Source organism: Homo sapiens, chromosome 22, assembly GCF_000001405.40.
Source record: "Homo sapiens chromosome 22, GRCh38.p14 Primary Assembly".
NCBI lineage: Eukaryota > Metazoa > Chordata > Mammalia > Primates > Hominidae > Homo > Homo sapiens.
Window position 1 is genome coordinate 16,536,508 of NC_000022.11, and position 60,948 is coordinate 16,597,455.

General features: G+C 45.7%; 1 protein-coding gene and 3 pseudogenes across 1 annotated transcript; 1 reads left to right on the forward strand and 3 right to left on the reverse strand.

Annotated features, from left to right (window-relative positions):
- Positions 35,517-38,129, forward strand: LOC100422375 (phosphatidylinositol-4,5-bisphosphate 3-kinase catalytic subunit alpha pseudogene; annotated as a pseudogene).
- KCNMB3P1 (KCNMB3 pseudogene 1) lies at positions 44,259-46,200 on the reverse strand (annotated as a pseudogene).
- CCT8L2 (chaperonin containing TCP1 subunit 8 like 2) lies at positions 54,244-56,303 on the reverse strand. Its single transcript, NM_014406.5, has one exon. It carries the CDS (start codon positions 56,041-56,043, stop codon positions 54,370-54,372), a length of 1,674 nt encoding a protein of 557 aa, NP_055221.1. The 5' UTR covers positions 56,044-56,303; the 3' UTR covers positions 54,244-54,369.
- Positions 58,364-59,041, reverse strand: FABP5P11 (fatty acid binding protein 5 pseudogene 11; annotated as a pseudogene).

Sequence of the window (60,948 nt, forward strand, 5' to 3'; positions counted from 1 at the left end):
ATCCAAAGGAAAGAAAATCAGTATATCAAAGAGTTACCTGCACCCACAAGTTTATTACAACACTATTCACAATAGCCAAGATATGGAATCAACAAAAGTGTCCATCAACAGATGAATGGATAAAGAAATGTGACATACATATATAATGGAATATTATTTAGTCATAATAAAGAACAAAATCCTGTTATTTGTGGCAACAAGAATGCAAGTGGAGGGCATTATGTTAGGTGAAATAAGCCTGGCATAGAAACATAAACACCACATAACTACGTGTTCTCACTTATGTATGGAAGCTAAAATTTTTAATCTCATAGAAGTAGATAGTAGAGTTTTGGTTACCATATCCTGGAAAGAGTAGGAGAAAGAAGAGTATAAGAAAAATGTGGTTAATACATACAAAATTACAGCTGGAGAGAAGGAAGAAGTTCTAGTTCTCTACAGCACTGTTGGGTGACTGTAGTTAATGGGAATTTATTTTGTGTTTTCAAATAACTAAAATAAAAGATTTTGAATATTCTCACTGCAAAGAGATAATACATGATTTAGGTAATGGATATGATAATGACTGTGACTTGATCTTTATGCATTGCATAAATATATCAAAATATCACTCTGTACCCCATAACATGTACATTTATTATATGTCAATTAAAGTAAATTTAAAAGAGAAAAAATGAGGTAAAGGTAAATGTACAGAATTTAATTACTTTTTCTTCTATAAAACCCAAAAGTCAGTACCAAGAAGAGTCAATTTATTAGTTTTCTAAAATAAAAAAAAATCAAAGTCACCAAAAAAGAGCAATGTCCAAGAAAACATTGAAAATGAAACACAACATTTAGTAAGAATAGAAAACTTGGGCACTGTATCACCCTGTTCCTAGATACCGATTTACTGATGGCCATTTAAATAGAATTTTATTCTATCTAATTCATTTATACTCCCAGAGTTTGAAATTACATTTTGCCTACAATAAATGAGATAACACTTGTAAATTATATGGTACTCCGCCTAACACATGTTAATAACTCAATACATGTTAGCAATAAACTTTTAGTACAGTAGTCAAAGTATTAATTTCTCACATTGCAATTTCCTTCAAAGACATGAATACAACCTAATGACTCCTTGTTCATCAAGATACCTCTTCAAATTATTCTATTTGTTTCATTCAGTATATTATCTGTGTATACCGATATGATATTACACTCGTTTTTTTTATTTTTTGAGATGGAATCTCATTCTGTTACTGATGCTGGAGTGAGGTGGCATGATCTTTGTTCACTGCAAACTCCACCTCCCAGGTTCAAGCGATTCTCCTCTCTCAGCCCCCCAAGTAGCTAGGACTACAGGTGCACACCACCATGCCTGGCTAATTTTTGTATTTTTAGTACAGTCAGAGTTTCACCCTGTTGTCCAGGCTGGTCTCGAACTCCTGACCTCAGGTGATCCACCCACCATGGCCTCCCAAAGTGCTGCGATTACAGGCATAAGCCACCGCACCCAGCCTGATATTGCACTCTTGAATTTTGAACACTGAATATCTTTTTGAAAGATTACACCTCTTTACCTCTTCGTGCTTCAGAAATTATTTTCCTTCAAGTGTTCTAAGAGTCTAATGAAGAATGAAGTCATGTTTTATCACTTTTGTCCTTAAAGAAAGATTTCAGACATGCTGAAACTGATTGAAGTATCATTTGCTACCAGATAGATTAATTATCTCTAGTTGTAGGAGTGGATACATCTTTAATGGTATACTTTGGGTTATTGTCTTATTTTTGATGCAGTATTCTATAAATAATTTATTAAACCTGGCATCCTTGGGTGAGCATGGATTTTTCAACTTTGGTGTTATATTGTGTTTGCTTTTAAAAACTGCTTTTGAGGCCAGGTATGGTGGCTCTTGCCCATACCCAGCACTTTGGGAGGCCAAGATGGGTGGATTACCTCAGGTCAGGAGTTCAAGACCAGCCTGGTCAACATGGCAAAACCATGTCTCTACTAAAAACACAAAATTAGCCAGGCATGGTGGTACATGCTTATAGTCCTAACCACTCAGGAGGCTGAGGCAAGAGAATCACCTGAACCTGGGAGGCAAAGGTTGCTAGGTTGCTGTGAGCCAAGTTCGCACCATTGCACTCCAGCCTGGGTGAAAAGAACAAAACTCTGTCTCAAAAACAAAAAACCCACCAAAAACTGCTTTTGAATGGAGTTGTACATACAATCTTTATGAAAAAAATTATCAAGTGCATAAGTTCATAATAGAAACACCAATAATACTCCAGGCACAAGTTAGTACTAAAAAAGTTATGTTGAATATTCTCTAATACAACATGCTTTTTCCCTTCATGAACAATTTGTTTTACTGAGAAGAGTCATTGTTTATGGTAGACTTAGACTACAGATGAATATGTACTTTAAACACTCTTAGTTGCTTTCTTAATTTTATATCTGCTGCTTTATGCTTCTGTTTATTTTCATTCTTTCCAATGTCCACATTCTAGTAAATTTGAATATTTTAATCCAAGTTTATATACTATTTAATATTGCTTGTATAGTTTAGTATTTTTAAGACTCAAAAAGGTTTACAGAAAGAAGAAAAAGATCAACATGTTATTAATCATTTAAAGATCATTTTGAAACCTTTGACCTTTATATTTTAATGAATAAAATGTTAGTAGTTATTAGTATAAAATACTTTATGTCTTTTGGACTTAGCATCCAGTATTTCTTTTTTAATAAAGAAAATAATTATTCTCTTGCAATATACTATGTTTATCTGGGTTTTGAAAAGTGATGTTTCCTAATATGAGAAAGCCATTTACATTTTTAAATCTACAAAGGCAAATGGAATGGTACTAAATTATTTACATAATAATGTTTAGATGGTGGCCCTTATAACATTCTTTCTGTACTTCCTCCAGAGTTGGGGATATGCAATCCTAGAATATTTCTGGGAGCTAATCCTTTAGCTTGATGAATGAAACAAGACTTTTAAATAAAATTAAACTTTCAAATTATCCAGGTGATGGGCCTGTCTTTTAATTCAATGGATATGGAGCATAATGAATTATCCCCTGTTCATTGGGTAATAAGTTATCATTCTTAACTTCTAATACTCAAAATGTCCTTTAATTTTTAATTTTTGATAGTCATATCATTATCCCTAGGTATTTTAGCTTCTATCTTAAATTCTAAAATAATTTTGAAACAGGAGAAAGTATTCTTTATTACTATATGTATTAAACATCATGGTTTTCAAATTTAACTGCAAATGTATCTTTTCATTGCTTCTTGATGACGCCCTTCACCCTATCCATATTGTCACTACCAAGTGGCGATTACTTTTCAGGTTCACATACTTATTCTTTAGAAAAATCTTCTCTGTGCCTTATAAAGAATATGATTGTTGGCATTCAAAAGCCAGCGAAGTATACATTATTAGCCTGTTGCCTAACTCATTTCTTTAAGAAACTACACTAATTACCCACATACTTATGTTTTTATTTCCTCATTATTTCTGGAGAAAACAAATACTGCTAACATGATATTTGTAAGAGAGAAAAAAGTCTTTTCTTGAAAAGTGCTGTCATTGTAGTACTAACTTATAGTATCAACTTCTTTATCAACTCCTTATACACTTTTTATTCTGAGAGAAATAAAAAAGCTAAAAGTGAAATGACTTTTTTAACTCTCCATATTATAAGAACCCATCTTGGTAATTTAAGGTCTTTATAGTTAGGGTAAGTTGTGTCATACCTAGGTTACAAAATAAAAAGTATTTTGTCTCTTTGGGCCTTTCCTTATTCAGCAATACTGTCAGTTTGGCTTTTTTTGTAGGTCAACTTATTGATCTCAGTATTCTGAAATAATATGTTTACTATCTTTTGATAAGCATTTAAAATATTAGATTTATTGTTACTCTTATGCCTTCATTGGGCTGGAAGAATAATTGTTTCTCTCACTCCACAAAAGCGAAGTTGCAGAGAAAAACACATAGACATTCAACTGCAAAGCAGAGAAACTTGACTATTTCCTGCAATTTTAAAGTGTATATTGAATAAAACCATCTTTTTATTTTATTTTTTGCTCACTGGCAAATATTAACAATATCAAGTGTGTTATTATAATGTTATCTAGTTAAAAATCTCAAAAAGTTTTCATAATTACCATTTTAAAATATATAAATAGGTGACCTAATGTTAATTTTTATGGTCTGAGACCATGTCTGTTATTTCACTCTTTAAATTCAGTTAGTAATGCAGAACCTAGCACTTAGTAGATACTCAAAAATTATTTGCTGGATAAAAAAAGGTTAAACATGTAATATACACAAAATGTACTGGAAAAAATGCACCAAACAATTTTGTTATACCAGTTTAATGTAAATATTGCCTTTAAAAGATAATATAGTTTTCAGGTGTCTACAGTGATTTTGTAATATTTGTGCACATATAAAATAATATTTCCAAAAATGTAATCCAGTGAGGAAATATACTTTCTAAATTCTAGATTTATAATTTAGGGTTTAAATTATAAAATCATTAAATAAGACAAAAGGGAAATATAGTCAAATATCCCCTTGGAAAAAAAATTAAGTGGCCTCTAAAGTGAGGTATTCATATATGTAATTTTACAATCCTCTAGTGATAGAATTAATTAAATACACCACCAAATTGATTAATTCCTACAGTGTTAAAAGAAAAGCACTAATAATGCCAGTGACCATGTAACATGGATTTAAGCTACAAGTCATAGAACTGTGATGAGAAGCCTCAGCGCTGTAAAACAGAGGGTGGAGGAAAGCTTTTCCTCTCTCAAATGAGCTTTGCCTGGTATACTTCTGGAAGAATAGGAAGTTGAAGTGTTCAGGACTTTTATGTCTATTCTACTTTGGCTTAGTTTACATGATTCTTAGTTTATTAGCCTAGAAATGGCCAAGAAAACTTAAGGCTCAATAATTAGTTATAAATATGAAATATCCCCAGTTTTTAAGATAAAAACAACTTATAAATGTATTTGTCTGTAAAAATTGTGTATATTTTTACAGAACATCTATTTCTCTCTTTTTTTATTTTTTATATTTTTTATTATACTTTAAATTCTAGGGTACACATGCACAATGTGCAGGTTTGTTGCATATGTATACATGTGCCATGTTGGTGTGCTGCACCCATTAACTCATCATTTATATTAGGCATATCTCCTAGTGCTATCCCTCCGCCCTCCTCTCACCCCACAACAGGCCCTGGTGTGTGATGTTCCCCTTCCTGTGTCCAAGTGTTCTCATTGTTCAATTCCCACCTATGAGTGAGAACATGTGTTGTTTGGTTTTTCGTCCTTGCGATAGTTTGCTGAGAATGATGGTTTCCAGCTTTATCCATGTCCCTACAAAGGACATGAACTCATCATTTTTTATGGCTGCATAGTATTCCATGGTGTATATGTGCCACATTTTCTTAATCCAGTCTATCATTTTTGGACATTTGGGTTGGTTCCAAGTCTTTGCTATTGTGAATAGTGCCACAATAAACATACGTGTGCATGTGTCTTTATAACAGCATGATTTATAATCCTTTGGGTATATACCCTGTAGTGGGATGGCTGGGTCAAATGGTATTTCTAGTTCTAGATCCCTGAGGAATGGCCACACTGTCTTCCACAATGGTTGAACTAGTTTACAGTCCCACCAACAGTGTGAAAGTGTTCCTATTTCTCCACATCCTCTCCAGCACCTGTTGTTTCCTGACTTTTTAATGATTGCCATTCTAACTGGTGTGAGATGGTATCTCATTGTGGTTTTGATTTGCATTTCTCTGATGGGTCTATTTATTTAAAACAAAGGGAGGGGAGTCTCATTTACATTAGTTTTTTTCATATCCTTTTGAACTTTGCAATTTCTATGTTTCAGAACCTATTTCTTACAGTTTTTCTATGCTAAACTCTGTCCTGGTCAGTTCTAGAGTGTATGAAGAACCAAATGATGTAATTATGTGCCACCTGGCTGTAGTGGAACAAATTTGACTCTTAAGTATGCAGGCTCTGATTTTCCTGTCTGGTTTCGGTAAGTATTCCTTACATAGGTTTTTTCTTTGAAAATCTGGGATTGAGCGGTTGACGAATGAAAATTAATCCTTTCACTTTGTTGTGTATAGGTTTGCAATAATTAGGTCAGAGTGGAGTTTTAAGGTCATGGAGGGGGCTGATGACTTACAACTAATGGGCTCTGATTGGGCAACTACTCATCTGAGTTCCTTCCATTTGACCTAATTAAGCTTGTGAAATTTACACTAAGCCATGAGCTCATCTTTAAAAAGTTTTATTAAAAGATTTTCAGCTGTTCCAAATGGGACTTATTAGTGGAATGTGTTTTAAAGGATCATATCAGATGAATGAAAGGTATTTGATCCTTTCTTTCCTTAATAATAAAATGATGGTTTGGAAAAATAGGCTACAGTCTAACCACAGTGCTATTATTAGGCTTTCTTGTTAAACATAGGTCTAAGCCTAAGTATGTCAATACAACCAATACTTACTGTTTCATTTCTAGTAATGAAAAAAAAAAACAAGTCTTTCTGGCATAAGGATGATTTTCATCTGGTTATTTTGAAACATTTTTGTAAAATAAGTTTACATCTATAAAGAACATTTTTATTTGTAAGGAGGGGTATGTCTCTGTGCACTGGAAGAGAAGGAGGACTAAATCACTGGGAAGTCTTATGATAAAGAAGCCATTGGCTTAAATCTGCAAAGCAAGCCATCCCTTGGTTTAAGGTGTTTTTCCTGGCCATCCTGTCTTGACTAGAACTTTACCTACACCTTCCTTTTTGGTTTAGGCAAATTATAGTATCTAAACCTGAAGTCTCGGCTCTGTGTTTTTGAGATACAAATGTTCTACCATGTCTTCTCTGGAACCTGATAACTATCTATCTCTTTAAAATGCAAGTCTAGGGAGATGACTCATCAGAAAAAGAAGAAAAAAGAGGTATTTGGAAATTGTGCAAATTAAAGCAGCCCCTGATGCCAAAGTCTACACATTCCTGAGTGAATCAGTTCTGGCCAGTTCTAGCTGGATCAAGAGAGCTCTCTGCTGGGCAGGCCTGAAGAGCAGCTGGATGGCAGACACCTGAGGAGCCAGGTGCCTGAAACTTCCTCCACCTGCTTGAGGAGCACCAAAACCCAGGTGCTGGCTGGACAACCCCTTCTGGCTGCCTAAGCAGGTGGCAGAAGAAGGAAACAAGGTCAGAGGCAGAGTGTTGAACCCTGCCTCCCAGGTGGGTGGAAGATGCCTGTCGCCAAACTAGGGCCCAGCTTGCCGGGTGAGGTGGGTGAACTGGTGATCCCCCGAGAGAGTGGACATCAGAACTACATGTTCCCGGACTTCACCTCGGCCAGCAAAGGAGAGAGAGGGTTAATGTTAACTGCAGAAGGCCCACTCTAGCCTTAAATTCTGAAATTCAAACCCTTCCCCTGGAGACAAAACAAACAAGACAAGGAATTATGAGGTCAGGGGACAAGAATCACAAGTTCCCTAGTGGGAGACTGAGGAGGCAGTGTCCTTCCTGCCCTTGGTCTACTGGCTAAGAAACTTCCTCAGCCTGACCTTTCCACATTGCACTTTCAGCTCTGTTTGCAATTTTCCTCCTTTAGTGCTGAGGGAATCCCAGTGTTCGATTCTGAAATCTATGCGTTCCTAATGGGTGGTTAAAAAAAACCTCAGCAAGAGAAGCAGAAAATGTTTCCTCTTCCTGAAAAACTGTAGAAAGGCAGGCACCATTCCAGGTGAGGACATGGTCCTTGCAAATGTCTTTGTGTTGTTGTTTTTTTTTTCTTTTGAGATGAAGTTTTGCTCTTGTTGCCCAGACTGGAGTGCAGTGGTGTGATCTCTGCTCATTGCAACCTCCGCCTCCTGGGTTCAAGCAATTCTCCTACCTCAGCCTCCTGAGTAGCTGGAATTACAGGCACCTGATGCCACACCTGGCTAATTTTTTGTATTTTTAGTAGAGATGGGGTTTTGCCATGTTGGCCATGTTGGTCTCCAACTCCTGACCTCAAGTGAGCCACCCGCTTCTGCCTCCCAAAGTGCTGGGATTACAGGAGTGAGCCACCGCGTCCAGCCTGCAAACATCTTTAAAGACAGCGTGTTTCAGAGGCTGTGACGGTGCCCTGTCAACATGTCAAATCTCGCTGTCCCAGGAGCTCTGAGGAGCAGCCCAGCTCCTTGCCAGGCTGATGGTACTGAAACTCTGCTCTCCAAGACATAACCTGATGGCTGTGCAAGATTTCTTAATTGACTGTGGACTGTGAGAGTCTGCATCTCATTTTAATTAAGACAGGAAAAGAAAGAACAAAAGAGCAACTCCCAGGTTAGAGAGAGACTGGATTTTAGTATAATATTCAAGTGTAGCATTGCTAATAATAACAAACCTTTCCCCTGCCAAACGGTAAACACTTGCACTGCCTATTATACAAAAATTCAACCACCCTCTCTGTTCCCCCGATATCTCCTCCCCAGTGACCCCCCTCTCATGTGGCCTCATGAGCCTGGCCAGTGATGAATGGCACTTTCATGGGCATGAGACTCCACGTGAGTGGGACTCAGCTGGGACCCCTCTCCACCTGGGAGCTGGAGAAGCCACCCTAGTACCAGCTCAAAGTGTCCGTGATGTCCCTGCTGCTGAGGTAGGGGCCGCCTCTGAGCTGGTCTCGTGTGAGCTGCTGCTGGTAGTGGGCTCTGCCCTGAGGGCCTGGTGGCTGGTCGGAAGGGCAGGCACACATGAGTGACTCCCCAGGATCTCAGGCCACCTCCCCACCACAGCCCTGCACCGTGTGCTCCAGGCATGTGCTGAGTGCCTGGTCAATCACCAGTGCCCTATTGATCCCCGTCTCCAGAGAGATCATTTAGTGTCACTCCACAGAGGGGGAAACTGAGGCCCAGAGAAGTAAGGTGACTCTCCCCAGTCACAGTGCTGGTCAGCAGTAGGATGGGAGGCTAGTCCCTTGCTGTCTGACTCCCTGAGCCCACCCATATCCCAAGGCAGCCAACCTCTGCCCGCCCTGGTTCAGGCCCCGACTGGCCCCTGTGGTGGGTGATGTCTATCTTCCTGGCCTTTGTGCTCCCAGCCAACTGGGATGGAGCCTCCAGCTGGCATGACATGTTGTAGCTATGGACAGAAGAGTGGCTGTGAGGCTGCCAGGAATCTCACCAGGGCCCCCTCCCAGGGCCTGTCCAGAGTGAGGTCTGGGTACCCCAGGCATTGCCAGACCACAGGATCTGATGTTGGCCAAGAGGCCATGGCCACAGGCTTTCTGAGGCTGGCCCCCAGGGAGAGTTCAATCCTACTATCCCAATTCCTGCCCTGGCCTTACCTCTCAGTCTCACCGAGCCGCTTCATGGTCCCAAACCAGGACCCAAAGTGCTGCTTGGGCTCAAGGTTGTAATTATTTGCAGCCAACTGGAGCAGCGGACCTCCTTGCTTACTTTGAATTCCTGGGTCCAGAGGGAAAAACTGGGTGGTGACAGGGACTGGACAGGGATGCCACAGGGGCCCTGTGGGGGTGTTAGATGGGGTGGTGGCCAGTCTTTGCTCATAGGGGACCCCCTCCTCCTCTCCAGTCCTGTCCCCACCTGTTCTCAGAGCTGGCTCAAACAGCAGCTCCTCCAGGAAGGTGTCCTTGGTTTCAACCTGGTACTCCCACCTGCAGGTCTTCCTGGAGTGTCTCCTCTTTGTCTCTGTCTCCCCATAAATCTAAGACAAGGGGGATGGATTTGCCCACTGCTACTCACCGTATGACTCTTGTGAGGTTGATCAGTCTCCCCTGGAAGGCCAACAGCTGAAGTCCATCAGAAAGGGTCCTCTGGCCCAGAGCCAGCCCCTGCCCACCCCTGTCATGCTGCACCCAGGGTGCAAGAGCCAGATCAGGTCTGGGTGACAGGAGGGGTATAGAGGGGCTGAGGCTCAGGGGCCTTCTAGCCTAACTTGTCTGGAGACAGTTGGGGAAACTGAGACCCCAAGCAGGGAGGTATGGCTCTGGGAGATTATTCTCATTAACCTGGAACATTTTTGCAAGCTGCTAGGTGTAGGAAGTCTGTCACAGGTAAGAGAAATGCTTTTTGAGAGCATGAGAGACAGCAGGGTTGTGACAATATAGAAATACCACTGTGCAGATTCACCAATTGCCACCACCAGGAGCCCCCTGAGAGTCATTGCAGATGCACAGCCCTCCCCTGCAACCCCTGGACCTCCCCATGGTCTGGCACCTAAAGGGTTATGCCTCATGGCAGGAATCAGGGCCCTCAGGATGCCCTGCCCACTCCAAGGTCTGTCTCTGCTCTGATTGGTCACTGACATTCAGATTGTCACCCAAATATAAGGATGTTAGCAGAAAGACTCATTCAATACAAGTGGACTCAGACATAGATAGGAATTGGGTTGCAAAAAGCCCCTTTTGTTCTTTTATTTTATTTTGGAAAAAACTGTTATTGTGAAAATTCACATATATATATAGAAAAAAACTCAATCAATGCAAAAGGATAGACAATGAACAAATGAATTCCCCTTCCACTCCAGATCCGCACCTCAGATCCAGACCTCCTGAACCCACTTCCCCCATCTCATCACAGATCCAGACCTCCTGAGCCCACTTTCCCCATCTCATCACAGATCCAGACCTCCTGAACCCACTTCCCCCATCTCATCACAGATCCAGACCTCCTGAGCCCACTTTCCCCATCTCATCACAGATCCAGACATCCTGAGCCCACTTTCCCCATCTCATCACAGATCCAGAACTCCTGAGCCCACTTTCCCCATCTCATCACCAGTGATTTCTTGGGCTCTGCATTAGTTTTCTATTGCTGCTGCAACAAACAGCTACAGACTCAGTGGCTTCCACTTCTGTCTTATAGTTCTGGTTGCCAAAATTCCTAAGAGGATCTCACTGGGCTAAAGTCAAGGTGCTGGTGGGGCTATGTCCCTTCTAGAGGCTCAAGGGATGAATCAGCTCCCTGCCTTTTCTAGCTTCTAGGGGCTCCCAGCTTCTAGGTTTGTGGCCTCCTTCCTCTATCCTCAAAGCCAGCAACAGCAGGTGAAGTCCTCGCCCATCATGCATCACTCTCCCTTCTGCCTCCTTCAACTTTTTTTTTTTTTTTTTTTGTATTTAGGGGGAACGAGTACAGGATTCTTACATAGTCAAAAAGCTCCTTATAGAGAAGCTCGGAACTTTCAATACAGCTTGCCTTTTTTGCCATTTTAATTTTCCATTTAATTTAAATGTATTCTCTCATTTGACCTTCATACTCTGTGGAGAAATATTTCTATTCGGCTTGTATTGACAAGCTGTTTTCACACAGCCCCCGCATCACCCAACCAACCAGCCGAGTTCCTCATTCCCATGAAACAGATAAAGAAACTGAGGCCCAGGGAGGCTAAGAGTCCTACCAGGATCATTCACCTTTCAAGGTAAGGAGCCAGTTCCAGACCTGGGTTTGTGCAGCTCCAAGCTCCCCCGTCTTTCTACAATGCTAGATTTAGACTATAGCAATCTAGCAAGTGTGGCCACACAATGGTCAAGTTGGATTTAGATGATGTTCTCTATAAATCCATTCTCCTCTCCCGTGTAAGCAAGGCAAAGTACTCCAGGCCATGGGGAGTCCCTGAAGACTCGATGAACTGCAGTGGCCAGTGGCCACATCAGGAGGTTGCAGGTTGACCAGAACTCACCGACACAGCAGGAGAGCAGCTTGGAACCTGCAACCCAGCCAAGACCCAGTGCCTTGGATTGGGGGAGAAAACATGCAGCCATTCCTCTCTCTCTATTGGCTAGAGGGGATTCTGGCTTTTCCTGCCAGAGCCACCCCTTTCCCTCCTCCTAAAGTTGATGGTGGTTCTTTAAGGAAAGGGAGAAGAGCACGGTGTGATAGGGCAGGAAGAGAAGAAAACGGAGGAGAGGAGGGGACTTTCCCATAAACAGGCAGAAGAAAAGGCAGCTGTGGTGTGTGATGGACATGGAAGCAGTGGTGTCCAATGTGGGGTCAGCCCTAGAGGAGAGACAGAGAGAGAGACAGAAAAGTGAGAGAGTCCTGACCCTTATGATTAACATGGGATCTGCCTGCAAATGCTGTTTAGGTCCATCACCTCTTCCTGTACTGCTATTTTTGAGAGTGATGCTCCTGAGCCCCATGACCCAGTCAAATTTGATGTCCCCTTGAGCCAGATTCAGTGCTGGGAGTCCAGTGTGATCTGCCTGGATCTTGCTGCATTGAGAACAGGCCAGATCTTGACCCCAATACAGGGGCTGGATATGAACAGGCAACAGCTGGGTTTCTGAGTCAGAAAGACTTGGTTGATTGCTAATTGCTTAGGTGAGTAATTTAATTTTGTTCAGTCAGATTCCTCAGCTATAAAATGCAGATGACAGTACTTATTCCTCCAGGTTGTGGGGAAAATGGAGATTCTGAGCACGATGTCCATTTCACAGAAAGGTACCAATTTGGTGGCTTATTTTCCTTTCTACCTTCAGAAGTGGCTATCCCTGCCACCCAAACAGACCCTTGACTTTCAAGTGGATGGGGTCCCATTTGCACAGGGGGAGACCTTACAGCCTACGTTGAGTCTATACTTACCACTTAGTAAGCATGGTATCCGCTCAGGGGCCTCTGTGGGCATCCATCTCCTCTGCAGCATATTTCCTCCCCACTGCTGGGTCTGCGCATGACCCCCTCCTTGGGTTAGGCCTCTGATCAGTGATGACCTTGGTATGCTGGTGATGGTCAGTCTTGGCACCAAATGAGCCAGTTTATATCATCAGCTATTCAATAAAACACTAATCTAGGTGTCACCGTGAAAGTATTTTGTGACATTGTTATGTACGTGTTGTTACAAATGTGCATGATGCATTTACTACAGCATAGAATTTTGCCTGGGTGCCAGCCTGAAATCTGTCTGACAGATCATAGCCATGTTAGTCCCACAGTCACAGGGGCCAATGGATTAAATTATTTTATCTCCCTTGAGAACTAAAAATAAAATCCTAAGCCCCCCACCTGACTTAGCAGACCCCCTGTTGGCCAACGGAACCTCAAATAAATCTTAAAATTCAGTTCTTAGCCATGACAGGACAGGAGGTCAGACATACGTCCCTGTACCTCCCTCCCTCTTATGGTTTAGACCCAATGACTGAACAGCATTAATGTTAAAATAGAGATCATGAGACTGACAGAACGGACTCTTTGTGGCAATAAGACCCCAAATTATAAACAGGACCTAGGGCCATGCCAGGCGAGGGTTAAGTCATGTACCCTACTCTTAAAGCATAAACTAGATTCTAACTACCACATGGTTTTTATTTTTCTCTAGCAGCCAAGCAAGCACTGGCTGTGAGAGCAGCAAGATTAGAACAGTTACAACTCACCCAGTTCACAGACACTGAGTAACTGATCTCCTGCCCCACCAACCTTAACGACAGCTTTCACTGGACAAGGGACTGATTTCAGTAACTTTCTCCTGATAAGAGACCATCCTCCATGGACTGGTTCTGGCCAGTTTTAGAGGTTATGCCTTTACAGAGGCTGAGTACCTTCATGTCCCTGCTTCACTTTTTGATGTGTAGGGCCTAATTATAATACATTTAAATGTAAAGTCTCCACCCCAGAATGAACATGCATGTTTATTGAACATGCATCTGTTAGGACCTCTCTTATGAGTATTCTCATAAAATTATATAGCTCCTCTGATATCCTATTGAGTATGTATATGTAGCCAACTCATTCGGCTCAAATTCCTTTCCTCTCCTTCCCTCCCTGGAAATGCCTGCCTCTGGCCTTGGCTGTAGGCCACACTTCCCAGCCTGTCATAAGGGCCACCTTGCAGGCTGCAAACCTTTATAAGAAATAAAGCTCTCTTTTCTAAGTTTATAAAATAGTGTGATTTTTCAGTCGATGCTCTCTTTCTACACACACACAACTTATACAGAAAGAAATCTGGAGAATATATGTGGGAATGGATATTAAGTGTGTGGCACCACGGTGGAAGTAACATAAAGTTGGATTCAGCTAAATTTATTAATGTTGGCCCACTAAACAGAGATTCTGGATTCAAGGTTGTAGGTCAAAGCTTTATTTAGAAAGGGCTCCAAGGGTTGGTTTGATCGGTTACTTGGTTGGTTGCTTGCTTGGTTGGTTGGTTCTTGCTTCCTTGCTTGGTTGTTTGGTTGGTTTGTTGCTTGCTTGCTTGTTGGTTGATTGGTTGGCTGTTTGCTTATTTGTTTGGTGACTTGGTTGGTTGGCTGAAACAGAATCAGAGTTTACCTAAGGTACATAAAGTTGAGACGCCACAACTTCCTTGGTTTATGTGTACAGGAAGGTATGCAAAAACTCAGGGAGACTGGATTTATTATGTCAGACCTGCTCACTCACACTGGAGGGTCTACAGAACATACTTCTCACAACGATCATGAGAAAGAATATTGTGAGAGGAGCCCAGTATCCTGGAAGAGCTTTGAGCTTGTGCTCTCAGTAGGCAAAATGTTACAGCAGGAATTGCAGCCACTGGACTGGGATCTTTAAATAAAATGAGGATAATTGAATCCCGGGGTGGCAGGGAACATGGGCTGTCCTTAATCACCAAAGATGAGGTGGGTGTGGTCACCACAGTGGAAAGCAGTGTCAAAGCAGCAGTCAGAATGGTTTGACTCACAGACACCCACGGCATTGTGTAGTCCATGGTATCCACAGGGAGAGCTAATGGGCTGTACCAAAGTCTTAGTTGTTCTTTAAAAAATGAAGAATTCTAGGTCAACTGAATAAAAGACTAACTCAAATTAATGAAACACAGATAGAAAACCCTCAATCAATTCCCAGACTTGAGCCAGTTCACAGGCCCACAACCCCTTAAGTGAAGGGGAGGTTGGGTGATCTTGGGGAAGTACGCTGATACATTGCCAAAAATTTACATTGTTAATCTTTTTCCCAGTCTTCCCCAAAGGGACCTACAGCCTTCTACCAGGATGACTGTGACTTAAAGAAAAGAAAATTCTCAGATATGTGGGGAATTACTGGACACGGGCTCTCATTTGACACTATTATCACTATGTTGCCTAGGATGGATTCACTCTCCTAGGTTCAAGCAGTCCTCCTACCTCAGCCTCCCAAAGTGCTGGGATTACAGACATGAGCCACTGTGGCCAGCAGAGCTTTGAAACTAGAACATGGAGGTCCAGTGGTAAAGATTTGACAAGTCTGGGAAGAGATTGGGCCATGGCAATGTTGATGATTCTTTTTGTTTGTATGTTTGTTTTTGCAATAGAATCTTGCTCTGTTGTCTAGGCCGGAGTGCAATGGCGCGATCTTGGCTCACTGCAACCTCTGCCTCCAGGGTCCAAGCAATTCTCCTGCCTCAGCCTCCTGAGTAGCTGGGATTACAGGTGCTCACCACCACACCAGGATAATTTTTTTTTTTTTTTTTTTTTTGAGACAGAGTCTCACTCTATATTGCCCAGGCTGGAGTGCAGTGGCACGATCTGGGCTCACTGCAAACCCCGCCTCCCAGGTTAACGCCATTCTCCTGCCTCAGCCTCATGAGTAGCTGGGACTACAGGCACCTGCCACTGTGCCTGGCTAATTTTTTGTGTTTTTAGTAGAGACGGGGTTTCACCATGTTAGCCAGGATGATCTCGATCTCCTGACCTCATGATCCGCCCACCTCGGCCTCCCAAAGTGCTGGGATTACAGGGATGAGCCACCATGCCCAGCCACACCAAGCTAATTTTTGTATTTTTTTTTAGTTGAGACAGGGTTTCACCATATTGGCCAGGCTGGTCCCTGACCTTGTGATCCGCCCACCTCGGCTTCCCAAAGTGCTGCGATGACAGGCGTGAGCCACCGCGCCTGGCCAATGTTGATGATTCTAAACAGCAGCCGCTAATGTGAAAACCATCCAACTGGAAGCCCTGGCCTTGCCCAGAGGACACAGTCTGGGTGGTGGGCAGAGACTTCAGCTGCCTTCCAAGGCAAGCAGCTCCCTGCTGCCCACTTGCTGGGGATTTTACTTACAGGGCGGAAGCTGGCAGGTGATTTGGGGGCAGGAATTGCTTCCTGGATGGTGTAGGATGAACCACACTCCCCAGGAAGGCACTCATCCTGGTGGCCTAACAGAAGCAGCCCTCACCCCAAAAGGCAATGCTGCTCCACTAGTTTTATGGAGTGACTCCTTCCTGTAGGTTCCTTCCAGCTTTACCAGAAAAACACAGAACATCTTTCCTGACAGGGCATTGGTTTTGTTTTTGAACAGAGAGATCCTTCTTTTAAAAAGTTAGTTTTTTCTTTTTCTTTTTTTTTTTTTTTTTTGTAATGGAATCAACCTAGGTCCTAAGACTAGCAGGTTATTATTATTTTTTTATGATTATTTTTTGAGATGGAGTCCCACTCTGTGGCCCAGGCTGGAGGGCAGTGGCATGATCTCGGCTCACTGCAATGTCCACCTCCTGGGTTCAAGAGATTCTCCTGCCTCAACCTACAGAGGAGCCGGGATTACAGGCGTGCACCACCATGCCCGGCTAATTTTTGTACTTTTAGTAGAGATAGGGTTTTGCCATGTTGGCCAGGCTGATCTCAAACTCCTGACCTCAGGTGATCCACCCACCTCGGCCTCCCAAAGTGCTGAGAATACAGGTGTGAGCTGCCACACCCAGCCACAGGTTATTTTTGCTGATCTTCTCCCTCCTCCCACCCTCCACCCTCAAAGAAAATGTGGTACATCTACACCATGGAATACTACGCAACCCTGAAAAGGAACAAAATCATGTTTTTGTTTTTGTTTTTTTTGCAGCAACATGAATGTAGCTGGAGGCCATTATCTTTTTTAATTATTTTTATTATTTTTTATTTTTTCTATTCTACTTTAAGTTCTGGGGTATATGTGCAGAATGTGCAGGGTTGTTACATAGATATACATGTGCCATAGCGGTTTGCTGCACCCATCAACCCGTCATCTACATTAGGTATTTCTCATAATGCTGTCCCTCCCCCAGTCCCCCACCCCTGCAACAGGCCCCAGTGTGTGATGTTCCCCTCTCTGGGTCGATGTGTTCTCATTGTTCACTTCCCACTTATGAATGAGAACATGCAGTGTTTGGTTTTATGTTCCTGTGTCAATTTGCTGAACATGAGGGTTTCCAGCTTCATCCATGTCCCTGCAAAGGACATGAACTCATCCTTTTTCATGGCTGCATAGTATTCCACAGTGTCTATGTGCTTTGTTTGTTTGTTTTGTTTTTTTGAGACCGAGTCTTACTCTGTTGCCCAGGCTGGAGTGCAGTGGCACGATCTTGGCTCACTGCAATCTCTGTCTCCTGGGTTGGAGCAATTCTCCTGCCTCAGCCTCCCGAGTAGCTGGGATTACAGCCATGCACGACCATGCCCGGCCAGTTTTTGTATTTTTAGTAGAGACGGGGTTTCGCCATGCTGGCCAGGCTGGTCTTGAACTTCTGACCTCAGGTGATCCACCCACCTCAGCCTCCTAGAGTGCTGGGATTACAGGCGTGAGCCACCGCGCCCGGCCAACAGTGTCTATGTGCTACATTTTCTTTATCCAGTCTATCACTGATGAGCATTTGGGTTGGTTCCACATCTTTGCTATTGTGAACAGTGTGGAGGCCATTATCTTAAGTAAATTAACAGAATGCTGTGTGTTCTCACTTATAAGTGGGAGCTAAATGTTGTGTATACGTAGACACAGAGAAGGGAACAGATACTGTGTTCTAGTTAGGGGGAGAGAGGAAGGTAGAAGGACAAGAGTTGAAAAAACCAACTGTGGGGTATTATGCTCACTACCTGGGTGATGGGATCACTCATACCCTAGACCTCAGCATCACACATCGTACCCATGTAAGAAACCTGTACATGTACCTCCTGAATCTAAACTGCTCCACCATTTGCGCCAGCAATTCCAAGACTGGGCATCTACCCAAAGGAAAAGAAGTCATTCTACCAAAAAGACACATGCATGGTAAACTTGTTTTTTTGTTGTTGTTTTTTGAGACGGAGTCTCGCTCTATTGCCCATGCTGGAGTGCAGTAGCAATCTCGGCTCACTGCAACCTCCGCCTCCTGGGTTCAAGTGATTCTCCTGCCTTAGCCTCCTGAGCAGCTGGGATTACAGGTATGTGCCACCATGCCTGGCTAATTTTTGTATTTTTAGTAGAGATAGGGTTTCACCATGTTGACCAGGCTGGTCTCGAACTCCTGACATCAGGTGATCTGCCACCATGCCTGGCTAATTTTTGTATTTTTAGTAGAGATAGGGTTTCACCATGTTGACCAGGCTGGTCTCGAACTCCTGACCTCAGGTGATCTGCCCACCTCGGCCCTCCAGAGTGCTGGGATTACAGTGCCTGGCCCTGTAAGGTTCATCACAGCATGACTTACAATAGGAAAGTCATGGAATAAACCCAGTTGCCCATCAGTTGGGTACTGGATAAAGCAAAAGTGGTTCTTCTACAGCATCAAGTACTACACAGCCATGAAAAAGAATAAAATCATGTCCTTTGCAGCCACATGGATGTAGCTGGAGGGCATTATGCTTAATGAATTAACACGAGAACAGAAAATCAAATACCACATGTTCTTGACTGGATAAAGCAATTGTGGCCCTTCTACGCCATGGAATACTGCACAGCCATGAAAAAGCATAAAATCATGTCTTTGCAGCCACAGGGATGCAGCTGAAGGGAATTATGCTTAGTGAATTAACGCCAGGAAAAGAAAATTGAATACCACATGTTCTCTATTAGATAAAGCAAATGTGGTCTTTCTGCATCATGGAATACTACACAGCCATGAAAAAGAATAATATCATGTCCTTTGCAGCCACATGGACACAGCTTAAGGACATTATGCTTAGTGAATTAATGCCAGGAACAGAAAATGAAATACTACATGTTCTCAACTGGATAAAGCAAATGTGGCCCTTCTACACCACGGAATACTACACAGTGATGAAAAAAATAAAATCATGTCTTTGCAGCCACATGGATGCAGCCAGAGGGCATTATGCTTAGTGAATCAATACGAGGAACAGAAAATCAAATACCACATGTTCTCCACTAGATAAAGCAAATGTGGTCCTTCCGCATCATGGAATACTACACAGCCATGAACAAGAATAAAATCATGCCCTTTGCAGCAACATGGATGAAGCTGAAGGGCATTATGCTTAGTGAATTGATGCCAGAAACAGAAAATCAAATACCACATGTTCTCAATTAGATAAAGCAAATGTGTTCCTTCCACATCATGGAATACTACACAGCCATGAACAAGAATAAAATCATGCCCTTTGCAGTCACATGGATGAAGCTGAAGGGGACTATGCTTAGTGAATTAACGCCAGGAACAGAAAATCAAATACCACATGTTCTCGCTTATAGGTGGGAGCTAAACATTGCCTGCATCTGGACACAATGAAGGGGCACCAGAGACCCTCAGGACTAATAGAGCAGGAAGCAGGGGCGGGGGTACAAGGGTTGAAAAACTACCCTGAGATTCTTTGAATTTCCGGCAGAAAGCAGCAACTGGAGAGAGCTTTGGGTCACGGATTTTTCTGTTGCATTTTCTTGCTTGTTTGTTTTTTTTCTCTCTCTTTTTTTTTTTTTTTTTTTTTTTTTGAGATGGAGTCTCACTCTGTGACCCAGGCTGGAGTGCAGTGGTGCAATCTCAGCTCCCTGCAACTTCTGCCTCCTGGATTCAAGCAATTCTTCTACCTCAGCCTCCCAAGTAGCTGGGACTACAGGCACCCACCACCACACCTGGCTAATTTTTGTATTTTTAGCAGAGACAGAGTTTCACCATGTTGGCCAGGCTGGTCTCGAACTCCTGACCTCAGGTGATCCACCTGCCTCGGCCTCCCAAAGTGCTGGGATTACAGGCATGAGCCACTGCGCCTGGCCTCTCTTCTTACATATTTCTACAACTCCTCTAGAATTTGGGGTTTGTTTTTCTTAATTACAAGGAATCAAGTTGAATCATTAGTGCATATATAAATATACATTTTATTTTTAGTACATATTATATACCACAGGAATGTACAATGCTCAGTGCCTGGGTGACGGGATTATTCATACCCCAAACCTCAGCATTGTACAATATCCCCAGGTCACAAAGCTGCCCGTGGATCCCCTGAATCTATAATAATAATAATAAATAAAAAGTGACTTTGTCATTCGCAGGGAAATGCGAATGACATTCACTCTGCCTCTCAGGCCCTTGGATTCCCAAAGTTTGTTTTCATCGCGCCCAGGGGACACTCAGAATCTCGTTTTCAGAACGTGGGTTGTTTTTCTTAGAAGCGCTTTGCAAAACAAAATAGGAAGCAAAATCTTTCTCACTCCTTCCGCTCCGTAATAGACAAAATAAAATGAGGGGGCAGGAATCCAGAGACTTTGACCGCAGTTGGCAGATTTATTGTGGTACAGACATGAAGGCAAGCAGTGTTCTCTCTGATTCTACGAACCGTACAGCCCGGGCCGGCTGCCTTCTGCTTTCTGGATGGTGCAGGCATGAGCTCCAAGCCCAAATTTCACCGGAGCTCCAGGAATCGAGCCTGGCCCAGGCACTCACTGCACGGGGGCCAAGCGTGAAACCAGTGATCGCTCCAGCAAGGTAACAGGACAGCTTGGTGATCCTTCTTGCCGGCCACAAAAGGTTATAGCCAGAATTCCACCGAATGTGGTCTTTCTGTGTCTCTCCCCAGATAGCGAAGCTGGACAAACCTGGGGGTGGGGGGTGGGGGTTGCTGACCTCAGTGGGGTGTCCTGGAGAGGCAGGAACCAGGGTTTACAGGGTGCAGATCCTACTGAAGCAAATGGATGTGGCATCCGCGGGCAGAGCTGGCTGTGGCGTCCCCCCTTCTGCCTGGAGTGTCACCAAATTTCACCGAGAGACCCCTTCTAAACCTGGGGAGTGTGCTGACCAGTGGGGTGTCCTGGAGAGGCAGGAACTAGGGTTTACAGGATGCAGATCCTACTGAAGCAAATGAACGTGGCATCCTTGGGCAGAGCTGGCTGTGGGTGGCCTTCCAGTCTGGACATCTCCCCCACTGCCTGGGGTGTCACCAAATGCACCCAGAGACCTCTCGTCCGAAAGCTCATTCATGGGAAGCCTCCAGGTCTCCTCGGCAGGCAGCATCACGTCTGATTTAACTGCGTTATCAGGTAATGCAGGCCTGTTCTACCTGTGTGCGTGAGCGCGTGGGTGCCGTGTGGGAGTGTGTGTGTTGATGTGGGTGTGGGTGTGTGCTTGTGTGGCTGTGTGTGTGTGCCTGTTTATGTGATGATGAGTGTGTCTGTGAGTCTGTAAGACAACGTGTGTTTCCATGCGTGTTTCTGTGTGAGCGTGCATTCCTGTGTTTTATGGAAGTGTGTTTTTGTGATGGGGTTTGTGTGTGCCCCTGCATTTATCGTACTTGTGTGTTCGTGAATATGAGTGTATGTGTGTGAATCTGTATGGCAGTGTATAAATTCTTTTTTTTTTTTGAGACGGACTCTCCCTATGTCACCCATACGGGAGTGCAAAACATGGTGAAACACCGTCTCTACTAAAAGTACAAAAATCAGCTGGGTGAGGTGGCTCAGGCCTGTAATCCCAGCTAATTGGGAGGCTGAGGCAGGAGAATTGCTTGAACCTGGGAGGCAGAGGTTGCAGTGAGCCAAGATCATACAGCTGCACGGCAGCCTGGGAGAGACAACAAGCCAGCCAGGCCAGCCAAGCCAGCCAAGCCAGCCAGCCAGCCAAGCCAGCCAAGCCAGCCAGCCAGCTAAGCCAGCCAGCCAGCCAAGCTGGCCAAGCCAGACAGGCAGCCAAGCCAACCAAGACACCCAGGCAGCCAAGCCAGCCAAGCCAGCCAAGCCAGCCAGCCAGCCAAGCCAGTGAGACAGCCAAGCCAGACAAGCCAGGCAGCCAGCCAAGGGAGCCAGCCAGCGAAGCCACCCAGCCAGCCAAGCCAGACAAGCCAGGCAGCCAGCCAAGGGAGCCAGCCAGCGAAGCCACCCAGCCAGCCAAGCCAGCCAAGCCACCCAGCCAGCCAAGCCAGCCAAGCCAGCCAGCCAGCCAAGCCAGCCAAGCCAGCCAAGCCAGCCAGCCAGCTAAGCCAGCCAAGCCAGCCAGCCAGCCAAGCCAGCCAGCCAGCTAAGCCAGCCAGTCAGCTAAGCCGGCCAAGCCAGTCAGGCAGCCAAGCCAACCAAGCCAACCAAGCCACCCAGGCAGCCAAGCCAGCCAAGCCAGCGAAGCCAGCCAGCCAGCCAAGCCAGCCAAGCCAGCCAGCCAGCCAAGCCAGACAAGCCAGTCACCCAGCCAAGACAGCCAAGCCAGCTGGCCCACCAAGCCAGCCAAGACACCCAGCCAGCCAAGCCAACCAAGACACCCAGCCAGCCAAGCCAGCCAAGCCAGCCGACCAGCCAAGCCAGCCAAGACACCCAGCCAGCCAAGCCAGCCAAGACACCCAGCCAGCCAAGCCAGCCAAGCCAGCCGACCAGCCAAGCCAGCCAAGACACCCAGCCAGCCAAGCCAGCCAAGACACCCAGCCAGCCAAGCCAGCCAAGCCAGCCAGCCAGACAAGCCAGCCAAGCCAGCCAGCCAAGTCAGCCAGCCACCCAGCCAGCCAAGCCAGCCAGCCAGCAAAGCCAGCCAAGGGACCCAGCCAGCCAAGCCAGCCAAGCCACCCAGCCAGGCAAGCCAGCCAAGCCACCCAGCCAGATAGCCAGCCAGCCAAGCCAGCCAAGCCAGCCAAGCCAGTCAAGGAAGCCAGCCAGCCAAGCCAGCCAAGCCAGCCAAGCCAGCAAGCCAGTCACCCAAGCCAGCCAAGCCAGCCAAGCCAGCAAGCCAGTCACCCAAGCCAGCCAAGCCAGCCAAGCCAGCCAGTCACCCAAGCCAGCCAAGCCTGCCAGCCACCTAAGCAAGCCAAGCCAGTCAGGCACTCAAGCCAGCCAAGCCACCCAGCAAGCCAAGCCAGCCAAGCCAGCCAGCCAGCCAAGCCAGCCAAGCCAGCCAAGCAAACAAGCCAGCCAAGCCAGCCAAGCCAGCAAGCCACCTAAGCCAGCCAAGATACCCAGCCAGCCAAGCCAGCCAAACCAGCCAACAAGGCAAGAGAGCCAAGCCAGCCAAGCCGGCCAGCCAGTGAAGCCAGCCAAGCCAGCCAACCAGCCAAGCCAGCCAAGCCACCCAGATGGCCAAAGAAGCCAAGCCACCCAGCCAGCAAAGCCAGCAAAGCCACCCAGCCAGTCAAGACAGCCAGCCACCCAGCCAGCCAGGCAAGCCAGCCAAGCCAGCCAAGCCAGCCAGGCCACCCACCCAGCCGGCCAGCCAAGCCGGCCAAGCCAGCCAACCAGCCAAGTGAGCCAGCCAGCCAAGCCATCCAGCCAGCAAAGCCAGCCAAGCCACCCAGCCAGCCAAGCCAGCCAACCAGCCAAGCCAAGCCAGCCAAGCCAGACAACCAGCCAAGCCAGCCAGCCAGCCAAGCCAGCCAAGCCAGCCAGCCAGCCAAGCCAGTCAAGCCAGCCATCCAGCCAAGCTAGCCAAGCCAGGAAAGCTACCCAGCCAGCCAAGCCATCCAGCCACCCAGCCAGCCAGGCCAGCCAGCCACCCAGCCAGCCAAGCCAACCAAACCAGCCAGGCCAGCCAGCCTCCCAAGTCAGCCAAGCCAGCGAGCCACCCAAGCCAGCCAAGCCAGCCAGCCACCTAAGCCAGCCAAGCCAGCCAAGCCAGGAAGCCAGCCAAGCCACCCAAGTGAGGCAGACAGCCAAGCCAGCCAAGCCAGCCAAGCCAGCCAGCCAAGCCAGCCAAGCCAGCCAAGCCAGCCAGCCAGCCAAGACAACCAGGCTAGCCAGCCACCCAAGCCAGCCAAGCCAGTGAGCCACCCAAGCCAGCCAAGCCGGCCAGACACCTAAGCCAGCCAAGCCACCCAGACAGCCAGCCAGCCAAGCCAGCCAAGCCAGCCAGGAAAGCCAGCCTGCCAAGCCAGCCAAGCCAGCCAGCCACTCAAGCCAGCCAAGTCAGCGAGCCAACCAAGCCAGCCAACTCAGCCAGCCACCTAAGCCAGCCAAGCCAGCCAGCCAGCCAAGCAAGCCAGCCAGCCAAGCCAGCCAAGCCAGCCAAGCCAGGCAGCCAGCCAAGCCAGCCAAGCCAGCCAGCCAGCCAAGCCAGCCAGCCAGCCCACACAGCCAAGCCAGCCAGCCAGCCAAGCCAGCCAAGCCACCCAGCTAGCCAAGACAGCCAAGAGAGCCAAACCAGCCTGCCAGCCAAGCCAGCCGAGCCATCCAGCCTGCCAAGCCAGCCGGCCAGCCAAGCTAGCCAATCCACTCGGCCACCCAAGCTGGCCAAGTCACCCGGCCAGCCAAGCCAGCCAAGCCACCTGGGCAGCCAAACCAGCCAAGCCAGCCAAGCCTGCCAGCCATCCAAGCCAGTCAAGCCAGCCAAGCAGCCAAGCCAGCCAGCCAGCGAAGCCAGCCAAGACAGCCAGCCAGCCAAGCCAGCCAAGCCAGCCAACCAGCCAAGCCAGCCAGCCATCCAAGCCAGCCAAGGCAGCCAGCGAGCCAAGCCAGTCAAGCCAGCCATCCAGCCAAGCCAGCCAAGCCAGGCAAGCCACCCAGCCAGCCAAGCCATCTAGCCATCCAGCCAGTCAGGCCAGCCACCCAGCCAAGCCAGCCAAGCCAGCCAAGCCAGCCACCCGCCAAGCCAGCCAGCCAGCCATGCCAGCCAAGCCAGCCAGCCAGCCAGCCAAGCCACCCAGCCAGCCAAGCCAGCCAAGCCACACAGCCAGCCAAGCCAGCCAAGCCAGCCAGCCAGCCAGCCAGCCAAGCCAGCCATGCCAGCCAAGCCATCCAGCCAGCCAAGCCAGGCGGCCAGCCAAGCCAGGCGGCCAGCCAAGCCACCCAGACAGCCAAGCCAGCCAGCCAGCCAGCCAGCCAAGCCACCCAGCCGACTAAGCCAGCCAAGCCACCCAGCCAGCCATGCCAGCCAAGCTACCCAGCCAGCCAAGCCAGTCAGCCAGTGAGCCAGCCAAGCCAGCCAAGCCAGCCAAGCCAGCCAGCCAGCCAAGCCACACAAGCCAGCCAGCCAGCCATGCCAGGGCGAGACTCCATCTCAAAAAAAATAAAAAAAGACCAGCCTGGCCAACATGGTGAAACCCTGTCTTTACTAAATGTATAAAAAATTAGCTGGGTGTGGTGGCAAACACCTGTAATCCCAGCTACTTGGGAGGCCCAGGCAGGAGGATCGCTTGATCCCGGGAGGTAGAGGCTGCAGCCAGCCAAGATTGCACCACTGCACTCCAGCCTGGGCAACAGAGTGAGACTCCATCTCAGAAAAAAAAAAAAAAAAAAAGAACAGGTTGGCCAACATGGTGAAACCCTGTCTCTACTAAATATACAAAAACATTAGCTGGACATGGTGGCACACGCCTGTAATAACAGCTACTCGGGAGGCCCAGGCAGGAGGATCGTTTGAACCCGGGAGATGGAGGTTGCAGCGAACCAAGATTGCACCACTGTACTCCAGGCTGGGCAACACGGTGAGACTCCATCTCAGAAAAAAAAAAAAAAAAAAAAGACCAGCCTGGCCAACATGGTGAAACCGCGGCTCTACTAAAGATACAAAGAAATTAGCTGGGCGTGGTGGCACACGAATATAATCCCAGCTATTCGGGAGGCCCAGGGAGGAGGATCACTTGAACCCGGGAGGTGGAGGCTGCAGCGAGGCAAGATTGCACCACTGCACCCCAGCCTGGTCAACAGGGCGAGACTGCATCTCAGAAAAAAAAAAAAAAAGCCTGGCCATCATGGTGAAACCCCGTCTCTACTAAATATACAAAAAAATTAGTTGGGGGTGGTGGCACACGCTTGTAATCCCAGGTACTCCAGAGGCCCAGGCAGGAGGATCGCTTGAACCCGGGAGGTGGAGGTTGCAGCTAACAAAGATTGCACCACTGCACTCCAGGCTGGGCAACAGAGCGAGACTCCCACTCAGAAAAAAAAGAAAAAGAAAAAAAACACCAGCCTGGCCAACATGGTGAAAGCACGTCTCCACTAAATATACAAAAAAAAATAGATGGGCATGGTGGCACTTGTCTCTAATCCCAGCTACTCGGGAGGCCCATGTAGGAGGATCGCTTGAACACAGGAGGTGGAGGCTGCAGCTAGCCAAGTTTACACCATTGCACTCCAGCCTGGCAAACCAAGCCAGCCAAGCCAGCCAGACAGCCAGCCAGACAGCTAAGCCACCCAACCAGCCAGCCTGCGAAGCCAGCCAAGCCAGCCAGCCAGCCAGCCAGGCAAGCCAGTCCAACCAGCCAGCCAGCCAGCCAGCCAAGCCACTAAAGCCAGCCAGCCAGCCAGGCCAGCCAAGCCAGCCAAGCCAGCCAGCCAGCCAAGCCAGCCAGTCAGTGAAGCCAGCCAAGCCAGCCAGCCAGCCAGCCAAGCCAGCCAAGCCAGCTAGCCAGCCAAGCCAGCCAAGCCAGCCAAGGCAGCCAGCCAGCCAAGCCAGCCAAGCCAGCCAGCCAGCCAGCCAGCAAAGCCACTCAACCAGCCAGGCAGCCAAGCCAGCCAAGCCAGCCAGCCAGCCAGCCAGCCAAGCCACCCAGCCAGCCATACAGCCAAGCCACCCAAGTCAGCCAGCCAGCCAGCTAGCCAAGCCAGCCAAGCCAGCCAGCCAGCCAAGCCAGCCAGCCAAGCCAGCCAAGCCAGCCAGTGAAGCCACCCAAGCCAGCCAGCCAGCCAGCCAAGCCAGCCAACCAGCCAAGCCAGCCAGCCAGCCAACCAGCCAAGCCAGCCAGCCAAGCCAGCCAAGACAGCCAACCAGCCAAGACAGCCAGCCAGCCAACCAGCCAAGCCAGCCAGCCAGCAAGCCAAGCCACACAGGCAGCCAGGCAGCCAAGCCAGCCAAGGCAGCCAAGCCAGCAACACTGCCAGCCAGCCAGCCAGCCAAGCCAACCAGCTAGCCAAGCCAGCCAGCCAGCCAAGCCAGCCAAGCAAGCCGGCCAGCGAAGACAGCCGGCCAGCCAAGGCGGCCAAGCCACCCGGCCAGCCAAGCCGGCCAAGCCACCCGGCCAGCGAAGCCAGCCAAGCCACCAGGCCAGCCAAGCCAGCCAAGCCAGCCAGCCAGCCAAGCCAGCCAGCCAGCCAGCCAGCCAACCCTGCCAGCCAGCCAAGCCTTCCAAGCCAGCCAGCCAGGCTACCAGCCAAGACACCCAGCCAGCCATCCAGCCAACCAGCCAAGCCAGCCAGCCAGCGAGCCAGCCAAGCCAGCCAGCGAGCAAAGCCAGCCAGCCAGCCAAGCCAGCCAAGCCACCCAGCGAGCAAAGCCAGCCAGCCAGGCAAGCCAGCCAAGCCACCCAGCCAGCCAAACCAGCCAGCCAGCCAAGCCAACCAAGCCAGCCAAGCCACCCAGCCAGCCAAACCAGCCAGCCAGCCAAGCCAACCAAGCCAGCCAAGCCAGCCAGCCAGACAAGCCAGCCAAGCCAGCCAACCAGCCAAGCCAGCCAGCCACCAAAGATGGCCGGCCAGCCAAGGTGGCCAAGCCACCCAGCCAGCCAAGCCGGCCTAGCCACCCGGCCAGCGAAGCCAGCCAAGCCACCAGGCCAGCCAAGCCAGCCAACCAGCCAAGCCAGCCAAGCCATCCAAGCCATCCAAGCCAGCCAAGCCAGCCAGCCAGCCACACCAGCCAAGCCACCCAGCCAGCCAAGTCACCCAAGACAGCCAGCCAGCCATGCCAGCCAAACCAGCCAGGCAGCCAAGCCACCGAAGCAAACCAAGCCACCCAGCCAGCCAAGCCAGCCAGACAGCTAGCCAGCCAGCCCACCGAGCCACCCAGTCAACTAAGCCAGCCAAGCCAACCAGCCAGCCATGCCAGCCAAGCCACCCACCCAGCCAAGCCAGCCAGCCACCCAGCCAGCCAGGCCAGCCAGCCACCCAGCCAGCCAAGCCAGACAAGCCAGCCAAGCCAGCCAGCCACCCAGCCAGGCAGGCCAGCCAGCCACCCAGCAAGCCAAGCCAGCCAAGCCGGCCAGCCAGCCAAGCCAGCCAGTCAGCCCAGACAGTCAAGCCAGCCAGCCAGCCAGCCAAGCCAGCCAAGCAAGCGAGCAAGCCAGCCAGCCAAGCCAGCCAAGCCAGCCAGCCAGCCAAGACAACCAGGCTAGCCAGCCACCCAAGCCAGCCAAGCCAGCGAGCCACCCAAGCCAGCCAAGCCGGCCAAACACCTAAGACAGCCAAGCCACCCAGCCAGCCAGCCAGCCAAGCCAGCCAAGCCAGCCAAGCCAGGAAAGCCAGCCTGCCAAGCCAGCCAAGCCAGCAAGCCACCCAAGCCAGCCAAGCCGGCCAGCCACCTAAGCCAGCCAAGCCACCCAGACAGCCAGCCAGCCAAGCCAGCCAGGAAAGCCAGCCTGCCAAGCCAGCCAAGCCAGCCAGCCACCCAAGCCAGCCAAGTCAGCGAGCCAACCAAGCCAGCCAACTCACCAGCCACCTAAGCCAGCCAAGCCAGCCAGCCAGCCAGCCAAGCCAGCCAAAACAGCCAAGCCCGGCAGCCAGCCAGGCCAGCCAAGCCAGCCAGCCAGCCCAGACAGCCAAGCCAGCCAGCCAGCCAAGCCAGCGAAGCAAGCCAGCAAGCCAGCCAGCCAAGCCAGCCAGCCAAATCAGCCAGCCAAGCCGGCCAAGCAAGCCAGCAAGCCAGCCAGCCAAGCCAGCCAGCCAAAATAGCCAAGCCACCCAGCCAGCCAAGCCACCCAAGACAGCCAGCCAGCCATGCCAGCCAAACCAGCCAGCCAGCCAAGCCACCGAAGCAAGCCAAGCCACCCAGCCAGCCAAGCCTGCCAAGCCACCCAGCCAGCCAAGCCAGCCAGCCAAACCAGCCAAGCCACCCAGCCAGCTAAGCCACCAAAGACACCCAGCCAGCCAGCCAGCCAAGCTAGCCAACCAGCCAAGCCAGCCAAGCCAGCCACCAGCCAAGCCAGCCAAGCCAGCCAAGCCTGCCAGCCAGCCAAGCCAGCCAAGCCAGCCAGCCAGCCAAGCCAGCCAAGCCACCCAGCCAGCCATGCCAGCCAAGCCACCCAGCCATCCAAGCCAGCCAAGCCACCCAGCCAGCCAAGGCAGCCAAGACAGCCAAGCCATCCAGCCTGCCAAGCCAGCCGGCCAGCCAAGCTAGCCAATCTACTCGGCCATCGAAGCCGGCCAAGCCACCCGGCCAGCCAACCCAGCCAAGCCACCTGGGCAGCCAAACCAACCAAGCCACCCGGCCAGCCAGCCAGCCAAGCCAGCCAAGCCTGCCAGCCAGCCAAGCCAGCCAACGAGCCAAGCCAGCCAGCCAGCCAAGCCAGCCAAGCCAGCCAAGCCACCCAGCCAGCCAAGCCATCCAAGCAACCCAGCCAGCCAAGACAGCCAAGCCAGCCAAACCAGCCTGCCAGCCAAGCCAGCCAAGCCATCCAGCCTGCCAAGCCAGCCGGCCAGCCAAGTTAACCAGTCCACTCGGTCAGCCAAGCCAACCAAGCCAGCCAAGCCAACTGGGCAGCCAGACCAGCCAAGCCACCCGGCCAACCAGCCAGCCAAGCCAGCCAAGCCTGCCAGACAGCAAATCCAGCCAAGACAGCCAAGAAGCCAAGCCACCCAGCTAGCCAAGCCAGCCAAGCCACCCAGCCAGCCAAACCAGGCAAGCCAGCCAAGCCAGCCTGCCGGCCAAGCCAGCCAAGCCACCCAGCCAGCCAAGCCAGCCAGCCAGGCAAGCCAGCCATGTCAGCCAAGCCATCCAGACAGCCAAGCCAGGCGGCCAGCCAAGCCAGCCAAGCCACCCGGCCAGCCAAGCCACTTAAGCCACCCGGCCAGCCAGGCAGCCAAGCCACCTGGGCAGCCAGACCAGCCAAGCCACCCGGCCAGCCAGCCTGCCAAGCCAGCCAAGCCTGCCAGACAGCAAATCCAGCCAAGCCAGCCAAGCCACCCAGCTAGCCAAGCCAGCCAAGCCACCCAGCCAGCCAAACCAGGCAAGCCAGCCAGCCAGCCAAGCCAGCCAAGACAGCCAAGACAGCCAGCCAGCCACGCAAGCCAAGCCAGCCAGCCAGGCAAGCCAGGCATGCCAGCCAAGCCATCCAGCCAGCCAAGCCAGGCGGCCAGCCAAGCCAGCCAAGCCACCCGGCCAGCCAAGCCACCCAAGCCACCCGGCCAGCCAGGCATCCAAGCCAGCCAAGTCAGCCAGCCAGCCAAGCCAGCCAAGCCAGCCAGCTAGCCAAGCCACCCAGCCAGCCAGCCAGCCAAACCAGCCAAGCCAGCCAGCCAGCCAGCCAAGCCAGCCAAGCAAGCCAGCCAGCCAGCCAAGCCACGCAAGCCAGCCAGCCAGCCATGCCAGCCAAGCCAGCCAGCCGGCCAAGCCAGCCAAGCCAGCCAAGCCTCCCAGCCAGCCAAGCCAGCCAAGCCAGCCAAGTCACCCAGCCAGCCAAGCCAGCCAAGCCACCCAGCCAGCCAGGCCAGCCAGCCAGCCAGCGAGCCAAGCCAGCCAAGCCAGCCAGCCAGCCAAGCCAGGCAGGCCAGCCAAGCCAGCCAGGCAGCCAAGCCAGCAAAGCCAGCCAGCCAGCAAAGCCAGGCATGCCAGCCAAGCCAGCCAGGCAGCCAAGCCAGCCAAGCCAGCCAGTCAGCCAAGCCAGCCAAGCCAGCCAACCAGCCAAGCCAGTCATCTAGCCAAGCCAGCCAACCAGCTAGCCAGCCAAGCCAGCCGGCCTGCCAGCCAGCCAAGCCGGCCAGACAGCCAAGGCAGCCAAGCCAGCCAGGCAGCCAAGCCAGCCAAGCCACCCAGCCAGCCAAGCCAGCCAAGCCACCCAGCCAGCCAAGACAGCCAAGCCAGCCAAATCAGCCTGCCAGCCAAGCCAGCCAAGCCACCCAGCCAGCCAAGACAGCCAAGCCAGCCAAATCAGCCTGCCAGCCAAGCTGGCCAAGCCACCCAGCCAGCCAAGACAGCCAAGCCAGCCAAATCAGCCTGCCAGCCAAGCTGGCCAAGCCATCCAGCCTGCCAAGCCAGCCAGCCAGCCAAGCTAGCCAATCCACTCGGCCACCCAAGCCAGCCAAGTCACCCGGCCAGCCAAGCCACCCAGCCAGCCATGCCAGCCAAGCCACCCAGCCATCCAAGCCAGCCAAGCCACCCAGCCAGCCAAGGCAGCCAAGCCAGCCAAGCCATCCAGCCTGCCAAGCCAGCCGGCCAGCCAAGCTAGCCACACTCGTCCATCGAAGCCGGCCAAGCCACCCAGCCAGCAAAGCCACCCGGCCAGCCAGCCAAGCCACCCGGCCAGCCAAGCCATCCAAGCCACCTGGGCAGCCAAACCAGCCAAGCCACCCGGCCAGCCAGCCAGCCAAGCCAGCCAAGTCTGCCAGCCAGCCAAGCCAGCCAAGACAGACAGCCAGCCAAGCCAGCCAAGCCTGCCAGCCAGCCAACCAGCCAAGCCACCCAGCCAGCCAAGCCAGCCAAGCTACCCAGCCAGCCAAGCCATCCAAGCAACCCAGCCAGCCAAGACAGCCAAGTCAGCCAAACCAGCCTGCCAGCCAAGCCAGCCAAGCCATCCAGACTGCCAAGCCAGCCGGCCAGCCAAGTTAGCCAATCCACTCGGCCAGCCAAGCCAGCCAAGCCACCTGGCCAGCCAAGCCAGCCAAGCCACCTGGGCAGCCAGACCAGACAAGCCACCCGGCCAGCCAGCCAGCCAAGCCAGCCAAGCCTGCCAGACAGCAAATCCAGCGAAGCCAGCCAAGCCACCCAGCTAGCCAAGCCAGCCAAGCCACCCAGCCAGCCAAACCAGGCAAGCCAGCCAGCCGGCCAAGCCAGCCAAGCCAGCCTGCCGGCCAAGCCAGCCAAGCCACCCAGCCAGCCAAGCCAGCCATCCAGCCAAGCCAGCCAAGCCAGCCAAGCCAGCCAGCCAGCCATGCAAGCCAAGCCAGCCAGCCAGGCAAACCAGCCATGCCAGCCAAGCCATCCTGCCGGCCAAGCCTTCAGTTTGTTGGAAATGCACTATCTGTGAGGTATGATAAAGCAAAGCACAGTAATACAGGGTACGCCTGCATAAATATACCATTAGTTGAGCTTGGAAGCCGAGAAAACAGCAGGTCTTTACCACGTTATCCCAGGTTCCCCAGGAAAGAGCGTATGTAAGATGGAATTTAAATATTGATCTAGTTGTCTAATCTTGGCCATAGCTTTCGAACCACAGTATAATTATCTAGGTTCAAGAACCATTAACTCTCCCTGATTTCTCAAGGGCAAAGATGTCAATGCCAAGAGAAGATGTTTGTGTTCATTGGTATTTCCAAATATATTACTTTTTCTTTGGGCTTGTTGGCTATAGATAAACCAGCCAATGAATTTTGGGCTAAGAAGTCCAAAACACCCCTATCCCATTAACAGTAACAGCAGCATCAAGAGGCAGCCTGGTATATTGCACTTAGGAAATTTATTGATTCATAGCTGTGTTCTCAGTAAGGTGTTTACCACTACTTTTCGGAAAACGAATTATCTTTTCTGCATGTATATTTTTCTGCATTTAAAAGATACGAGTCTCTTTTTTGAGCAGTTCTCTTTGTAAGGATTGATATTTGATGACTGTATTCTTTCTTAAAAGAAATTTTATTTCAAAGAAAAGAAATTTGCTTATTTTATAGTAGAATAAAACTTCTATTTTTCAGTTACAATTTGTATCTATTGGAAACTTTTGTAAATCTAAGATACGACATGGGATCTTAGTTTTTCTGTATCTTAAATATTTTACTATTTCATCATCCTAGAAATTACTTTATCCATATTCATTATTTCCAACTATGCTAAAAAAGACTAAAATAATATGAAAATATAAAAGAAGGATAGAATAGCCTAGAAGGATAATAAAATAGTGAAGTAAATCATGACGTTACATCATGCTTCAGTTTTCTTATTGCATTGCCCAGTGTCTTGCATCATCTTTCCAGAAGTATAGAAGAAGTCTGCAGACACTGTCTTTGTAATTTTTTTGTTTGGTTGGTTGGTTTCTTTCAGGCTTTCACTGGACACTTGAGAATTCAGAATTTTTCACTTTTCACCTAGAATGATGACAGATGAAAACTGACCAAGGAAGATATTTCACAAGCATTAGACAAATCATAATATGAATGCAGATAGATAGTAGCAGCCTAGAGCAGAGTTTCCCAACCTCAGCACTATTGACATTTTGCGCCAAATAATTCTTTGTTGTAGGAGCCATCCTGTGTGTGCAATCCAGGATGTTTAGCATCCCTGTCCTCTACCCTACTGCAGGCCAGTAGTGCCATCCTGCTAAGTTATGGCTATCAAAAATGTCTCCAGACATTAGCCAAGGTTCCTGGGTGGTCAAGGGGACACAAAATCTCCCTAGTTGAGAACCACTGCTCTAAACTCTAATCATGGTGAAGTTTATTATATAAATGAAATGTCAGATGACAATACCTAAACTGTCTCTCAGTTATCTTAAGTCTTCTCAAACTCAAGATAATGATGAGTAAAGAATATATTTCTAACAACAAAAAGGAAATTTGATAGTATTTCTAAAGACAAAAAGGAAATTTGTATTCACATTCAGTTAGTCATTCCACCAGAATGACTTCATCACACAATATTTTGTGACAAGAACCTGAACAGCCTCATGTTTTACAATATTCTTTTCATCTTTTATTATATGCACCAAAATTTTCTTTTTTAAATTTTCTTGAACCTCTAAATCTACTTTAAAAATTTACCTGATACACTTTTTAAATGGACAAATGCTGAAGGTAGCTGTGTATACAAATGTGACTAGAAGGAAAAAGATGATGTAGAAATACAATAACTCCTTGAGTTGATCATTCTGATTGGCATTTATAGAGTAGAAATGTTTTGTAATTACAGAGGAAAAAAGATGGCCTTTCCTTCAACAGTTATGAGCCGTCAGAATTTTCAAAAATATTGCATTTTGACAATGTAGTTTCTAGTTTGACAATGATATATTTATCTTCAAAACCAGGAAAATGTAGATAAGGATTTGGTTTTATAATATTTAAATTCTTATTAAAATGTATAATAAAATTGTTTTCCCCATCACTTTATTCTTCTGTAAGTTATTTTACGTTTAAAATGTAAACAAATAAAAATAAGTAAATAAACAGTAGCAGCTTCTTTTCCTGGTGAATCGAGGATTGAGTATGTATTATATCTTTCCTGGACTATTGGAATAACCTCTCCCTCCTTCCACAGAGAAGCCATAATAATCTTTATGAAATACAAATCAAATCATGGTATTCATTCTTTAAATAGTTATCAATAAAAATAAAATCCCAACTTTATACCCTGTTCTGCAAATTTTAACGTGGTCTGAATTCAGCTTACATTTCTTCTTTCCCTTGTCTATTGCCCATCAGGCTCACTGGCCTTATTCCTTCACACCAAACTAGTTATTTCCGGGGTGGGAGGAAGGCTTGCAGTGTTTTCTCCATCTGCAATAGTCTTTCCCAAATCTTAGTGTGGATAAAGTTTCCTTCTTGTTACTTGAATCACAAATACTATGTTCTTAGTCATTCTCTGTTACATCATCCAGAGTACATTATATCAATTTTCCAATATTTTTATTTATTTGATTTCCCACTATAACAGAGGCTCTGTTAGTGCAGGGTCTTTTACTCTTTTGTAATCCCAACAGCAAGAACAAAACAAGGTACATAGTACATATTTAATAAATACCTGTTGAACAAATATGTGCCAGTAATATTTCTTCATGCTGCTGAATAAGTTAACAGCATATAAACACATACAAACCAAGTGGCATGGATGTCTGCTTTGATTTTTAGCCATTTAAAAATATACGTAACCCATCCTAAGGGGTTTATATTTGTTTTGCATAATACATTAATATGTACTCATTATTCATTACACAGTTAATATATCTATATTTGCAGGGAATATACATTGCTTGGAATTATACAAAAAAATATTATTTTTCGTTTTCTAATATTCAGGATACAGTGTTTTAATGGGGGTGTTTCTTCATTCTTTTTTTCTTACTGGTTTTTACTTTTTAAATTTGAAAGCCTTGCAGTGATCATAAGGATCTGTTCAGGCAAAGAACATGAAAGAGTTTAAATTTTTATCATTTTAGTGTTTCTTATTCTCTATATCAAAAACATTCACAGGTAAGTTAACAAGATCCTCATCAGGAGGAAAAGTAAATTGTTCACTACCATCCTCTAGTATCCTAATCTGGTCTTGTTGTTGGCTAACTTCAGCAGTTACTATTCTGTGATTGGTGTAATATTAACCAAATAAATTACTGGATTTGTTCCACAAATATTATATCTTAGATTGGTTCTTTCCTGTCTCTGAAAATAAAGTCTTGCAATGAGAATAAATTATTTTACAACAGTTAATTAGCAATGTAAAGTTTATTGAAAATGTATTTGCTTTTTTTGTAAATCATCTGTGAATCCAGAGGGGAAAAATATGACAAAGAAAGCTATATAAGATATTATTTTATTTTACAGAGTAACAGACTAGCTAGAGACAATGAATTAAGGGAAAATGACAAAGAACAGCTCAAAGCAATTTCTACACGAGATCCTCTCTCTGAAATCACTGCGCAGGAGAAAGATTTTCTATGGACCACAGGTAAGTGCTAAAATGGAGATTCTCTGTTTCTTTTTCTTTATTACAGAAAAAATAACTGACTTTGGCTGATCTCAGCATGTTTTTACCATACCTATTAGAATAAATGAAGCAGAATTTACATGATTTTTAAACTATAAACATTGCCTTTTTAAAAACAATGGCTGTAAATTGATATTTGTAGAAAATCATACTACATTTGTAGTTGGCACATTAAATGCTTTTTCTTACTCTGAATTCCTGATATGACTTTCTTTAGGATTGTTTAAAATATTCTAGTAGTTTTAGGTCAATTTAGATGTGATTTAGTTGCTCTAGATATTATAATTTTTAGGGGTTCCCTTTCATTTTTTTCTTACGTTTCTTCAAATAGTATAATGCCTTATTTTCATTTATGAAGAAATTACCCTGCTGTTGGTGATACGGGTATATTTAAATAAACCAGTTGCAGTGCATTTTTGCAGAAAGTCCATTAAGACATAAATTTTGTCCAGTAACCACAGTAGAAGTGGTGACTCTATGATTCATTCATGTTGCATAAGTAGGTGAAAAATATGAGCTATATTCTGTCTGTTAAATGGAATTCTAGAGATGAAGTAGCCCAGGTAAATGTATGTTTGAGATTACTAGATAACTGTTGTACAAATTGGTATGTCACTTAAATTGTTTTCTCTCAGAAAGTCCACATAAATAAATGAAATAGACTAATAATAGTAATATGGTGTAGAAAAAACTCCCTTAACATTATTTCCATAGATAAAACTAATTAGAACTGTAAATTCTAAGGAGATTATTTATCTAAACTAATTTTAAAATCAGAAGTTAAGGCAGTGTTTTAGATGGCTCATTCACAACTATCTTTCCCCTTTAAATATGATTTATTGTCTTTCTCATACACAGATGTATTGCTTGGTAAAAGATTGGCCTCCAATCAAACCTGAACAGGCTATGGAACTTCTGGACTGTAATTACCCAGATCCTATGGTTCGAAGTTTTGCTGTTCAGTGCTTGGAAAAATATTTAACAGATAACAAACTTTCTCAGTATTTAATTCAGCTAGTACAGGTAAAATAATGTAAAATAGTGAATAATGTTTAATTACAATAATAATTTATTTTAGATCCATACAACTTCCTTTTAAAAAACCTACTGCACTAACTAGTTTTATGCTTAAAAAAAATTATTACCAGTAATATCCACTTTCTTTCTGAAAAAATTTTCTTTAGATCGGCCATGCAGAAACTGAACCTGATTTGTTTTTTTTGAATCACCTAGGTCCTAAAATATGAACAATATTTGGATAACTTGCTTGTGAGATTTTTACTGAAGAAAGCATTGACTAATCAAAGGATTGGGCACTTTTTCTTTTGGCATTTAAAGTAAGTCTAATTATTTTCCCATTAAATTCTTAAGGTACATATTACTTGCTTTCTTAATAGATTTATAAATATGTATTACTTATATACTTTTGTTTATGTTTGGCTGGAAGAGTTTTCCATACTAAAACTATTTTGTACCAGTGATGAGCTTCTCAACTTTTGCTCTTTGAAATTTAAAAAGTAATAAATTCAAAACTAAATTTCAGTCATGAATGAGAGCTTAAATATTTTTAAAGATTTTTGTTCTACTTAAGTAAAATTTTCTAGGTCCAGATGAATATTGCTGTAGGTTTCACTGTGTGTATGGATTAAAATATCCCCAAAAAAAGAAAAAAAATGTTTTACCTTGAGATTCAGAACAATAATGTCAAACTCCCGTGGTTCTTACTGAAAAACAAGCTAATTAAGAATAAAAAATGTTTTGTAGAATGTGATATATGCAGTACTCAAAAGTTACAGGTCATAAACCATATAACTTTTCATAAATTTAGAAACAGATTTATATCTAATATGATATTTTAAGTGTTAAAATTTAAAAATGGAACCCAGAAGTTAAGTTGAAAACAAGAAGCGTAGACGTGTGTCAGAAGAGTCAAACAGCATTCACTGAGCGCTTTGTTCCCTCCCTCTTCATTTGATTATTTTTGTGCTCAATTTCCTTTTTTCATGCTTTTATATCTTGTACTGAGATTAGTCAATGAAAACTAGTTGAAATAAACCTAAAAACTAGATGTTTATTTAATCACATATTCAGGAACTACCTGAAACTCATGGTGGTTTTGCTTCTAAATTACAGGTTTTGAATAATGTTATTATTAGTATGATTGTAACATTTATTGGATTTCAAAAATGAGTGTTTAAATTGTTTAGCAAAGATTATTTGTATACTGATTTAAGACTATATATATATTTTTCTAATTTTGCATGATTCTTTTAGATCTGAGATGCACAATAAAACACTTAGCCAGAGGTTTGGCCTGCTTTTGGAGTCCTATTGTCGTGCATGTGGGATGTATTTGAAGCACCTGAATAGGCAAGTCGAGGCAATGGAAAAGCTCATTAACTTAACTGACATTGTCAAACAGGAGAAGAAGGATGAAACACAAAAGTTGTGTGACTCTAGTCTGTGTTTGAGACTCTTTTCACTGCAGTGGGGCAGAGTTGTTTAGAAGCCCAGTGTATATACAGATCATGGTCCTTGGAATCAAGCAGATTAGGATTTGGAACCAAGTTCCACTGCCTCTCATCTGTGTAGTGTTAGACACGTTATGCAGGCTCTCAAGACTCATTTTCTTTGTCTGTAAAATGGGAATAATACCTGCTTCGTAAGGCCATTGTGAGAATTAAATTACATGAGATATGCAAAGAACCTATCACAATCCTTGGAACACAGAAGGTGCCCAATAAATGTTAGATCCCTTTACTTTCCCTTCCTTTCTCTTATTCAGGTCCCTAAGTATTTACAGTGATTATTTCCTTATTCTGTCATTTATTATCTCTCAGTAATGACCCTGAAAATGAGTGGAAAGAAGTTAGTTTTTACATTTCCAAGTTTAAAATGGATTTCGAGTCACTCAGTAAATATATCACACCCTCTAGTCATCTGCTGTCTAGCTTAGTGTAACTAAGAGTAGGAAATACAATGTAAACTTTTTTTTTTGAGACAGGGTCTGGCTCTTTTGCCCGGCCTGGAATGCAGTGGTGCAATTTCGGCTCACTGCAGCCTTGACCTCCTGGGTTCAAGCCATCCTCCCACCTCAGCCTCCTGAGTAGCTAGGACTATAGGAGCATGCCACCACTCCCAGCTAATTTTTGTATTTTTAGTAGAGACAGTGTTCTATTCTGCTTTATATTAAAAGCCCCTTAGAAAATGGGAACCTGGTGAATATATAATGAATTGTAAAATATTTTAATGTGTAACTTTTTCAACTGTGAAACTGACTACTGATTTTTTGATGAAAACAGCTGCTGATAAAGTATTTTGTGTAAAGTGTAGTTCTTATTAATCAGGAAAATGATGACTTGATTAGACTGTATATGCCCTCTTGGATTTTATTTTAAATGGATTGGTGACTTTCACATAGGTAAAACACAGTCCATCTGTATTCTTTTTTCCATCAAAAAGCGAGTGATTTAGAATTATAAAAAAATTTGTGAGCAGCCTATTTGAAAGGCATCATGGAAATTTCACAGCACAATAACATGGATTTGTTTTTTTCTTAATGATGTAAATCCGTTTAATTCATATTTTGATCAATAGCCCATGCTTGCCAACTCTGAAGAAATTTAATTTCCAGCAGTATTTTAAAGCTAGCCTGTTAACTTTTTCTGAATATTTAAAGTTCCTCTTTTTTCTATGTCTGCACAAACTGCAGACCTGGGCTGGACCCACATACTCAAGAGTCCACCTTAAGAAATTATTTTGATGTCCAAGACATCACTAAAATATTTCAGTTTAAAGATAACATGTGGTGTTAATAGATTGTGGTGCTTTTACTATTTAAAGACAACTTTCATACTTCAGATGTTTTTGAGAAGAGGGGAATGTGAGGGGAGGGGGCAGAACAGGGAGGAGTTTGAATGAATTACATTCTTTATATCCATCCTGCTCATTTGGGGCATGTCTTTAAGAGAAGGCTGAAAGTTGTGAGAGTATATTGTATACCGTAAGAGAATCAACTCTTCATCATGGATGGGATTGTGAAGGCTGAACTGTAAAAGTCAGCATTGACAGCATCCTCAATTAATAATTCTTGGTGACAGAATAATACAGCTGGGCTGTTTTATAAATATAAACAATACCATTTTTAATTATTACATTAAAAATTTTAAATATATCTATGTGCCATGGCCTGGGAAGCCTGTTTTCTATTTTCATAAAAATTATTTTTACTGTATGAAAAGATTATGGGGTTTAGCTCAAAATATCTGTGGTCCTGATAAAATTGGATTGGTAACTCTACCTCAGAAGGAAAATGGGAAAAAAAAATAGATGAGTCACAATTCAATACTTCAAGCTCAGAAACTGTGCAGATCACTGAATTTTAGATTTATAAAGTCAGAGTTGGCATGCGTTGTTTTTAATGATATGGAAGACCTTAAGAAAAAAACTTGGCTGAAGTTTAATCGTTGGTCCAGCCATTTGAAAAAGGCAATAGTTCGAGGAGGTTTCCGAATTCGGCATTTGAAATTCATTTTGTTCTCTCTTCTTCATTATTAGTGCATTTGGTGTGTGTATACTTGCACACAATTCTGTTTGTGTACACACTGCTTGCTAAGCCCTAGTCAAGAGGCATCTTTTATAAAAGGTGTAAAGAAATATCAAGGTTCTAAAATTCGGAAGAGTTTAGAATTTATTAGGAGTTTCCCAAGTTGGGATGTTAGTCTTTAAATAAACTTCATGCACCTATTCCACTTAAGGTTTTGCACCTCCTTTTTATTAGTGCAGTGCCATTTCTTCTGCTTGATTTTAGGTATGTTAATATTCCAGCCTTGCTAGTTAGCATAAAGTGACAGGTGTGAGCCATGAGGAAATTTTCTGACTTAATTTTTATACAACTACATATGAGTTTTAGTGGAGAAAAAAAATTAGTCCCTTGTGCATATATAGTAGTTAGGTAAATGATTTTTCTACCAACAGTGTACTCCATTCCTCATGTAGGTAAGTACAGAAAAGGTTTTTAAATGTATTTTGTTAGCCAGTTAAAGTCTATGAATCTATCTGCAACCTTATTTAATCTGTCACTACAATAATTTTGTGGTTATGCTAAGAACCATGTATACTTTTAGGTATTCTTATTTTTGTCAATTTTTCTAGGTTAGCAAGGAGGCAGAAAAGCTTCACTGTTTCATATTAAAATATAATTAGACTAAACTTAATTCTAGTATGAATTTCCAAAATCATTATCTATTTATTTCATTTTTATTTAATTTTGTTTTTAGTTCATTTTTAAAAGTCCCTTGTTCAATTTAATTTATGTTCCTAAGAGTGGTTGGAGAACTTGGCCTTCATCTGATTTCAAAAACATTTTGAGTTTCAAATGAAGTTAATGGTTTCAGTGTGATTCAGTCCTCAGACCTAATTGGGTTGAATAAAATCTAAAAGAATATACCCTTTTGGAGCATAACATTTTAATACCTTGAGGAATGTGGCACTACCAAAAGAAGACTACTAACACGTCAGATGTTCACCTGGAAGCTTTAACAAGAAATTCGAACCACCCTTTTGGCCCCATTAATTGTAGCAAGTTTATTTCTCTATATTTTGTCATTCAGTGAATTGAAGTCCTGTGGTATACTGCATTCATTAGAAGAAAAACGTTTTTAATGTCCTTTTAATGATGGCCCAGAAAGCATTTGACACAGCAAGATGCATGTATTATTATATTGAGAATACAGAATAATAACAGTATCACTAAATTTAAGACCTCTTCCCAGTCTTGCTGTTCCTAGCAAGAAGTTTGGCCCGTGACTGCACTTACTGTTTATGCTCATCAGAAACTGTCAATGTCTGCTTTTCTTTAACTCTGCAGTCTGTAACATCATGCTGTTTATTAAAAAAAAAGAAAAATTACTTTGACTTGTGTCCAAACAATCCTTAGTGTACTACATAAGCAAAAAACTGTGATAATTCTCTTTTGCCATTCCTTTTGAAAAGCAAGCCAGTGTTGCTAAAATCAAAATTTAGCTGAATTTGAGTTCTTTTCAGTAATGACTAAGAATACTTGATTGAAAATCTGAAACTATTATACCTTAAAAGCCAATTTTTCTGCCCCAGTAAAGTGATGAATATTAAAGAAATGTATGTTTAAATATTTACTTCCTTTAAGCATAAAGAATTATATGCTTGTATTTTAAGAAATATATGTATGTATACATACATATGAATGTATGTATATGCAATAGGTAAGTGGACTTTTTTCCAAGTCATTTGAAGATCAGAACCTAGAAATGAAGTTAGGCTACAAGCAAACTGGTTTTGCTTTCAGTTCTCATAAACATTGCAAAAGGTAAGTGTGGGCTTTTCTTTGACCATTAATGCACATAGGCATTAACAACTTAGTATTTCTGAGCAATTAAGCAAATAATTACTTACATTTTATTTATTTGCCAAATGGTTTAAATAATTTTGAATTGACTTTGCTCTCCAGGGATAATATCTCTCTTTGCTGGAATGATTCAGGTAGCTCCTATCTAAATGGAAAACTGTGGTAATTGAAACACACACTTTACATTTTAAATTAGCAGTTTTGAATTTGTTAGGGAAAAAAATCCCAGCAATTGCATATTGTTAGGTAGAAGTCAAATTTACAAAGAAACGGAATAGAGATGTGCCCTTGAGAAAAGTGTAGAATCTCAATGTGCAGATGATTTAAAATGTGCGTGCATATAAAATGTTCATGTGTACTTACATACTTTATTACAGAGAAGTCTTTGGTATACAAAATAGTTTACCACAACCTTTTAAACAGCAGGTTCTGGGCCTTAAATGCGTATCACATTTAGCCAAGAGAACTCGGGTAGGGGCATGGAAAATGAACTGCAGCTCCCTATCCCTAGCCTCTATACCAGCTGTTCAATGAAAAGTACCAAGGCTCACTGAATGTTATAACCTAGCAGATTGTTACATAAATGATCTAACATTTTTGAGCACCGCTACTGGATGCTAGAAGCTAAGCTAAAGTGTTTCACATGCCCTACTTTGCTTATTCTATAAAATAACTGCGTGAAAGAACAGGTTATCCCCATTTTATAGATGAGAAAAGAAAGGTTTACACAGGTTAGCTTATTTGCCCAAAGTTGTGATTATGGCCTACAAAGTCAAATAAATCCTACTCTGAGACACATGTTCTTTCCACCATTGCACACTAGAAAGGAAAACACCAAGATTATTCATTACTGATCAAGTCAATATTGCTGTATTCAGCTAATTTAGTAATATGTGTCTTGAAATTAATTGCTAAAAGGGATTAAACTGACTTAGAATCAGTTTTTTGTTTGATTACATCTACATACAAAAGTAGCTTCAAATGTCTCATTCTACTGTCCATAATTTAAGATTTTTGAGTATAATACAATTTTAAAGATACTTTGAGGCACTTTGGAAAATCAGACCAAAATCTCTTTTCCACTCACAGATTCGGCTTAATCAATCTGGAAAGCATTTGTTGAGAGCCTTATGACATCATTTAATAACCACGGTTGATTCATTAATTAAAGTACAGACAATTGTTGACTATCCATGTGGGACTTTTCTATTAGGTTGACGCAAAAATAATTGCGGTTTTTCGCCATTAAAGGTTAACAGCGAAAACTGGAATTACTTTTGCACCAGCCTAATACGATGTGGATCATCTGAGATGAATGTTGAAATCCAGTATAGCTTCTTCATATTTCTGGCCCATTTTTCCCACCAGAAAGTGCACAAAGTGAAATGAGCTTATGAAAAGCTTAATTAACTAGAAAAATGTTACTGAAAGAAAAATTACATGGTACATGACAAGGCTAAATACTAGTAACTCTAAACTTAGTGAATTTTCTAGGCAGCAGCTTTCCTCTGCTGTCTAGACTGGTAAAGAACAAACTAAGGCCAGGCGCAGTGGCTCATGCCTGTAATCCCAGCACTTTGGGAGGCTGAGGCGGCCAAATCACCTGAGGTCAGGAGTTCAAGACCAGCCTGATCAACATGGTGAAACCCTGTCTACACTAAAAATATAAAAATTAGCTGGGCGTGGTGGTGCACACCTGTAATCCCAGCTACTTAGGAAGCTGAAGCAGGAGAATTGCTTGAACCCAGGAGGCAGAGGTTGCAGTGAGCCAAGATCACGCCACTGTGCTCCAGCCTGGGCTACAAGAGCAAAACTCCATCTCAAAAAGGAAAAAAAAGAAAAAAACTATAATAAATATGTTAGGTCCATGTTTTCTTAAGTTTTCTACCGGATTTTTATCTTCGTATAGTGAACGAACTGTTAAGAACTTTTTTATGAGAAATATTTTAGTATGACTATATTGCATAGAGTTAGGCTGATGGTTCAGTGTTCAGTAGGTTAGATACCCTCATTGTTTATTTCCATATTGACTGGTTCTAGCTAGAGCTGAAATTAGGCAAAGAATATCTTGAACTCATTTTGCTATACAGGAAAAAAGTGCTTCCTTAGCTCATTTGGAAAGAGATTGAGATTAGAAAAGATGGTTAATTTGTATGTATTTATAGAAATAAATAGAATACAAAATGAGGCTTTTAAATTTTTTCCCACATGAAAATATGATACTTTAATCATTACGTTTTACATTGTTAGTTTGCAGACAGGCATAATTAGGTCCTCAGTTGCAGAAATCACAGACATCTGAAGGCCAGCCCTTTAATTTGGCCACCGTCTTAAGATTTCTCTGCTCCTTCCTTTGCTCCTCCTCCTACTGCACAGTTTGAACTGATGCTGTTCTATATAAGGTACTTTTCCACCTACCTCATCTCTGACTACAGTGCTATATTTTTCACACAGTAAGGACAGGTGTTGTGTTAATCTCACCATGCCAACAATCAGGGCACCACCTAGCAGAGTCAGTGAAGGCCAAAATAAACAGTGGAAGATAGCCATTTGGTCATACTTTTTTATAAGAATGACATCTTCAGATTGGCTGGCTGGACTGTAGAAGCATGAAAAGGGGGTTCCATTTTTGTGATCGAAGAATTCTTTTATGTCCAGAGCACTGTTGAGCAAATCATTTCTATCTTGGTGGCACTTAGGTGTGTAAAAGCACTAGGAATATGGAAGAGGGAAAAAGATAAAGGCACTGTCACCAATACCAAATACTTAACAGTTTCTAATTATGAAATAGCTTCAGGCTGAAGTTATTAGTGGGCAGTTTCAATCTTAGAAGGTGGTAAAATATTACATAGCTCATGGGAAAGGGTTGATTGGAGGGCCACAGTGAAATGGCCATTTCCAGTCATTAAGCAAGGATGTGGAAGAGAATTCTTAGTTTATATGACATTGCAGGAGAGTCAGTGACCAATTTCATAAGGAATATGACTCCTCCCTACATGCAGGTTCTTGGACTCTTGGACAGTATGAATCCGTTTGTCCATTGAACAAAAATGTATTGAGCCTTACTATGAGCTTTCAACACCTAGTAATGCCTCTGTGGTCTCTGTCTTGATCTCCTGTAGCAAAATATTACCCTGAAGAAAAGCACGTTGAGGCTTTTGCTCTAGACTCACAGACAGGGAGCCCCACCTGGACTTTGGTTCCTGGGAGACAGAACCAGTGGAGAAGGGAGCTCTGTCAGCTGGTGACTTTTTTCAAAAAAGCTTGAGGTTTATTACCATATCCATTAGGTACTTGAGGTACTGTGCTAAAGGCCTACAAACTGTTTGAAATCTTAAAAATCATTGCATCCAAAATAGAAAACAAAAGTCATCAGATTGAAATTGATGCTTAAAGACAATAAAGTGTAACATGTCAACTAATCTAACACAACTCAACTTTTATAGTTAGGTATAAATATAAATTTTAAATCATATGAAAGACTATACTTTCAGGGATCATTTCTATAATTCGTTAAATCATATGAACCCATTGTGTAACTTATTAAAATAAAAATAATCTTTACATTTATTTGATAAGAAAAAATTACTCGCTTGATTCAAGGGAGACTGTGGTACACTGTAGCATATGTTATATGGCGCGGAGTGGAATCTCCAAAAGAAAGACTCCCCACAAATGACTACTCATTGGCTCAGCCTATAAATTCCAGACACCAAGTTGTGAAATTGGAATAATTTCTCTCCTTTCTATATACCCCATTTCTCCACCAAGAAGAAAGCTTCATTTATCCTGATTTGATCACTATAAAAATGTTCACTCCAAAAAAATAGATTTATCCCTAAAGACAGCCCTGGGTTATTTATGTACCCTGCTAGGGACAGTCTGGCAGGGAAAGGTTGCTGTCATAAGAACTCTTTAAACTTTACAATACCTTGGGATTTATCTGGACAGCCTCTTCATTATAATGTAGGAGAGCTTTCTGAGCTGAATGGGTGAGGTTCACAAACACCCGAAGACACGAGTACTTCCCGTGACCACGGCAGTGCACACCACAGGTGAAGGCACAGTCCAGCCAGTCGTCCATGATATCTGTGTGGATGGCAGTGCAGGTTGATTCTTCTCTCCGAATGCTTCAATTTGAAAAAAAAAAAAATGTTCTTCACTTACTAGAAAATTTCGTTCTACATTTTGGTGCGGTTATGAGCTTATGTACACAATTAGCTGGGATTACAGGCGCTCAGCTGCCATGTCCAGCTAATTTTTGTATTTTTAGTAGAGACAGGGTGTTGGCCAGGCTCGTCTCCAACTCCTGACCTCAAGTGATCCACCCACCTTGGCCTCCCAAAGTGCTGGGATTACAGGCATGAGCCACTGCACCTGGCCCAAATACTATGTTTTATCAATTCTAAAGTGCACTTTAGTATTTACATTTTAATATAACTAAAATCAATATGTATTTTGCAATCAATGGCATCTTGCTATTATTTGAAAACATTTCTTTAATAGTCTGTAAAATAATGGAACATGCCCAGATGCAGTGGCTTATGCCTGTAATCCCAGCACTTTGAAGGGTCAAGATAGGAGGATCGCTTGAGCCCAGGAGCTGGAGACCAGCCTGGCCAATATAGTGACAGAATAAATAAATAAGTAAATAAAATAATGGAAAATCTCACAAATGGTGATGTTTTAGGTTCGACAAAATACATTAACTAGCCCATTTAGTTTTCTGAAATTATTTTGATGTTATTGCTTACAATATTTGTTCTGTGGTACACAACCATAGGATTAATAATATTGATGAAAATAATAAAAGAATAATAAGCATGTATTGAGCTCTTCCTGTGTGAAGTTCTGGACAAATCCTCATAAAGCCTTAAAAGGCAGATACTAGGCTGGGCACGGTGGCTCATGCCTGTAATCCCAGCACTTTGGGAGGCCGAGGCAGGCAGATCACGCGGTCAGGAGATTGAGACCATCCTGGCTAACATGATGAAACACGGTCTCTACTAAAAATACAAAAAATTAGCCAGGCATGGTGGCACGTGCCTGTAGTCCCAGCTACTCGGGAGGCTGAGGCAGGAAAATCGCTTGAACCTGGGAGGCTGAGGTTGCAGTGAGCCAAGATCGCACCACTGCTCTCCAGCCTGGGCGACAGAGCAAGACTCTGTCTTAAAAAAAAAAAAAAAAAAAAGAAAGAAACAGGCAGATACTAGCCCAGGCACGGTGGCTCATGCCTGTAATCCCACACCTTCGAAGGCCCAGGCGGGTGGATTATCTGAGGTCAGGAGTTTGAGACCAGCCTGACCAACATTGTGAAACCCTGTCTCTACTAAAAATACAAAAATATTAGCCAGGTGTGGTGACAGGTGCCTGTAATTCCAGCTACTCAGGAGGCTAAGGCAGGAGAATCGCTTGAACCCGGGAGGCGGAGGTTGCAGTGAGCTGAGATTGTGCCACTTTACTCCAGCCTAGGTGACAGAGGAAGACTCTGTCTCAAAAAAAACAAACAAACAACAACAACAACATCAAAAAGAAACCTATAGTAATAAAATTGAAATAGAAGGAGGTTTGCAATCAAAATGACTGACTAGGAATGAAATAGGAAACATAATATTTTGCATCTGCATAGGGAAGTCTGAGATTGGCTGATCTTGTTCTCTTCTGTAGGGGAAATACTAGTCCAGAACTTGGGGTGCCTGCCAAGAGGGGAGCAGCCACAGTAGGAAAGGGGGACTCTGGAATGCTAGGGTTCTGGGGTCTGTGGACACAGGAGGCAGAGGACATGTGTTAAGATGTTTTAAGAAATGAATGTTGAACTGGATATGAAAATATTTTTCAGCCGGGCGCAGTGGCTCACGTCTGTAATCCCAGTACTTTGGGAGGCTGAGGCGGGTGGATCATGAGGTCAGGAGATCGAGACCATCCTGGCTAACACGGTGAAACCCCGTCCGTCTCTACTGAAAATACAAAAAGTTAGCCAGGCGTGGTGGCGGAGGCCTGTAATCCCAGTTACTCTGGCGGCTGAAGCAGGAGAATGGCGTGAACCTGGGAGACGGAGCTTGCAGTGAGCCGAGATTGCACCAGTGCACTCTAGCCTGGGCGACAGAGGGAGACTCCATCTAAAAAAAAAAAAAAAAGAAAGAAAATATTTTTCACTATAGAGAGGCATATGTCCCCTGAACTTGCCGGGATCCACCTTTCCTGCTGGTGCATTCTGTGAGTTAGAAGAAAACTTCCAAAGAGCCATTTTTTCCACCCTGTCTACTGTATAAAATTGCTTCTCAAACATGTGCTGCATTGCAGAGGATTACCATTGTTTTGCTAACCAGCGTCTGGTCTTTCTTATGTGGCGCTGCAATTACTAGTGTCAAACCCTGTTGGTAATACCCAGAGGACGGTGTCTGAAGTCTTTACTCAATATTCACATTTGGCCGGGTGTGGTGGCTCACACCTGTAATCCCAGCACTTTCGGAAGCAGAGGCAGGCGGATCACTTGAGGTCAGGAGTTCAAGACCAGCCTGGCCAACATGGTGAAACTCCATCTCTACTAAAAATACAAAAATTAGCCGGGTATGGTGGCGGGTGCCTGTAATCTCAGCTACTAGGGAGGCTGAGACAGGAGAATCACTTGAACCCAGGAGGTGGAGGTTACAGTGAGCCAAGATTGTGCCACTGTACTCCAGCCTGGGGGAAAATTCACATTTGTAGAGAGTTTAAATTCTTTTTTGATACGGAGTCTCGCTCTGTTGCCCGGGCTGGAGTGCAGTGGCAGGGTCTTGACTCACTACAACCTCTGCCTCCCAGGCTCAAGGGATTCTCCTGCTTTAGCCTCCTGAGTAGTTGGGATTACAGGCACCCACCAAAACACCTGGGCAATTTTTGTATTTTTATTAGAGACAGGGTTTCACCATGTTGTCCAGGCTGATCTGAAACTCCTGACCTCAGGTGATCTGCCTGCCCTGGCCTCCCAAAGTGCTGGGATTACAGGCATGAGCCACCACGCCCGGCCGAGAGTTTAAATTCTTAAGTCCTACACTCCAATGTGTGGGAAGTATTCGTGCTATGCTTTTATAACTAAATCATCTCAGTATTTCTATTTCTAGCCCCCTTTTTCTGCCTGATGGTAAGATACTTAATCTAGTCAATTCCAGGTAAACTTTGGCCTTTTATGATTTTTCCTGATCAGGCCAAACCTCAACCAAGTCCCTTCTTGATCTTCTCCTTCACCTCCTTCTCTCATTCACCCGACAATTAGCCTCCAGTCCACGGGCTGATGCAGCATCTTGGTGTCCTGTGGTCTGAGGTCATTTTCTGTCTTTCTCAAGCCTCAGCTAAAGTTTACAATCCTACCTTTTCTCATGACCTTGAAATGCCCTAAGGTTCAGGGGCTTCATGGTTGCTGCTTCATGGGGGAACCTGGCTGTTCTCTGAGGCTGCTCGGCCGCGAACACCCCATCAACTACCCGGGGCCCATCTACGCCCGAGGCCTCAGCCATTCCTGCTCTACAGCTCTGCTGTCCCATTGGCACAGGGAACTTCTTGGGGCCCCAGGGTTCCAGATTGGAAGCAGAGAATCTCCTCTGTTCTCAGACCCCCAAACTTTGTTGTGGATTCTAATTGTCCTTTCCCCCATCTCACTCCTTGGAACCCACTGGGAGGTGAGTAGAATCCCTGTCAGAGATTCTACCACCATCTCCCTCATTCTTACCCTAACTTTCTTCCTCTTCCTCCCTAGTTAGGAAAGAGGATCTTTAGCCTGCGGCGGGGGGGTGGGGGTGGGGATGCTTGATGTTTCAGGGGAAAAGGTGACTCAGCTACTTTTGGAATATCTGTCATACCTGTCTACTGGTGCAATGAGCTGGGATCACACCACTACACTCCAGCCTGGGTGACAGAGCAAGATTCCATCTCAAAAATAAATAAATAAATAAATAAAGACTCTGGAGAAACAACTCAATACACATGAGAAGAGGCTGGCCCATGTAGGGAAAGGACTGGCAAACTATGACAACTCTTTTCTGTTGTTTTGTTTTCAATAGTCTCTTCACAGTTCTTTTCACAGTTTGGAATTGATACCTTTTTCTCTTCATCAGAACTCCAATGTTTTTGTAGATTGAAGTCTTTTTTTTTTTTTTTCTTGAGAAAGGGTCTCACTTTGTCACCCAGGCTGGAGTGCAGTGGACCAATCACTGCTCACTGCAGCCTCGACTTCCTGGGCTCAAGAAATCCTTCCACCTCAGCCCCCCAGTAGCTAGGACTACAGGTGTTCACCACCATGCCCAGTTAATTTTTATTTTTTAATGTATTATTATTATTATTATTATTATTATTATTATTATTATTATTATTTTGAGATGGAGTCTTGCTCTGTTGCCCAGGCTGGAGTGCAGCGGCACCATCTCGGCTCACTGCAACCTCTGCCTCCTGGGTTCAAGAGATTCTCTTGCCTCAGCCTTCCAAGTAAGTGGGACTACAGGTGCATGCCCCCACACCTGGGTAATTTATTTTTTTGTAGAAAAGGGGTATCAGTGTGCTGTCCAGGCTGGTCTCAAACTCCTAACCTCGAGTGATCTGCCTGCCTTGGCCTTCCAAACTACTGGGATTAGAGGTAATGAGTCACCATGACTGGCCTACGTATAGCCCAAATGGATGAGCAGTTCCCAAGGCTCATTCCCAGCCTCCACTATCCAAGTCAGCCTCTCATCTCCTTCATTTCCCAGGACTTAGTTCTCATTTTCCTCCCCTGTTTTCTCCGGATTGTGGCTATTGTTCCCTGGTTGCTAGATCAACCTGGAGCACAGTAAAGCAGTGTCACAAAGCTGGAAGGGGTCTGGGATGAGTCCACCAGCTACAAGTTCTTATAGAAAACGTACTCCGGGGATGGCCGGGCCCAGTGGCTCATGCCTGTAATCCCAGCACTTTGGGAGGCCGAGGCGGGCGGATCCCCTGAGGTTGGGAGTTCGAGACCAGCCTGACCAACATGGAGAAACCCCGTCTCTACTAAAAATACAAAATTAGCTGGGTGTGGTGGCACATGCCTGTAATCCCAGCTACTAGGGAGGCTGAGGCAGGGGAATCGCTTGAACCTGGGAGGCGGAGGTTGCGGTGAGCCAAGATTATGCCATTGCACTCCAGCCTGGGCAACAAGAGTGAAACTCCATCTCAAAAAAAAAAAAAAAAAAGAAAATGTACTCCAGGAATTGTCATTTCTGAAATTCAACAGCTTCTGGAATTGAAGCAAACAGCTCATCTTGGAAGAGAAATATGTAGCCAACTCCAAAGCCAAAGCCTTTGAGTATTGAGACCTAGCATGCTAGGAGACCTTGATCCTGTAACCTCAGAAGAAGAATCTGGATCTGGCCAAATTGAGGTCAAATTCTGCTCAACTTCTCCATAGTCAGTAGGAGAAAAAAACCAACTTGATGTTTGAGTCATATGTTTTGACAACTAAAGAGGACACTTATGCTGGGGTCGGTGGTTCATGCCTGTAATCCCAGCACTTTGGGAGGTCGAGGCGGGTGAATCATTTGAGGTCAGGGGTTCGAGACCAGCCTGGCCAACATGGTGAAACCCCGTCTCTACAAAAAATTCAAAAAAATTGGCTGGGGGCAGTGGCTCATGCCTGTAATCCCAGCACTTTGGGAGGCTGAGATGGGTGGATCACGAGGTCAGGAGTTCAAGACCAGCCTGGCCATTATGGTGAGACCCTGTCTCTACTAAAAATACAAAAATGATCCGGGCATGGTGGCGCACGCCTGTGGTCCCAGCTACTCAGGAGGCTGAGACAGAAGAATCTCTTGAACCTGGGAGGTGGAGGTTGCAGTGAGCCGAGATCACGCCACTGCACTCCAGGCTGGGTGACAGAGTGAGATGTCATCTCAAAAAATAAATAAATAAATAAATAAAATTAGTCTGACTTAGTGGCGGGCCCCTGTAATCCCAGCTACTGGGAGGCTGAGGCAGGAGAATCACTTGAACCCGGGAGGTGGATGCAGTGAGCCAAGATCATGCCACTGCACTCTAGCCTGGGCGAGTGAGACTCCATCTCAAAAAAAAAAAAAAAAAAAAAAGACACTTAAAGATGACATTAAAGAGGATACTTAGATTCTAGACAAAATCAAGATATAGCAAATTGGGGTGGGACACACCTGTAATCTCAGCATTTGGGGAGGCCGAGGCAGGTGGATCACCTGAGGTCCAAAGTTTGAGACCACCCTGACCAACATGGCGAAACCCCGTCTCTACTAAAAATACAAAAATTAGCCAGGCATGGTGGTGGACACCTGTAGTCCCAGCTACTCAGGAGGCTGAGGCAGGAGAATCATTTGAGCCCAGGAGGCAGAGGTTGCAGTGAGCTGAGACTGCACTGCTGCACTGGTGCCTGGGCCACACCAGTCACTATGCCTGGGTGACAGAGCAAGACTCTGTCTCAAAATAAATAAATAAATAAATAAAATTTTGTTTTGCTGTGTTGCGGCTAATATGCGTGCTATAAGACAATGGTTTCTTGAGTCTCATTCTCTCTGCATATGCCTAAAGCTTTTTTATTTTTATGATTCTAAAAGATTGTACCTTCTCATCTCCTAGATTCTGTCCCATAGGTTCTGATTTTTCCTAGAGTAACTTGGAAGTTAAAAAAGTGGAAAAAGCTTTGCGTATTAGGTGCCAAACCCACTCAGCTCTGCTCAAACCCCTTCTTTAATGCCCAAGGTTGTCCAATCCTAGCCCTTCCCCCTACCCTCAGCTTTCTCCTCACCTACACAGCAACCTTAGTATAGTCCTAAAGTATGTGTTCTTATCTTCTGTTATCTATGCCAAGGATGTTTGCTGGTTTTGTTTTGTTTTGTTGAGACAGGGTCTTGCTCTGTCTCTTAGGCTGGAGTGCAGTGGCACAATCACAGCTCACTGCAACCTCGATCTCCTGGGCTTAAGTGATCCCCCCACTCAGCCTCCTGAGTAGCTGGGACTACAGGTATGCATCACCACGCCTGGCTAATTTTTTTTTTTTTTTTTTTTTTTGAGGCAGAGTTTTGCTCTTGTTGCCCAGGCTGGGGTACAATAGTGTCATCTCAGCTCACCACAACCTCTGCCTCCCAGGTTCAAGCAATTCTCCTGCCTCAGCCTCTCAAATAGCTGGGATTACAGGCATGTGCCATCACATCCGGCTACTGTTTTGTATTTTTAGTAGAGATGGGGTTTCTCCACGTTGGCCAGGCTGGTCTTGAACTCCTGACCTCAGCTGATCCACCCACCTTGGGCTCCCAAAGTGCTGGGATTAAAGGCTTGAGCCACCATGCCCGGCCCATGCCTGGCTAATTTTTTTTAATTTTTATTTTTGTAGAGATAGGGTCTCACTATGTTGTCCAGGCTAGTCTTGAACTCCTGGACTCAAGCGATCTTCCTGTCTCAGCCTCCCAAAGTGCAGGAATTATAGGCATGAGCCACTTTGCCAGGCAAGGATTTTTTTCTTTTTAAGTTACATTTCTGCCTGCCACCACAGCAGCTCTTTCTCCTGCTCTCTCTCTCTCTCTGTGCTTTAAGATGATAGTCCCTTCTTTTTTTTCAAATAACCACAACAGGAAGGACTGACCACTCTTGTAAGCTGCAACTGATGTTTTCAGACTCCTAAAGTGACATCTAGACATAAGTCCATATATGTCAGAATATCATGCAGGGAATGCTCAAATAGTTGGGAAGAGATTGCTGCACTGTGTTTTGCACGCCCAAAGCCCACATAGGTACTCAGTTTAAAAATCTTAATAGAATTGAATCCTGCTCTTATCATAGGAAAGGAAGAGCATCTGATAGAAACACAAAATGAAAAGGTCAAGAACTGGCTGGGCACAGTGGCTCTCGCCTGTAATCCCAGCACTTTGGGAGGCTGAGGCGGGAGGATCATGAGGTCAGGAGTTCGAGACCAGCCTGGTCAATATGGTGAAACCCCGTCTCTACTAAAAATACAAAAAATAGCTGGGCGTGGTGGCGCGCACCTGTAGTCCCAGCTATTCAGGAGGCTGAGGCAGGAAAATCGCTTGAACCTGGGAGGCGGAGGTTGCAGTGAGCCAAGATCACGCCACTGCACACCAGCCTGGGCAACAGAGCAAGACTCCGTCTCTCAAAAAAAAAAAACAAAAAAAGTCGAGAACTGGAAAGGAACTAAGCGCATGAAAAGAAATTTTATGTTCCTTCATGTTTTTATTTAAAGAAAGTGAATCAAGTACCAAACACGGAATAAAGGCAAACATTCATTTTTGGGGTGATTGTTCCCTTCTTGGCAATCCCTGTTTTATTGAGGGTATCACTAGTTATTCAATCCAAGGATTTTTTTTGTTTCCACAGGAGGTGGGTGTTTCTTTGTCTTCTTAGAGTCAGGATTCCAGATCTCCTGATGTGTGGGACTTTTCTTGGCCACTACGATTTCATCTACAGTCACGAGCTGTAGCACCACCTCAGCCACTGCTCGAAATCCTTGGGCTTTGACTATTAGGGTGTCCCACACCCCTTCCTGGGCCACATTTATTATCCCTTCAGTTCCCACACCCATTAGGAGGTTCCCACCTTGGTGCACTCCACTCATTTCTGCCATCACGTCTGAGACAGCTAAGCCTGCATTCTCTGCCAAAGTTTTAGGAAGATACTTCAGGGCCCAGGCAAATGCTAGGAATGCAGGCCCACTGGGCCCTTCCAATCTGCTTCCTTTATCAGAAAGCATTTTTGCCAAAGCCATTTCTGTGGCCCCAGCTCCTGGAATCAGTCTGGGATCTTGACATAGCTGGAAATAGGCATCAATGCCGTGGTAGACGGCCTGCTCTGCACTCCGCAGCCCCTGGGTGGTGGCTCCCCTGAGAACCACAGTGAGGGCAGGTGTGCCTGTACATTCCCATTCAAATACCACAGCCAAACCATCTCCCAGCTCCTGCCTGTAAACCCTCTGGCACTTGCCTGGCCTCTGGGGAGGGAGCAGACGAGGCAGCAGAGGTGTGTCCAACACCTCACTCAGGTAAATGATCTCCATCCAAGACCTAGCTTGAATCACCACGATGCCATACTTGTCCGCCAGTGTGAGGGTCTCCTCGTCGACCTCCCCCAACACCACTGCCACATTAATTCCTGCAGCTGCTAGCTGGCCTACTTGCTTTTCTAGTAATTGATCGCTTCCTTTACTAAATTGAGCTAGATCAGCAGGACTAGAAAGACGGGCCGTTGCTGGTGCATTTGGATGGGCAGGACCAAAGGGGCAAGCAAAGAGAGCCACCCTGGCACCACTTAACACTGTGGCCATTTGCCCACAGAGCTTCCCAGATATTGCTAACCCCGGGAGGAGGCAGGAATCCTCCAGTGTCCCCCCGGGCAGCGCGCACACCCCAACACGCTCAGGCTTGAAGCTGCCGTCTAGTTCCTTGATAGCCCAGCAGGCGTGGGCCACCAGCTTGGTCAAGTGGTCCATGGGGGACAGGGTGTGGGTATTCATCACAGAATGGAGGGCCCAGGATGGATCTTCCAAAGGCCCCAGAGATTGGATGGCCAGGGAGGGCAGTGTGGCCAGGACCTCTGCAGTGGCCGTGGCGTAGGCCTCCCGGAGCTGCGGGCGAGGCAGGCCAGCCTTCAGCAGCTGCTCTGCCTGTTCCAGCAAGGCTTCCGTCAGCAGAACCACGAAGGCTGTGCCGTCCCCACTATTCTCTGCCTGGGTTTGTCCTGCTTCCCGGAGGAGCCATGCTGCTGGGTGCTCCAGCTCCAGGGCCCTGAGGATGGCAGTGGCACACCCCGTGCACACTGTTTCTCCTTTCATGGTCACCAGGAACTTCTGCCGGCCGTGGGGGCCATAGCAAGGCCGGATGACACTGGCCAGGGTCTGGACTGCAGCCAAGCTGCTCAGCAGGTGGGGCTCCTCCTCTTCTGGACTCCTCGGGCTCTCCCTTGGGTTCAGTGCCAGCCGCTGGGGCAGCTCCAGGGCTGAAGGGACTGTGCTGTCCATGGCCCGCAGAGAGAGGAGAGGCCACCGTGGGTTGCAGAGATGCTCTAGAAACAGCAGCTGGGGCACTCCTGACACCGATCGTTGAAAGTACTCAAGAGGTCAGTGGAAGCAAGGAGCCAAATGCCCATTGATTGGTATCTGAAGACATCAGCACGGACCAGCACTCCACTGTGGGTCCAAGGATGAGCTCCAAAGAGCCCAGTCCTAAAGCCACCCCAGGGTTGATTCTGTAAAGGAACTGGGTCTTGGGGCCTCTCAACCTTGGTGGCTGAAATGGGATCTTTAACTGATGAAGTCACAAAGTGGAAAATGGAACCAGGATAGAGAATGAGGTCACAGAAGGCTGGTTAGAACTGAGGAGGCCCTACCAGCAGGCAAAAGTCAGGCCTTGTCCAGCAATGGAGGTACATGCACCTCTGCACCAGGTTTGAGACTTGTTTAAACGTAAGAGACAATGAGGAGGAGATCAAGTGAAAAACTACCCATTTCACCCTATCTGGAGTGCAGGGGCATAACCATGGTTCACTGCAGGCCCAGCTCCCTGGTCTCAAGCAGTCCTCCTGCTCAGGTTCCCAAGTACCTGGGACTACAGGCACACACCACCACACCTAGCTAGTTTTTTTATTTTTTGTAGAGACAGTGTTTCTGTCTGTTGTCCAGGCAGGTCTCGAATTCCTAGCCTCAAGAGAGCCTTCCACCTTGGCCTCCCAAAGTGCTAGGACTACAGGTGTGAGCCACCACCTCACCCACCCTTTTTTTTTTTTTTTTTTTGAGACAGAGTCACACTCTGTTGCCCAGGCTGGAGTGCAGTGGTACAATCTTAGCTCACTGCAACCTCCACCTCCCAGGTTCAAGCAGTTCTCCTGCCTCAGCCTCTCAGTAGCTGGGATTACAGGTGCCAGCCACCACGCCCGGCTAATTTTTTATATTTTTAGTAGAGATAGGGGGATTTCACCATGTTGGCCATGGTTGGCCAGGTTAGTCTCAAACTCCTGGCCTCAAGTGATCCGCCCACCTCGGCCTCCAAAAGTGCTGGGATTACAGGTGTGAGCCACTGCACCTGGCCTTTTTTTTTTATTTGAGAAGGAACTGAGAGATGATGTCTGTGTTTTGTTTTGTTTTGGTGTTACTTTCTCTTGCAGTACTGTGTAATATTAGCCATGTTTTGCTGTCTGCCTTTGACTTTTTGGGTATCTTATCAGTTTGTGCTTGTGTATCAGGTTTCTTAGGGTGTCTGTTGGTCTTTCAGGGTGCAGGTGTGGGAGGCTGCACAGCGTGCATGCCTGTGCCACGACTCCCAACTCTGCCTCCCTGGCAGAGGCAGGGCAAGACAAGTGGGGAAGGATGCTGACAGCTCACAGACAAATAGAAGTGAACCCAGAGGGGTGAAAAGCAACCAGCCTCCCAGCGGTCAGGGAGGTAGAAGCCTAAATGGGGTCCTGAGATTTAAATGCGAATCGCCTTCCCATCCTAACCTTCAATGCTTACAATTTAAGTCTCTTTTTTTCATTCTCTCTCCTTTCCTCACTTGTCTCCTCTTTCCTCCTATAGAGCCTACTCGGGTAATGATGCTTCTGCTTTAGTTTAACACATATTTAGTCTGGGCGTGGTGGCTCATGCATGTAATCCCTGCACGTTGGGAGGCTGAGGCGGGAGGATTGCTTAAGCTCAGGAGGTTGAGGCTTCAGTGAGCCATGATTGCACCACTGCATTCCAGCTAGGGCAACAGAGTGAGACTTGTCTCAAAAAAAATAGGGGAAAGGTCATTTGGAATCCTAGTCCAGAGATAACCATTGTTTACAACTTGATGAACATTACTACTTTGCACATATTATATGCATACATAATTATAGATTTACACCATTTTACATAAGATTATGATACATATATGCTATTCTGTGATCATTTCCCCCTCAACATTATCTTGGCTCAGAGAAATGTTTCTTTTTTTGTTTGGACATGGAGTTTCGGAGTTTCGCTCTTGTCGCCCAGGCTGGAGTACAATGGCGCAATCTCGGCTCACCCTCGGCTCACCACAGCCTCTGCCTCCCGGGTTCAAGCAATTCTCTTGCCTCAGCCTCCTGAGTAGCTGGGACTGAGTAGCCATGTGCCACCATGCCCGGCTAATTTTGTGTTTTTAGTAGAGACAGGGTTTCTCCATGTTAGTCAGGCTGGTCTCAAACTCCTGACCTCAGGGGATCCACCCGCCTCGGCCTCCCAAAAGTGCTGGGATTACAGGCGTGTGCCACTGTGCCTGGTCTGTGAGCCACTGTGCCCGGCCTGAGAAATGTTTCTTTTTTTCTTTCTTTTTTTTTTTTTAAGCAGAAACACATTCATTTATTAACCAAAGGGATGATCCTAATGAATCCAACACACTTTGAAATAGCTGCATGTAAAATGTTTGTGATAAAGATAATTGAACACAGTAATGAAAAAAAAAAAAGAAAGAAAGAAACGGTATGGAGATTTGCTCATTGAACTGAGCTTGGTCATTCTCTTAGTTAACTCCTGTCCAAAGTGATGATGGAATCTTTATTGTACTTTTTCATAGATCCGAGTACAGGCGACATGGTTCATGACACAGTCCACCACTAATTTCCCATCTTTCAATGTTCTTGTTATTGTGCTTTCCTTCCCATCCCACTCCTGATGCTGAACCAATGCACCATCTGTAAAGTTGCACACAGTCTGAGTTTTTCTGCCATCAGCTGTGGTTTCTTCAAACTTCTCTCCCAGGGTACAAGAAAACTGTGTTGTTTTCAAAGTGCTCTCAGTTTTTATGGTGAGGTTTTTGCCATCACAAGTGATGATACAATCTGGCTTGGCCATTGCGCCCATTTTTTGCAAAGCTATTTCCTCCTAGCTCCTTCATGTATTCATCAAAGCCTTCGCTGTCCACCAGGCGCCATCTTCCTTCCAGCTGCTGAACTGTGGCCATGGTGGGTGCAGGGGGGCTGGTGTGCAGAGCAGGGTCTGCGTCGGCGTGGCAGCGTGCTGTCGAGAAATGTTTCTAAGGAGATCTTATTTGGTCTGAGAACCATGAATGATTATTTTGAGCACTTTTGATTCTGGAGACTCCATTTGGATCAGGCATGGTCCTCCAAATTCAGGCTTCTGAAAGCCTGTACCTCAGAGTAGGCTTGATGTTCCATAAAAGATGTGGTTATGAGTGCAAAGATGACTTGCCTGTATTGTTATACAAATGTAAAATGTAACAATCAACAAAAATGTAGCAAAGTATGCATGTATACATTTTCTCTAAAGATACAGTTTCTTTTTTGAAAAAATAAACACATTAGGCAGGTGTGATGGCGGGTGCCTGTTATCCCAGCTACTCCGGAGGCTAAGGCACGAGAATCTCTTGAACCTGGGAGGTGGACAAATTGCAGTGAGCCAAGATTGCGCCACTATACTCCAGCCTGGGCAATAGAGCGAGACTCAGTCTCAAAAAATAAATAAATAAATAAATAAATAAATAAATAAATAAAATAAACACTACCGGCCAGTGGCCATGGCTCGAGCCTATAATCCCAGCACTTTGGGAGGCCTGAGCCAGGTGGAGTTCAGGCATTCAAGACCAGCTTGGGCAATATGACAAGACCCCTGTCTCTACTAAAAATACAAAACAATAGCCGGCCGTGGTGGTGTGTGCCTGTAGTCAGCTGCTTGGGAGGCTGAGGTGGGAGGATTGCTTGAGCCCTGAAGGTGGAAGTTGCAGTGAGCTGAGATAGTGCCATTGCACTCCAGCCTGGGTGACAGAGTGAGACCCTGTCTCAAAAAATAAAATAAAATAAACACTCCTATAAAGGATCCTCTTAGCTCTTTTTCTAACACCTAATCTACATTTTCATATTCATTTCAGTTACCCTACAACTGTTCACTGAGCTGCTGTTGAATAGGGGAAATAAGGCAGATAACTACTGCCATCTCCGCTGGAGGGACGATACAGACATTAATCTGGGCACTTTGATTACAGGCAATGAGAGCTGTGAGTGGGGAAAGCACAAGGTTGGCAGAAGCATTTAGGGGGACACAGCCATTCTCACGGAGGGCAGAGGTCTAAAGCAAGAGCTGAATAAAAAGTAGGAACTGGCCTCGTGGAAAGGGGAAGGGTGATGGGACAGCCTGGTGGTTTGTAGCCCACTGGAAGGAGTTCTGAAAACTGGTGGTCAGGTGAGAAGGAAAGCTGGGGAAGAGATGAGCACGTTCGCCAGAGGGTAGCAGGGGCTCTCCGGACCTAGTGAGTCAAGCCAAGGAATTAAGGCTTCAGCCTGCAGGGTGATGAATAGGGCTGTCTATTCCATTTCTTCCTTCTTTCTTTCTTTTCTTTCTTTTTTTGAGACAGCGTCTCACTCTGTCACCCAGGCTGGAGTGCAGTGGCACGATCCTGGCTCACTGCAACCTCTGCCTCCCTGATTCAAGCAATTCTCCTGCTTCAGCCTCCAGAATAGCCGGGATTACGGGTGCCTGCTACCACGCCTGGCTAATTTTGTATTTTTAGTAGAGGCGAGGTTTCACCATGTTGGTCAGGCTGGTCTCGAACTCCTGACCTCAAGTGATCTGCCTACCTCGGCCTCCCAAAGTGCTGGGATTACAGGTGTAAACCACCGTGCCTGGCCTGAAAATTTCTAGTTTATGATACTTGCCAGCAGAATGTGTTCTGTCACCCTCTTCTGAATAGATATGGTTGTCTGCTATGACTTCTCCCACTGCTGCCCTTCCCCCTGAATCCACAGATGCATTTCTTTTAAAACTATGATCTTGTACACAATGGATGTAAATATTTAATCTTTCTATTTGTATGTTTTTCCATGTTTCTTTTCTTTCTTTCTCTTTTTTTTTTTTTTTTTTTTTTTTTTGGAGGTGGTGTCTGCCTCTATTGCCCACAGGCTGGAGTGCACTGGT

Coding starts and splice junctions, on each gene's coding strand:
- CCT8L2 (NM_014406.5), bottom strand. CDS start 56,043: ATGGACAGCACAGTCCCTTCAGCCCTGGAGCTGCCCCAGCGGCTGGCA.